Source organism: Silene latifolia, chromosome 7 (genome assembly GCF_048544455.1).
Source record: "Silene latifolia isolate original U9 population chromosome 7, ASM4854445v1, whole genome shotgun sequence".
In the NCBI taxonomy this organism is placed as follows: Eukaryota; Viridiplantae; Streptophyta; class Magnoliopsida; order Caryophyllales; family Caryophyllaceae; genus Silene; species Silene latifolia.
Window position 1 is genome coordinate 28,908,626 of NC_133532.1, and position 72,089 is coordinate 28,980,714.

A 72,089-nucleotide genomic window follows, 5' to 3' on the forward strand; every position below is an offset into this window, starting at 1 on the left:
ATTTCCTCCTAATCGTTGCACCCAAGACCGTCTGAGACTATGCCCTTGTGCTAGAAATGCTCTCTAATTGACTTGCAATATCGAGAGAGCTATTGTGAGGTTATTCGATGTGAGATCTAGGTTTTTCAGAGAAAAGTACTCCTCAAAACCCTAATTTTTCTGTAAAAATGAATCCTTAGGTCAAAAGGAGAGGGAGCCTCTCCTTTTGTTGTCTCGGTCCGCGGGTCATGAGAGGAGGGAGTGGGCTTTCCACTTTCTCCTCATTTTTAACTTGTGGTCCGATCAATTCCGCTAAAATGTGTATGACGGGTTTTATTATAAACTGTCATCGGTTATCGGTTATTAATACATCGACTAGTAACACGGATTAGTTGAAATATTAATACATGTCCGACAAAGACAATATTGTATAATTAATTCAATATACATTAATTAAATATAAATCGTTTATATTCAATTTACGAATTAACTGCTTAATTCGTCTTAGCCATTATTATTTAATCCGTATTAAATAATTGTCTCAACATCGCGTTTGACTAATTACTAGTCAATAACTCCGACTAATCGGTTAGTCAAATTTGGCATCAACATGACTGTATTTTCATCTTGTCACATCTCTCAAACGTATCCTATAGGTGTGACTTTTAGGGACCAGTTGATCACCGCCATCTGTATGACAATAACGTCAAACTTATCTAGCAAGCCAACCGTTATTGATAAACGTGGATCAACTGATAATAATACCAAAAGTATGCCCTTTGATCCTTTTAGAGATTTATAAGTCCTTGTACTAACTGTAAAGGACACCAGCCCCAACAAGCTCCCACTTGTCCGTACAAGTGTACGTGCAATGACGTTATCCGCACTCACTGAAGGACACAGCTCCAACAAACTCCCACTTGTCCGTACAAGTGTATGTGCGATAACCGATTCTCATATTCATTTAAAATTTCTCCCACTCAATGTAAAACAATTTGCAGATCCGGATCCGCAAAGGTCGTATTTTACAATCGATCTGGATCAAGAGTGGTTTCCCCGACTAGAGAGTAACTTAACTGATAAAACGAATCCGTATCCGAGCATGGCCATGCATTTCGATTCTGACTCCTCGAGTGGCCCCGAGAAATATCGAGTACCGATAAAGGCTGAATATTTCCTTCAACTCGACTCCTTCCGATCTAAGCACGCATGAAATGACCAGAAAAAATCTACTTGGCCCCCTGTTACGGATGACCGTGAGAAAGAAACCAAAGTCACCCAAAATCTGCCTTAGTCTCAAGAGACAGTCGATAGTCAAAAGAATCGATTCTTAGGATCACCATAGAGGTCCTATCCACGACCGGGCACCGAATGTTATAAAACATTTAGGACTCCACGTCGATGTCACAATTGTGTCCTACGAAATATCCGTATAAATCGCCTCTGTGATTGATCAGTCAACCGGTTGACTTATGGCTCGTTGAACCCACCATCAACCAACGTCACAAATTAATTGCCAGAGTTATCAGCTCATGTGGGCAATTAAGGACTAAAAATATAATGTTTGTTCAGTTCACTTTGTGGTGTTCAAAATTGTCGTACAAATCCACATGAAAAACAAAATATATAAATATCAAAACGATGATGTCCTATAGAGTACAAAAGAGAATGAATCTAATCCATAAAAGAGTACTACAACTTAGGAACACGTTTAATTCCCATGGAATTAACGTGCCCTTCATGCTTATCTTTTCGTAATGGTTTAGTGAGAGGATCTGCTATGTTATCATCTGTAGCAATCTTTTCTATCACTACTTCCTTTTGCTCCACGTAATCTCGGATTAGATGAGCTTTCCGTTGTACATGTCTAGACTTGTTGCTAGACTTTGGCTCCTTAGCTTGGAAGATGGCACCTCTATTGTCGCAATAGATGGTGATCGGGTCATTCGAACTAGGCACTACAGATAGTCCTTGTAAGAATTGACGCATCCATATCGCTTCCTTTGCAGCTTCAGACGCGGCATAGTACTCGGACTCGTCGTAGAATCTTTGTAACACTTTGTTTGGAACTCGTCCGGTGATCAGCGCCATTAAGAGTAAAAACGAATCCAGATCGAGATTTCGAGTCATCTCGATCCGTTTGGAAGCTAGCATCTGCAGAACGGTTGCGCATAGCTTTTGAGGGCCTCCATAAGTCAATGCCCAATCTTTAGTCCTCCGTAGGTACTTAAGAATGTTCTTGATGACTAGCCAATGTGATTCACCTGGATCTTTGTTGGAATCGACTTGTCATACTCAATGCATATGCCACGTCCGGACGTGTGCATATCATGGCATACATGATTGATCCTATAGCCGAGGCATAAGGAATCCGTGTCATGCGCTCTTTCTCTTCCGGTGTCTCGGGTGCCCGAGACTTGCTCAAATGCACCCCTGGAGCCATAGGAAGAAACCCCTTTTTGGAGTTAGTCATCTTTGAATCTCTCTAGGACTTTGTCTATGTAAGACTCGACCGAGAGATAACATCCGACGTGATCTATCTCGATAGATACGGATGCCCAAAATTCTTTGTGCCTCACCCAGATCTTTCATCTGGAAATGGTTCTTCAACCATACTTTCACCGAAGTTAAGAGAGGTATGTCATTCCCAATCAGGAGTATGTCATCGACATACAATATTAGGAAGACAATCTTGCTCCCACTCGACTTGATATAAAGACATGGTTCCTCGACCGATCGATTAAATCCATTTTCTTTAATCACTTGGTCGAAGCGATGATTCCAACTCCGAGATGCTTGCTTAAGTCCATAAATGGAACGCTTAAGTTTGCATACTTTCTTAGGATGTTCTGGATCGATGAAACCTTCGGGTTGTACCATGTACAACTCTTCCTCCAAAAAGCCGTTTAAGAAGGCGGTTTTCACGTCCATTTGCCAAATTTCATAGTCATGAAAAGCGGCAATCGCTAAGATTATCCGAATGGAACGCAGCATGACTACGGGTGCAAAAATCTCATCGTAGTGCAAACCTGGAACTTGGGTGAAACCTTTAGCAACTAGTCGTGCTTTATAGATATCTTGTTGACCTTCCACAGAATGCTTTATCTTGTAAAGCCATTTGCATTGAAGGGGACGAACCTTAGCAGGTAAGTCAACAAGATCCCATACGTTGTTCTCATACATGGAGTCCATCTCGGATTGCATGGCCTCAAGCCATAGCTTTGAGTCAGAACTAGTCATGGCACCTTTATAGGTTGCGGGTTCACTACTCGTTAAGAGTAGAATGTCATCTATGTCATGTTCCTCGACCATACCAATGTATCTGTCCGGAGGAATAGAGACTCTTCCCGACCTCCTAGGTTCCTCAGGAATATTAACCGCGGCTGGGATTGAAGGAATTTGTTCCTCCAATGGTTACTCGGTATTTGGTTCTGGAATATCCGACAGGTCGAAGGTTCTATCACTCTTTGCATTCTCGAGAAATTCCTTCTCTAAGAATGTCGCACTAGCCGCAACAAAAACACGTTGTTCGGTTGGCGAATAAAAGTAATGACCAAGTGTTCCTTTAGGATAACCTATAAAGTATGTCTTGACCGATCGCGGGCCGAGCTTATCCTCGTGTCTCCACTTGACATAAGCCTCGCAGCCCCAAACCCGTATAAAGGACAAGTTAGGGACCGTTCCCTTCCATAGTTCATACGGAGTCTTGTCAACATGACTTTAGACGGACTTCGGTTAAGTATTAGAGCAGGTGATGAAGAGCATAACCCCATAATGAGTCGGGCAACACGGTGTGACTCATCATGGATCGAACCATATCAAGTAGTGTTCGATTTCTCCGTTCGGACACACCATTCAACCGAGGTGTTCCGGTGGAGTTAATCGTAAGGCAATCCCACAGTCTTTGAGGTGTTGATCAAACTCGTGAGAAAGATACTCGCCACCACGATCCGAACGCAGTGTTTTAATCTTTCCGCCCGAGAGGTTCGTACCCGATTCTGGTATTCCTTGAATTTCTCAAAGGATTCACTTTTGTGCTTCATTAAGTAGACATGGCCATATCTACTTAAATCATCCGTGAAAGTGATGAAATACCTATAGCCTTCTCGTGCGGTGATTGACATAGGCCCACATACATCCGTATGTATGAGTCCTAATAGGTCGCAGCCGCGCATTCCAACACCTTTGAAGGAAATTTGAGTCATCTTACCGATGAGACATGATTCACACGTGCCAAATGATTGAAAATCAAAGGCCGAGATAGCTCCATTCTTTATGAATGTTTTTTACGCGTTTCTCATTAATGTGTCCCATACGGCAGTGCCATAGATACGTTTGATCTTTGTCACCAACCTTTAACCTTTTATTCATTACGTGTAATATTTCAGTGGTCTGATCTAAAACATAAATTCCGTTCATGGAGACTGCCTTGCCATAAATCATATCGTGTAATGAGAAAATGCAAGAATTATTCTCTATTACAAATGAAAAACCAAGTTTGTCAAGTGCGTAAACCGAAATAATGTTTTTGAAAGACTGGGTACATAATAGCGAGTTATATAAAGATAACTCAAATCCGCTAGGAAGCTGGATCACATATGTTCCCCTCGAGACGGCAGCCACTCGTGCTCCATTCCCGACACGCAGTCCACCTCACCCTTTACGAGGGGTTCGATGTTTTGAGCCCCCGCACATGATTACACAGATGAGAACCACAACCAGTATCAAGTACCCAAGTTCCGTAACTTGCGTGGTTAATCTCAATCATATGAATAAAAGTAGAAGAGGATGAAGACATACCAACAGGTTTAACACGACCTGCCTTTAAGTTCTCATGATAAACAGGACATGTACGCCTCCAATGCCCAGTCTTGTGGCAATGATGGCATTCCATGTTTTCATTCTTGCTCTTTGTCGCGCCTGATGAGGTGCTCGACTCACCAGGTCCACTCTTCCCCGTCCCCGACTTCTTGAACTTCGGTTTACCCTCGCTAGGTTTGCTTGAGCTTTGCCCTTACCCTTGCCCTTGTTTGACACAACGAGAACATCCTGTTTCAAGCTCCCACCTGGACTTCATATCCTTCTCGGTGCCCGTACGAGAAGGGAGTGCGATTCATGGGGACTTTTCTTCAAATCATTCATATAGTAATTCGCTCTAAAGAGCGCAAAACCATCGTGGAGTGAATGAAGCATGCGGTCAATAACAATGTTCTCGCTGATCTCACAATCAAGCGTCTCCAGCTTCTCGACATTCTCAATCATGCTGAGAATGTGTGGGCTAACTGGTTGGCCCTTCTGGAGTCTCGCATCAAAGAAGCGAGTGGTATGCTCACAGGTCACGATTCTCGGTGCTTTCGAGAATTCCTTAGTGAGCGTGGTGAAAATCTTGTTTGCACCATGGGCTATGAAGCGTTTCTGCAAATTGGGTTCCATTGCAAAAATGAGTACGTTCTTTATCGCACCCGCTTCCATACAGAAATCGTTAAACTTGGCGATCTCGTTAGCTCTAGCCGTGGGACCTGGGTTTGCCGGGAAGGGCTCTAATAGATATTTGAGCTTCTCGTCAGCAGCGGCAGCATTCCATAATGCCGCCTCCCAGTCCGCGATGTTTGATCCATTATTCTTCAGTCGAGTAGACTGATTCATCTGATTCATGAAGATCCGAAGCCAGGACTCACGGTCCAATGTGGCACTTGGCATTGGGTCGTTAGTAGGACCAGCCATTTCGTTATAGCAGTTTAATTGATCGTGTTCTACACTGAAAAAGGAAGAAAAACAAAAACGAAATAAACAACTCATCGAGGTGATTTAAGTCTATTTAAAATTCATTTTAAGGTGTAGACTCATTGCACTTGCATAATTGATCTCCCGCAAGAATGATACAAGTGATCCCAAGACTCAATTTCCGTAAATTGATAAGCCAACTGTTTAGCTAATTCTTCCGTAAGAACTCTTGGTCGATAGATTTCCGTAAATCCTATCTATAGTCCACCATAATCACAGGATCGTACGAGTGACCATAGTGTTGAGATAAAATAGGTCAATCGGTTCCAACTTACCCGACGTAGAAGGGGTCATATTATGCCTACCGACGAAGAAGGGACTCATTGGAGTTTGACCTACAAAGACCATTCTCAATTTTGGTTTATACGAGGAAGATCCCATCAACTTAATTTTAATTCATTTTAAGTGAACGAAAAAACTAGCATTACGTGAATGAATTAATTTAGGTGATGGCTTAAAATCGTGTGACATATGAATGTCATAGAAAACTAACGCGTGACCTCTATATGAGTCAGTTTTCATGCAATTATTAGGTGGTTTGGTTTTAGGCGGAATATGATGCATATTATCGTTACGAAAAATAAATAAAAGAATGCAATACGTAAATAAAATTCCTAGTGTGGCCTATCCTAGTAAAAAGAACATAATACAACTTTGGAATCCACCGTTGAACCCGAAAAGCTTGTCTTGATGTTCCATCTTTGTCCATGCAGCGGGAGTGAGTATCCGGTTCTCCGTCTTTGGTCTTCTCAAAATTACAATTTAAAATTTACAAATATAAACCTATTTACATTCTAAATACAAAAACTGTAATTAAAAGTGAAAAATCCAAAATGGAGATACGAGATCTCAAAATACAACCAAGACCGTGTTCCATCATTACGGTAACACGTTCTACTAAGGCCACACTAAGTTACAATCGTTTGTAAAAATAAATACGTAATTAAAAGCATTCAAGGCATTCAACAAAACGATAAATAAAATGCATCAACTAAAACAAATTTATTCGTGACATAATTCCGTAATTATGTTAAATTTATCCAAACCACCTTTAACGATTAAAATTTATGTGATAAAACCGCTTCTATCAGTTTATTTTAATCTATTACAATCCGTTACTTTAAATATGCTTTAAAATAACTCAATGGTACGTGTGTGAACCGTTTCACAATCATAGCGAGTATACAATATCCGTATAAAGTACACATTATGGCCAAAAGAAAAATTTAAAACAAAAAGTTAAAAATTTACACGCTGCCAAAACAAAATCCCTCGATCCAGGGACAAAAGTGCTCGATCGAGGAACAAAAGGGCTCGATCGACTGAACTGCTAGTCGATCGAGAGGTATGCCAAACAGAAAGAACTCGATCGACAAAACTGGTGGTCGATCGAGGACTTTTATCAGCAAGACTGCTCGATCGAGTACGAGGACTACTCGATCGAACAGTGGGGTTTTAAACAGAGGTCGATCGAGTAAAGCATGTGCTCGATCGAATGAAAACATCACTGAAAAGCTCTCGATCGACAAGGAAATGGCTCGATCGAGAGGAAAACATACTGAAACTTTAAACCCTCGTGAAAACAGATTTGTCGAAACAAAACCATTGCAAAATTGATCTAATTCGTTACAAAATTAAATCAACAAATTTGACAAAACTTAACATATTGCTATAATCTCAGTATAAAATAACAATATGTAAAAATAAAACGAAATCAAGGTCAGACATGAACAAGCATGTCACGGTTTACAAAAACGAAACAGCCGTGTATACATGGCACGGTTTTCGAGACAAAAAAAAACAAAATCGTTTCAAATCGATTTATGAAAAATCACAATGAAAATTTACGTGGCCTCACTCTGATACCACTTGTAGGGAAATATCCGTAAAATTCCCTCAATTTTAAGGATTATAACGTAAATATAACATGCGATTTATGGTCATAAACGAAATACAATAGAAAACGATAAAGATTAAGAATCAACCTCGGGTCCTTTGATGTGCGGCGTAAAGAACAGAAATCAACAGAGATTTCCTCCTAATCGTTGCACCCAAGACCGTCTGAGACTATGCCCTTGTGCTAGAAATGCTCTCTAATTGACTTGCAATATCGAGAGAGCTATTGTGAGGTTATTCGATGTGAGATCTAGGTTTTTCAGAGAAAAGTACTCCTCAAAACCCTAATTTTTCTGTAAAAATGAATCCTTAGGTCAAAAGGAGAGGGAGCCTCTCCTTTTGTTGTCTCGGTCCGCGGGTCATGAGAGGAGGGAGTGGGCTTTCCACTTTCTCCTCATTTTTAACTTGTGGTCCGATCAATTCCGCTAAAATGTATATGACGGGTTTTATTATAAACTGTCATCGGTTATCGGTTATTAATACATCGACTAATAACACGGATTAGTTGAAATATTAATACATGTCCGACAAAGACAATTTTGTATAATTAATTCAATATACATTAATTAAATATAAATCGTTTATATTCAATTTACGAATTAACTGCTTAATTCGTCTTAGCCATTATTATTTAATCCGTATTAAATAATTGTCTCAACATCGCGTTTGACTAATTACTAGTCAATAACTCCGACTAACTGGTTAGTCAAATTTGGCATCAACATGATTGTATTTTCATCTTTGTCACATCTCTCAAACGTATCCTATAGGTGTGACTTTTAGGGACCAGTTGATCACCGCCATCTGTATGACAATAACGTCAAACTTATCTAGCAAGCCAACCGTTATTGATAAACGTGGATCAACTGATAATAATACCAAAAGTATGCCCTTTGATCCTTTTAGAGATTTATAAGTCCTTGTACTAACTGTAAAGGACACCAGCCCCAACAAGCTCCCACTTGTCCGTACAAGTGTACGTGCAATGACGTTATCCGCACTCACTGAAGGACACAGCTCCAACACTTCTGACTACCGGACTTGGAAGATTAGTGGTTCCTTGTCCGTTGACCTTCGTTACACCACCCTGCCTCGTCTCGTCCCCTTGCCCACTGTCGCACGGGGCATTTTACCACCACCGTTACCCATGTACCACCTGCCGCTCCGACCACCTACTACCTTGCCCGCTTCTAGGAAGCGGCGTCGACCAGAGACCGGAGAGGGATCCACACCTCCCACGGGTGGCCAGACTTCCACGGCCACTCCTACCCCAATCCCTACTCCTACTCCTACTCCTGCGCCCGACCAGGCACAGCCGGTTCTTCCGGCTAATTTTATTTCTCCTCCACTCTTTGAGGCGTCTGCGGTCATGGACCAAGGGCGCCGTGACGGTCTGTTGCTTGAGATTGCAGAGAGACATGCTCGTATGGAGAGGGACATAGCTCTTACTTTGTTCCCTCTGTACGAGTATCACATGAGGCGACACCGTCCCATTCCAGAGGGTTGGCCATACCCATCCTTCTACCGGTACCCAGTGAGGGGTATCCTAAGTCTGCTAGTGAGGAGGAGGAGGAGGACGCAGCAGCGGCGACAGCGAGAGCTCAGGCTGAGTAGAGGAGAAGGAGAGAGCAGGAGGAGGACCCGGACTTCACGGTGACGGTGGAGGACGTGACAGAGGAGGTTGACGAGTACCTACTGGTCTACTCACTTCCCCAGTTTTCAGACTGGTTTGGGGAAGTTCGTGTTTTGTATGTATATTCTCGCTCTTTTATTTTCTTTTGTCTCCTTTTTATTTTATTGTTTTCATTCATTTATTGGTTATATATTCCCGTCCCCCCGTATATATCTGCTGGTGTATGCTGGAGGACAACGAGGGCGTTGTCCGTTTTGGTTTGGAGAGGGTAATGCATCCTTTGAGTCTGCATTTGCATTTGTTCTGCATTCACGTTTCTATTTTCAGCTTGCATTGCATTTATTTATTTCAAAAAATCATAAAATCCACCAAAAAATTAGAAAAATTTCAAAAAATTAATAAAATATTCAAGTTTATTTTTGCATATAAGTTGAGTCGGAACGGTCGATTCCCGTGATGATATTGCACTTTAACTTGTTATTTTACTTGAGCCTTGCAATTTCATTGACGGCTATTAGGTAAGTCTTACGCATAATCTACGAGTTTTTGTTCAAATTTAGCTGACTGTTTAGACTTGACCTGATAAATTGGCAACCTACGTACAATTTCTGAGATTTAGAGCCTTATAACTGGTGACATTCATGACCGGTTTACATAGGAATTGAGAGTAGTACTCCTTGCATAGCATGTTCATCATTTTTGCACTTTTATGACATTCGATTTCTCATCAAATGCATACATTCGGGTTTGTGGTCGGTGTCACATGCAGGGAGGTGCTTGCAAATTTCCTTTTTCTTACATTTTTCACCCATTTAGCTCCACTTAAGCCAAATTTAGCCTTTTTTACCCGTTAGCTACATCCAAAACTGAGCCTGCCTAGTCAAGCTAGTTTAGTATGTCTTTTGTGGTATGTTTTTCCGTCTGCAAGTTTGGCCCGTATGTATTTTGATTGGAGTTGGTGGAGAATGAAGGAAGGGAGAATGAGAAAAAAAATAGAAAAAAGGAAAAACGTGAAAAAAAATAGAAAAAAAATGATTCACGTGTAAGTCAGGAAAAAAGAGTTTGAACAATTTGTTTGATTTATGTTGTTTGACTAATTAAGACGGTGTTAAAAAAGAGAAGTTTGTGACCGTCTCACTCCTTTGTTCCTATTCATACGTTTTTGAGGAGATAGTGTATTTGGATGGTGAGTTGTGTGCCAAATGAAGGGCACTTGTGTTTATTTTTCAGTCAGTTGAGATTCGGACGGTCTTATATGGTCCTGTTTAGGAAATAGCTTGGCGCTTTTACCTCCACATTTCCATAATTTATTTTGTATTTTCTCACCTGAACCTCACTATTCCTATACTATTTGTAAGCCCTCGACTGTGACGGACATCGTTGGTTGGAATGTGTGCATTAGTACTCGAATCGTCTTTCATTTTTGTTGCATGCATGCTATGTAGGTCGCAGTTTAGGTGAGTGACTGATTCTCTCTCTCTTTTACATAATAATTAACCCTTTGCTTCATGAGAGAAGAGTGACCACGTGAGAGTCCGATTTTGTTGGTCTTGCAAGGTCGATAGGTCAGCTTTATTTCTGAACATCTTATAACTTGTTTGCGTACTGACTGCCGTAGCTGTAACTGTTGATTTCAGTTGCATTAAATTGGTTCAAGTAGACAAGTTATAGCTAGCTCCGAGTTTTCATTTCCGTTCCATTAGTTTTCATTTAGTTTACTCGAGGACGAGTAAAGGTTCGGTTTGGGGATATTTGATACATGCATTTTATATAGTCTTTTTAGCCTATTTTTGCACGTATTTCCATGTACTTTTGTACCGTTTTATATTGCATTATGCCCCGAAATGGCTACTTTGGTTCGTTTGGTCTGTTTTATCGGAATGGACCTGAAAGTAGTGGAATCGTACCCTTTTCGTCCTGTTTGGCATGCATTTTGAGGAGACAGGAACTTTAGATCGAGAGCACTGCATTGGGATACGTGAAGGAATGCTCTACGAAGCCGTCAGCAATGAGTTGGAGCTTTTTTGGAGGAAGAACACTCGATCGAAGACTTTTCTTGGTCGATCGAGTGGTTTCACATGCTGCGGAGGTCGATCGAGTATTTTATTTTACTCGATCGAAATGCTGGAAATCAGGTTTACTCGATCGAGTAACATTTCTGCTCGATCGAGTGGTTTACTTGTTGAAGTCCTCGATCGAGTTGTCTCAAACTACTCGATCGAGAGGATTGGTGTTTCACGGGCCTTAATTAACCCGTGATTGCTTATTTTAGTTATGGACTTCGTTATTTTTCTATTTAAGCGTGAACTAATTAGGTCATTAGTACTTCTAATCTACGTTTTACACTGCTTAACATTGGTGCTACGCCACTTTCTCTTCTCTTAATCTTTCCCTTAAACTTTTCACTGTAACTTTGCTTTTGGGATTATTTTGCTCGGATCTTGTGTTCTTTACGCCGGAATTCTTGCTATTGTAATCTTTTCCTCCTTTTAATCTTAATCTTTCCTTTGTTTGCATTAATTCTCTTGTTTTATTCTCTTAATTTTTGCCCTAATTCTATTTATGTGATTTTCATTATTATTTCATTATGTTTATTATTAGTTATTTCATTATTATTAATCTTGACAACATTAATAGCATGAGTAGCTAATTGCATTCATGTTGGGATTAGGGGATCTATGGTAGAAATGTGACGATGTAGCGAATAGGTTAGATGACTTATTTGTGAGAATCTGTAACCATAACAATTTAATTGTATTACTGACTTAGTTGAGTGCACGCTTCTAAGTTACCCTTTAATCTGGTTAAATTTATTCCTGGATCGGAAGATTGGACTAAATAGACCTGCTATGAACAGTAGACTACCCTAATGAGGACGGAAGTTAAGCTAGTGGAAATCTAGGATAGAAAGTGGACCGGAAGGACCTTTCAACGTCCGCCTCACAGTAAATTATCTAGACTATTTGTAGTTGAGTCATAGGACTGCCGTAGTGAACCGAAATCCCGACATGTTCTCTCTTTATTGATTACTCTTATTCACATTTTCTGCCTTTTTATCGCTCTCTCTTTACTACTCTTTCCTTTAAGCCTTATTAGTTTAGAAAACCAAAATTCAAACCCCCATTTGTGACCAAATAGACGGACCTTTAACTGATATCTTGCCTCCATGTGGAGATCGACCCGACTTCCGTAGCTATATTAGTTAGTGCCAGTTGGTTATTTTTGGTAGGTATACGACTAGCCTGTCATGCAACATGTTCTACCTTCAATGCTATATACTATGACATCTCCTTGGCCATTTTCTGCTTGGGGAATAGACATCATCGGGAAGATAACTCCAGCTGGGACAGGAGGTCACCCGTTTCATTTTAGTAGCTATCGATTATTTTACTAAATGGGTCGAAGCAGCATCTTACACAGCCTTACAGCCAAACATGTGTCAAAGTTCATACAAACCAATCTCATCTGTCGATATGGTTGCCCACATGAAATCATCAATGACAATGGATCACATTTTCAGGCCGAAGCTGCGCAATTGTTAGCTAAATATAAGATCAAGCATCACCATTCCTCGCCATACAGACCTCAGACTAATGGTGCGGTAGAGGCAGCTAACAAAAATGTCATCACAATCCTTAAGAAAATGATTGATAATTATCGCGATTGGCCTAGCAAAATACCCTTTGCATTATGGGGATATCGCACGTCAGTTAGGATGCCCACTGGGGCTACTCCTTTCTATTGACTTAACGGCATGGAAGCTATGCAACCAGTAGAGCTAGAAATCCCATCTCTACGCATTCTACTCGAAAGTCAAATTCCAGAAGCTGATTGGAAAAGGGAGAGGTATGACGAACTCGTCCTCTTGGACAAACGAAGGCTACGCGCATTACATAATGTGCAGACATATCAGGCACGTATCAAGCGAACCTTTAACAAAAGGGTCAAACCCAGAAATATCAAGGAAGGAGATTTAGTACTCAAGTCAGTCAGAGCTCTCTTACCTGTCCATCCACGGGGAAAATTCAAGCCTAATTGGGCAAGACCATTCCTAGTCAAGTCAATAATTTCAGAGGGCGTGGTTAAGATCACAGACCTAGACGGGAATGAGTTCTCTAATCTGACCAACCTAGACCAGTTAAAACGGTATTACCCTTAGAAATAGGATAAAACGCGCCACGTATGACCCACGTGCCGCTCATGCGACATGAAATAAGACAGACCCCTGGCCCGCTAAAAGCTCATGACACTTCGCTCTTGCGTTTTGACATTTTGGCATCCTCATATCATCAAATAAATTAAATTGCACTTCCTTAGGAGTAAGTAAATCACATGCTTATTTTCTATGTTCATTACAAGCTCTTTCTTCGAACATTTATTCTTTTACATTTTCTCGAACTACGCACAGGGTTTGATTTCATTTTTTCTAATGAATACGTAGGCAATCCTTCACCGGATACAACCCGTCTTTTTAAAATGTAAATAGAAAGACATTTGCATGTCGCATTTGAAATTCGACAAGAATAAATAAAGTAAATTTATGAAAGTTTCTTAACTAACTAATCTTTTATTCATTGTTCCATAAATAATAATAATACGCCGCATACATATAAATTTAAATGCTGAAACTTTAAATACTAGGCTAGGATTCTAAAAATCTTGCCATTTATTACAACTCAAATAATAATAAATAATACTAGTATAAATGATTAAGGCTATTCTTCCATTTTCCCTTTGCCTTTGTCACCCTTATCATATTTCTTGTCTCGACCACGAGCAGGGCGCTCTTGCGTTATCTCCGACCTAATCACCAATGGTCGTTCTCGCGGTCTAGCATTTCCATTTCGATACACCACCATCTTGTCAGCAGGAGCATTCTTTGGTTTATTCGATGGACGAACATCCCGATATCCAGCTTCTTCTTCCTCCTCAGTCAAGTACCTTTGGTTCTCTTTCTTCTTCCTTAGCTTCTCACGTTCCTCAAGGGTACTAGCTTTCATTCACTGCAAATATGAATCAGATACCCATAATGAGTCAACCGGGACAGGTATGAACCATATATTCCTTTGGGCCCAGCGAATAGCCCACTCCCGACAAGACTCCATAGTATATGCCAAAGCAGTTTGAGGGACAGTGTCTAGCTTCGGGATTTTCTGTCTTAAGCCCACTTTCCTCATCAATCTCTCCGGAAAAGTATGGACCATGAATTCCAAGCCAGGAACGCGAATGGACCGCGTTGGATCCTAGGATGATACTCCAGTCACTGACCTGAGATGCCACCATGGCACTATCCACCTGATCAAGGGCCCACCTTCACTCTTCAGTTTATTTTTCCAATAATCGCATACTCGAGTGAAGTCCACCATGTATAACCTCGTCCTCATTGCAATCGATCGAGAGCGATATCCTATCACATCAACTGGGGGCTCGATCAGCCGCAATTTCTCCATCAGCCAAATCTGCAAAGAAGAGGAGACGAGAGTCAGTCCCATATTCCGCTAAAAAGAAAAAAAAAGAAAAACGGAAATAAGTAAAACAGCCAAATAGGACAAAACACGGGTTCTTACCTGTAAGATGATAGGACTCCGAAGATAAGGTTTCTCGTGGTTCGCCCTCCTGTTGTCCAAGCCAAGGATGGTCACCCCTATAATCAAGCATGCTGGGCTCCTGTGCAGTTCCATTTGCTCCACTATGCCTAGAAATCGAGGGTCACCCCTTATCTCTTAGTCCACATGCCCTCGCAGGATATAACAATGAAGAAGGCAGAATCCATAAACTCGGCGCCTCGCCACATAGGAAATAGTAGGGTCCTCCCTATTTATAAATCAATTGACAAATTCAAACATACGGACACCTTTTGAGGTCACAAGACGGTCCACCTCAGCCTTGGTCAACCCGAGAAAGTCCCTAAATTTGTTTTTATATCCTTGAGAGCTAAGGGGTATAGTCAGAACACCTTCTGCGTCCCATCCTCCAACCGTTGCGATTTCTTCAGGAAAGGGGCAAATTTCGCTTCCCGAAAAGGCAAATATATGGAAATTTGGGTCCCAATATTCAAGACATGCATCCTAAAAGGGCCTCACAACCTTCACTAGCTTCAAACTTATGATTGATCCCAAGTTAAAAGCACCCATATCGTGTTTCTCCACATTTGTGAATTCATTCGTCCACTCCTTAATGCGATTTTCAAAGGCATCCATTTTTTGTTGGAAAATTTTGAAGAAATTTATAAAGAGATTTTATGTAATAGACGAAGACGAGAAAGAGAGAATTGTGAGAATAGAAGCTCAACCGAGGTCTCTATTTATAGTATTCGCCGTTTTCTGATTTCAGTTGAGGACGGACAAGTTGGGGAAATGACGCAGCATTTGCTATGCCTCTTCGAAGGATCGCAGCTCCTGCTGCGCCTCTTCCCCAGGTCCTTTTCCTCGTTTGACGGCCGTGGATCTTTCCTAATTCCGTTTTAGTTAAATTTTCCTATTCCTATAAGGATTTATTTCAGTAATTCCGTGTAATTGCCAAATTTGTGTAATTTCCTAATCAATACGGGTTCGCTTTTCGAGGCAAAATAACATTTTTGCCATATACGCACACTTACTCATTTTTATGTTCTTTTTTTTCTTCTTCGGGGAATCATTTCACTCCCTCTTTTCAAGATATTTCTAATGCACTTAGACATTTCTTTTATATTCTTTTTTTAGGTGGTAGCCCTCCCTATCGTCCGGTCGCGTCATTTTGACCATTTTTGGACACCTTTTTTTTCATTTTTGTCCATTTTTGGGCACTTTTTTCACCGTCCGGTCGCGTCAATTTTTCCATTTTCGGACACCTTTTTTTCATTTTTGTCCATTTTCTGGCACTTTTTTTCATTTTGTCCATTTTAGGACACCTTTTTTTTCCATTTTCGCACGCCTTTTTTCATTTTCGCGCTTACTTAGGCCATTCATTTAAGTTAATTCATTTTATTATATGCTTTGCTATGAGAACTTCTACGTGAATTTCGGCAGCAAGACGGCGTAAACCGTCACATGCCAAACCTGTTTTCTAAGCTAACCTGCAGATACAACAAACACCCAGCAGCAGAGGCACACATGCCATCATATATACAACCAAAAAAACAAATGTACATCAAAGACGGGCTCCTGCCCAAAGTGACATCAAAAGAAAATGTACAAATATACAACAAGCAACGGCAAACCAGTATGGACGGCCCCTCAGCTCAGCTACTGCCGCCTCAAGGGCGGCGATCTCAGCATCTCTAACCTCGAGCTCTCTGAGCAGACGGGCCGTCTCCTCTTGGGACTGCGCTAGCTCATGCTCCAAGCCACGCTCTCTCTACACAGAAGGAAATGAAGTGGTACTCCCCTTCACACGATTAAATATAATAAGAAATAATAAACGGGTACGAAAGGTTCATACTTGCCACCTAGAGCCACCAGCAAGGGCCTCGATGGCTGTAGCCCGCAGCCGGTTGGCCATCCTCCACAGCTCCACATGTCCAGACAGTGCCACCTTCATTCAAATACAAAGAAAGTTCAAGCGAATGCATTCATATATAATAAGGCATAAAACTACAAAGGACAGCCAAAGCTAGGGGCTTACCCTTCTCACGATGTGCTGCCACTCGTCCATACCACATTGGTCACGGCCACGCTGAACTCCTGGATCTCCGAGATCGTTGTCATGCCCGCCGAGTCGGTGTACTCCAGCGTCTCCGGAAAAGCTGGGGGCTCGACGCCCGCCACCTCGATCTCCCACAAAGATCAAATGATTCATTACTTGGATGATCATTCATCATTTATCGGTTTTATCAAAAACAAATAGACAAGTAAATATGCTGACCACGATCGGCCAGTACGCCAACCTCTGGCGAACAAACTCAGCGTACTCCTCGTTAGGAAGAAGGAGTACGTCGTCCTCTTAGCCTCTGAAGGCTCTCTAAACATCGTTCGTGGAGGATCGATGGGAACCGTAAAAGCGTCGCGGGAGCACTGTCGAGCCAAACGCTCACCCAAGTACCACACAGGCCCCATGGGCGTCGTCAACAACAATCGACTCGAACTCTGAGGACAGAGAACCACAGCCACGAAAGCAGAAGCTCCAGTGTAGCTCTCCCAGGGCCGGGGCACCGACTAAAGCAAGAGGATGGGGGGTAATTCCTATGATAATTTCTAAGCAAAGAAAAAGATATAAAATGAAAATAAAATATACTTACGCTGTCTAAGCTCAGGGCATTCACGCCCCTCCGGCAAACATCGTAAGAAGACCGCTGACTCTTCCGACGGCACACGGTCCCGTCCCTCACAACGGGGTACTCTCTCGGTACGTCCGCCGCCCTCGTGGGCGCGAAACTAGGAAAGTAGGAGTACACCCGTGCATGAAGACAAATAATAGTGATTATAATTCTCTACCAAAGCGATCTTTCATATTTTCAAAGGAGAGATAAACAATGACAGAATGATCTTTCATATTTTCAAAAGAGAGAATAATGATGACAAAATGATCTTTCATGTTTGCAAGAAAGGTTCATACCTCCAACATAAGTCCGGGACCAACAGTGGCAGGAGAAGTCCCCTTCTCCATCAACTCCGGATGAACCATGGCTGATGTGACCAATATTTGAGCATATTTAGTCCCCGAATTAGCCTCGTTCCTATGCTTTTTGGTGCATATTTGGGTCATTTACTATCTGTAATCCTTTGTTTTGCATATTCTTTGAGGTTTTGTTTCCTTGATAGGAGAGGAGTGCAAACCTTGCATTTTCATGGCAAAATAGAGCTAAATTGATCGAATCTAATGACCAAGCATCAAAGAGAAGACAAGACTAGAAGGCCATTGTACATATTGTAGTAGATGGGCAATGATGAAGAAGATCCTTGCATCCCCGACAAAATCCCGGAGGATTATTGGAAGAAGAGAAGAAGAAAAGTAGAAAAGGAAGGCTGGAACGAGATCCGCTAGTCCAACCAGGCAGGACGCCCGTCCAAGACTACAAGAATCCGAGCGTCTTTGCCATAGGGACGCCCGTCCAGAAGCCTCCCAGGACGCTCGTCCAAGCTACCCAGACGCTCGTCCAGCCACTTGAGAATCCGCTCGTCCCGACCCTTGGGCGCTCGGAATGTGTTACAAACCCACACGTCCTCTTCTTGCTCCATGAAAGATGCGCATATTTTTGAAAGACCGGCTAAAAGGAGACCCGCATCTTTTCTGAGAGGAGCGATTCCTGAAGGACTTAATCGTCATTTAAGCCCTTAGTAAACCTTAATTTGTGTACCTAATCCCCACTATAAATACCCCATTAGTCTAATTAGATTAATCATAGTCGTATTATCAATATTTAGTGTAGTTTATATCATTCTAATCTCTCTTTAATCTTGTAATCAACTTCTAATCAAGTCTTAATACAAATCTCATTTCCTTAATTTCTCTTTTGTTCATCTTTTATTTTGGGTAATTGAAGATTATTTGGGTTATTATTGGGAGATTGACAACCTTCCAATCATTCATCAAGTACTTCTATTATTCTTTGCTTTATTTTGGAATCATTATTAGGTATAATTCTCTTAATCCCTTTTTAATTATTGTTAATCATCTTCATTTATTCATCATGTTTTGCCTTGTTAATATGATTGACAACCTTGTTAACATGTTAAACTTGATAATGAGTGAGTAGTTTCCTTAACTAGAGTTAATGGGTAATTAGGGGAAACCAACATGGGGGATGATTCATGCTTAATTGAATATGTTTTCATAATTTATTTGCTTGCTTGTTGTGATCTCAACTTATGCACATGTTATGTTTGATGAAATGCGAGCCTATGAGTCTTTGCATTTTTTACCCATCACTTACCTTTTCAATGAGACTTGTAAGACATAAACCAACTCGAGTCTCATTAGACCATGCATATAGTTGAGTAGGGAGTATTAAGTCGACTTGTAGATGTTGTACAATCTAATCGATTCGGCTCCGGGACCCAAACCTTCCTAGAATTGTAAGATATAAACCAACTCGATCCTATCACAACAATAATTGCTTGCTTATAATTTGAGAATATTTTTGTATGATCAATTCCCATGAATCCCCTATGACCCCATGACACCCTAGTGCCTTTTAATCAATTGTTTACATCTCATTTTAGTCATCTTGCTTGTTTACTTTAATTGTTATTTAGTTTAGTGATCTTCTTATCTCAACCCAAATTGTGACACCCCTAGACACCGCTACTTGCAATCGAAAATCCTACATCAATACCCGTCCCTTGGGATCCGACCTTTACTTGCCTCTTTACTAATAGTAGAGTTGTTTGTGAAGTTATAAATTTTGTTTTGGTCTAGGTGCTCCTAACGACAAGTAACCGAAAATTAAGCTCCAAGTGAGTCCGACCAAAAATGACGCCGTTGCCGGGGACGGTGTTAACTTGATTTGATTTTCTTTGATTGTTATTAGTTGTGTCTTTCTTTGCCTTGGGGAAATAAAACTCCTCAAGGTTTGTTCTAATTGTTTTCATGTTGTTTGATATTTTTGCATGTCTAGAAGATCACAAGGTAACTTGTTACCCATTGATCACGAGATTGAAAGGACTTTGACAACCAATAGAAGGCTTGCTAGAAACACTTTGAGAGGAATTGATGAGGTTGTAGATATTCATTCTCTTGAGTTCATCAACCCTTTTGCAAGAGAAGGTGAGGAGAACCCAACACAAAATCAACCACCAAATCAATCACAAAATCAACCCACAATGCCTAAGTTTTCATCACATTCCGTACCAACCGAAGATAACCTACCCAATGGTACTCCCACACCACAACACTTAACCGGAAATTTCATTGCTAAATCCGCATTTATCCAATTAGTCGAAAGAAGCCAATTTGGGGGGATGCCTAGTGAAGACCCTCACTCTCATATGGAAACTTTTTGTGACTATTGTGATGCGATTTCACAAACCGGTGTGACTCAAGACCAAATTCGATGGGTTTTATTCCCTTTTTCTCTAATTGGCACCGCAAAACAATGGTTGAAAAGCCTTGATAAAGCTACTATTGGAATTGACTCTTGGAAGAAGCTGGATCTAGCTTTCTACAAAAAATTCTACTCTCCGGAAAAGACTAACATACTAAGAGCTCAAATTATGGGTTTTAAGCAAAGGGATGAAGAATCTTTGTATGAAGCTTGGGAGCGATTCAAAGGAATTTGTCGCTCATGTCCTCATCATGGACTTAGCGAGTGGTTCTTGGTACAACAATTTTGGAATGGTCTTTATGAAGACTCAAGAAACATTCTCAACATGGGATCAAATGGTATGACGATAATCAAACTTGGAACAAGATTGAGGAAATGGCGGTCCATAATTCACAATATAGTAGATCTCGCAAGGCTACTAGAGGAGGGAAGCATGAAGTGGACTCTATTACTCAATTGGGTGCTCAACTTAGTGCTCATATTGATACCATCAACTTGAAGTTTCAGAAGGCTATGGCTCTCAAACCCCGGGTAATTTCACAGGAAAGTGCTCCTCTTCGCAAGCAGACAAGAAGCAAAGAAAAGTGGTAAACTTGAAGAAGCCTCAAAATCACCAAAGCATCATGTTAATGCCATGGTAGCATCTTCATCAATCCCAAGTGGGATATGTGAGAATTGTGGAACTTTGGGACATGACCAAAGTGAATGTAGGGGAACAAATGAAAAAGTGAATGCTTTTCAAGTATACAAGAGTGGTACCCCTTATTCCAACTATTACAATGAAAACACCAAATTCCACCCAAATCTCTCATACAAAAGCCAAAATGTTCAAAATCCTCAACAAACATACACCCCACCTCCCATGAGAAACCAAAATCAAAGACCCTTTTTCAACCAAAACCAAGGTTACCAAAATCAAACTCCATACAATCAACAAAATGACCAAGGTTTTGATGTTCAAAAAGCGGTCCTCCAAATGCAAAAGAATCAACAAGAATTTTTCACTCAAATGCAAAAAGATAGCCAAGCAAAAGACATCACCATCAACAACATCCTAGCCCACACAAAAATGTTGGAAACTCAATTGACCCAACTAGCATCTTCAAACTCTCAAAGACGAAAGGGGCAATTACCACCTCAAAGTAATCCCACAAGACATGAAACGGTTAGTGCCATTCACTTGAGGAGTGGTACGAGATATGAAGGACCAAAGAAGAAAGTTGAGGATGAAGTTGTGGAAGCTAGTGACAAAGAAGAAGTTGTGCAAAACTCTAAGGAAGATGAACCAACAAAAGAAGAAGTTTCAAAGAAAAGTGAAGAAAAGGCTAAGGAGAAGGAGCCCATTGTGATTAGACTTCCATTCCCAAGTCGTCAAGCTAAGCCTAAGTTTGATGACCAACTTGGAAAATTTATGGAAATTGTGAAGAATTTGGAATTCTCGATTCCTTTCACGGAATTAATCAATCATGTGCCGGCCTATGCAAAGTACATGAAGGACATCCTTACGAAAAAGAAGTCGATCCGGAAGCTTGAAACTATCGCCTTCACTAAGGTGAGCAGTGCAATCCTTCAAGGGAGTTCACCTCCGAAACTTAAAGACCCGGGAAGCTTCTCAATACCGTGTACCATTGGCGACACCACGATCAACAAGGCTTTGTGTGATCTAGGAGCAAGTGTGAGTGTTATGCCGTATTCGGTTAGTAAAAGGCTAGGGATGGGAGAGCTTAAATGTACCAACATCACACTCCAAATGGCCGATAGGTCGACGAAGACACCGTTAGGGATATGGGAAGATGTTCCCGTGAGAATTGGCAAATTCTTCATCCCGGTGGACTTTGTCATTGTTGACATGGAAGAAGACTTCAATATTCCGATCATCCTAGGTAGACCTTTCTTGCACACCGCGGATGCGGTGATAGATGTGAAGCACAGAGAGCTTACTCTAGAAGTGGGAGACGAGACCATAAATTTCAATCTTGACAAGACCATGAGAGCTCCCCGTTTACATGAACCATGCTTTATGGTTGATCACTATAGCCGGAAGGATGATAGGAAGAAGTCGAAATTCCAATGGAAAAAGAAAGTTGATGATGCTCCATCAAAAGAGCAAGGAAATAGCAACAATGAGAGCTTGAAAAGCTCACCCATGACAAGTGAAGAGGATGGCCTCATTGGCCAAAACAAGAAAGAAGGAGAGATGTCTCTATCAACTCAAGAAATTTTTAAAGATCAAGTAGACGAAGTTTGCGGTCTTTGGGATGATGAGTTCGAAGGGATATTCAATCCCTATATTGGTAATGCTATGAACCAAGACCATCACGGAGGAAAAACAAGTGCAAAAATCTATTGAGGACCTTTATCATGACAATGAACAAGCTTTCGAATACTTCTTCAAGGTGTTGAGTAACACCAACAACACCTTGAACATGCCCCCTTGACATCTCACATTGGATAAGAGTTTGGTGGAGTCCTCCCTAAACCACCATTTGTAAATATTCTAACTCCCTAACTTGCATTTCAATTTTTACATTGCATTCTTTGTCATTTTTAGATTTATATTTTTGTGCCTTGATCAAGATATTCATCATTTTTTAGAGAAGTGAGGGAGGGAATATGATTTCATTAATGTGTAGTGCTTTGACTTAGTGTGGGGATAGCAATTGCCTAGGCTATTCATGCCTTTGTAATGCCCCTACTATGAAGAACACGAGAATTGAAGAATGAAAATGATACAGGTTATGCAGGACCCACGGATGGACCTGAATCCGTGTGGTCAAGGAAGAATCCGAGCGGCCAAAAGGAGAATCCGCTCGTCGTCAAGGAATCTGAGCGTCTAAGATGCAATCCGCTCGTCTGGCAAAGCTGCAGAATTCAAAAAACTGGTCTGTCACAGAATCCGAGCGTCTTAATTGAGAATCCGCTCATCTGATTCTGGACGCTCGTCTTACAGGAAAGACGCTCGTCTTTCTGCTATTGAATTTTAAAGTTTCTCCCTGTAACAGAATCCGAGCGTCCGCCCAGGAAGACGCTCGTCTCAAATTGAAAAATCCGCTCGTCTTTGCTGAAAGACGCTCGTCCTGTGTCGTCTTTTCCTGAGACAAAACACGAAGAATCCGAGCGTCCCGACCCCTGGTCCGCTCGCCCTCCCCTGCTATTTCAAACATAACGGGTCTTTTAAACCCTCTTCCCTCATTCATTTTCATTTCTTCTACATTCAAACACTACCCAAAACCAAAAACCCCAAAAACCCTCATCCTCTACATCAACAAAACCAAATTTCCTCAACCAAATTCAATAAAATCAAATCCAAACTTCCTCACAACAAAAATTAATCACTCATTTTACAACAACAATTGATTCAAACACCAAAGTCTTCAACTTTTGAGTCGATTTTTAGGATATAAATCAACATTCATCCTAAATCAATTTGGGCATCACTAAAAATTGAAGATTTCAATCTTTCATTGGTGTAATCAAGCAAAGGAGAATAGCAAGAACTAAAGGAGGTAACAAGGCACCCCCAAAGAAGACACTTTCAAAAAGGCAACAAGCTCTTCAAGCAAAACAATTGTCAAAGGCATTGGTAGTCCATGAGGCAAGATTGGAGGTTCAACAAGGTCCCCCTATGGAAGCTACAACATCAACAACTCCGGTCATTGAGCAATTATCCAATTATCCGGAGGTAACTTTCACTTCCGACTCTCATTGGGATAAATTTGTCCTCTTTGCTAAGAAGACCATTATGCCTACAAAATTTATTTGTGAAGATGCTTTGACAAAATTGGGTGTTCTTGAACAAACCAAAACCTTCTTTGAGTCTATGGGATTGGGTAAATTGTTTACCATAAAAGAATTGACATACCCCTCCCTCACCTTAGAATTTTTGAGTTCCTTGAAAGTCACAAGGGTGGAGACTATAACCCACATCGAGTTTCGTCTTGCAAATGTTGATAGACGCATCACTTATGGCGAATTGAGTAAGATTTTAGGCCTTAGCGATACCCCGAAATATACAAAGATCCCCGACAAGTATGACCCCGCTCCTCTTTGGGGGGCAATTTCCGGAAAGAAATTTGTGCGCTTTCATGATTGTCGTGCTCTATTAGTCCACCATCCGGGCATTAGAGTGTGGCATAAGGTCATTGGGAATACTTTGATAGCAAGAAATGGCACTAATCATCTTACGAAGCTCGATTGTGTTCTTCTTGAGTCGGCCTTGAACATTGGAAGGGAATTTACTAAGCCATATAATGCTCTAAGAATTTTGGTTGAACGATGGCTTAATGTCGATTGTGATAAAGAGGGCACCGCTTTCATTGTAAATGGAGGACTAGTTACCCATTTGGCCAAGTACTTTAGCCCAGATTTCAACAAAGACAACATTATGTGGCGGTTAAAGGAGGCCATCTCATTGATATGGACACCATGATTCACAAGTTTAAGTGGGTCAAGCATGATTCTCTTGACACCAAATATGGGTGGTTAACAAATGAAGCTAGATCCTTCACCTTGCCTTCAAAAATTTGCCGATTGAATGTTCACCGACCGAACTACCTTCTTCCACTCTCCGAGGAGACCGAGTATATTATTCAACAACAAAGAGGCGAGATTGACGAGCCCTCCTCCTCCATTATCACCCCACCTTACCCATTTGAGTATCACGAATTCAAACCCAAGGATGTCGAGGTAGGAAATGATTACATGACTCTACTCATGAAGGAAATGCACAAGCAAGCTTACAATGATAGAGTGGATTCTTACAAGGCCCAATATCCGCCCCTCCTACATCTAGCTAGGCAAGGACTTCTTGATCCATCATGTCCTTTGCCTAGTTGGGCGGATAGGGAAGCTTTCTTTCCTAGCACCTCTAGTGGTGGAAGACCGGGTGGAGAGGAGAATGTTGATGAGGAGAATGTTGATGATGAGGGTGTTGATGAAGAAGGTGAAGAATAAAAGGTTCAAGAAGGTGTTCAAGAAAAAGAAGCTCAAGAAGAGGAAGAGGAAAGTGAGGAAGAGCAAGGAAGTGAAAGTGGGAGTGGAGATGATTCCACATCTATGGAGGAAGATGATGATAATGATGATATGATAGAGGATTAGCAAACCTTGGAGGCTCCTACATTCTTTCATCTCCCTTATGGTTTGTCTACTTCTTTTGTTTTCTTTATTATTTTGATCATTTATTTTGTGGAGTCCTAGCAACATGGAGGACTAATACCTTGGCTTCATTAAGGTGTTCATTTTTATCGTTCCCAACTTGTAAAATCCAAAATGACAATCTTTAGTTTCATGCATTGCATTCCATGTGCATGAACTACCCCGAAATTCAAGACGTTAGAAATAATGTCTATTTTGGTTTGGTGAAGTCCATGCATATGCATTGGGAGCTAATTTAAATTATGCTCTCCGCCATAACAAAAACACATGCATCATGTAGTGTAGCTTAGTATAGTTTGCACTTAGTATAGAAATCATGTATCATACATGCATAATTTCCTATCGTATTGGCCATTCAGAACAATGCCCATACTAGTGTGGGGATGGGAAATTCTAACTTGACTTTTATTCAAAATCCAAAAAAAAATCAAAAAAAATTTCGAAAAATCCAAAAAATTTAAAAAATTGAAAAAACCAAAAACGTGTTCATTTCCTTTTTAGTGTAGTATTGTATATATTGTTTTGTATATATTGTGTTTGTTCATCCTTGTTCACATTGATTGACTACGCCACATTCGAGATATGAGGATATTGAAGACCGCATGGTATGATCTTTCCAATCTCCTTTTTCCTCTTTATGTTAATGACTATGTGGCTTTATTTGGATTGATGCGGTAAAAACAATGTGAATTTAGGATTGCATTTAGATTATTTGGCATATTAGTTGGTAGAGGCATATGCATTAGGATGTATAAATGTTAGTTGCATCATGGCATGTAGTTTGCATGTTAGAAAAATTTTGTGAAACCGTCTACTTGGGAAGCTTGACAAGTGTACATAGGCCCTAGTAGATGCTTTTTATTCTGAAGACTTTGCTTGTTAGAATACTTGTAAAACACCCTAGGATGTGTCATGCTAGTATCATTTGGCCCATGGATTAAGGCCTAGTCAAGAGTACCTTGTGGTGTGATAACTCCTTGGTTACCGTTTATTCCAAGGTGACCCTTGAAACCATGCAACCATCATTCATCCATGTTATACCATACATTTTGTCATCAAAGGAAATGGGTACAAAAAGAAATTGTTCAAAAATTTGAGTTCAAGAAATGAAATGAAAAGTCAAAAAGTTTGCAAATGCATCAAAAGAAAAGAGGAGTAACAAAAATGAAAACTCCTATGCTTCAAATATAAGGCACCCTCGTTACAAATTGAGGTGACTTTGAAAATGTTCAAAAGAAAATGCAAAAAGTTGAAAGTTGTCAAGTATTGAAATGCCAAAAATCAAAGGAAATGGCAAAAAGAAATTGTTCTCAAATGTTATATGCCACAAGAAATTGGGGGGAAAAACAAACAACAAAAGCAAACTCCCAAATGAAACTCAAATACTATCGATCCCTTTATCCATCTTATCCACTTTTGTGCATGGTAGAGAGGGGACGACCCTTCTTCTTATCTAGGCAAGAGGGGGAATTCCGCGATCCTCCAGTGTTTCTAACACCATAGGGAGTCTATTCTTGACAAAAGCATTTACCGATTGAGGACAAAGGTACCCTAGCTTGACACAACTTGGAGGTGATTTATTGGTATCCTTCTAGGCTTAGTAGTTTGAAGAAATTGCATCTATGAAGGAGTGTGTACCCTTGAATTGCTTCCCCTTTAGATAATTTCCGCCACTTAGATGAGGAAAGTGGCTATTCTTTTGTAGATACATCCATTACTTGATTTTATGTGCTTTAATATTTGGATGTGTCGCCATTTTGGCAAGACCCACCTTGCCTTGCAAGAAGGCATCCTACCTCATGGTTGTCTTGTTGTGAGTTGAAGGGGCGGAGTGAGACCCGCTAATTGTCTCATGTCGGCTATATTAGTAGAATAGTTTAAATGGGTCCTAGTTTTGGCACCTCTTTACGCGGGACGAGCAAAGGTTCGGTTTGGGGATATTTGATGTGACCAATATTTGAGCATATTTAGTCCCCGAATTAGCCTCGTTCCTATGCTTTTTAGTGCATATTTGGGTCATTTACTATCTTTAGTCCTTTGTTTTGCATATTCTTTGAGGTTTTGTTTCCTTGATAGGAGAGGAGTGCAAACCTTGCATTTTCATGGCAAAATAGAGCTAAATTGATCGAATCTAATGACCAAGCATCAGAGAGAATACAAGACTAGAAGGCCTTTGTACATATTGTAGTAGATGGGCAATGATGAAGAATATCCTTGCATCCCCGACAAAATCCCGGAGGATTATTGGAAGAAGAGAAGAAGAAAAGAAGAAAAGGAAGGCTGGAACGAGATCCGCTCGTCCAACCAGGCAGGACGCCCGTCCAAGACTACAAGAATCCGAGCGTCTTTACCATAGGGACGCCCGTCCAGAAGCCTCCCAGGACGCTCGTCCAAGCTACCCAGACGCTCGTCCAGCCACTTGAGAATCCGCTCGTCCCAACCCTTGGACGCTCGGATTGTGTTACAGACCCACACGTCCTCTTCTTGCTCCATGAAAGATGCGCATATTTTTGAAAGACCGGCTAAAAGGAGACCCGCATCTTTTCTGAGAGAAGCGATTCCTCAAGGACTTAATCGTCATTTAAGCCCTTAGTAAACCCTAATTTGTGTACCTAATCCCCACTATAAATACCCCATTAGTCTAATTAGATTAATCATGTTCTTCTTATCAATCTTTAGTGTAGTTTATATCATTCTAATCTCTCTTTAATCTTGTAATCAACTTCTAATCAAGTCTTAATACAAATCTCATTTCCTTAATTTCTCTTTTGTTCATCTTTTATTTTGGGTAATTGAAGATTATTTGGGTTATTATTGGGAGATTGACAACCTTCCAATCATTCATCAAGTACTTTTATTATTCTTTGCTTTATTTTGGAATCATTATTAGGTATAATTCTCTTAATCCCTTTTTAATTATTGTTAATCATCTTCATTTATTCATCATGTTTTGCTTTGTTATAATGATTGACAACCTTGTTAACATGTTAAACTTGATAATGAGTGAGTAGTTTCCTTAACTAGGGTTAATGGATAATTAGGGGAAACCAACATGGGGGATGATTCATGCTTAATTTAATATGTTTTCATAATTTATTTGCTTGCTTGTTGTGATCTCAACTTATGCACATGTTATGTTTGATGAAATGCGAGCCTATGAATCCTTGCATTTTTTACCCATCACTTACCTTTTCAATGAGACTTGTAAGACATAAATCAACTCGAGTCTCATTAGACCATGCATATAGTTGAGTAGGGAGGATTAAGTCGACTTGTAGGTGTTGTACAATCTAATCGATTCGGTTCCGGGACCCAAACCTTCCTAGGATTGTAAGATATAAACCAACTCGATCCTATCACAACAATAATTGCTTGCTTATAATTTGAGAATATGTTTGTATGATCAATTCCCATGAATCCCCTATGACCCCATGACACCCTAGTGCCTTTTAATCAATTGTTTACATCTCATTTTAGTCATCTTGCTTGTTTAGTTTAATTGTTATTTAGTTTTGTGATCTTCTTATCTCAACCTAAATTGTGACACCTCTAGACACCGCTACTTGCAATCAAAAATCCTACATCAATACCCGTCCCTTGGGATCCGACCTTTACTTGCCTCTTTACTAATAGTAGAGTTGTTTGTGAAGTTATAAATTTTATTTTGGTCTAGGTGCTCCTAACGACAAGTAACCGAAAATTAAGCTCTAAGTAAGTCCGACCAATGGCTCTCATGTAGCGTGTGAGGACCGCAAAGCTAGGAGTAACCCAGTCCCAACGATCTAGGCTACTCAAGTCAGCAAGAAACGGAAGAAGCTTAGTCGACGGCCTCTCCCCCTTGTTTCCGAGGTAAATCGAAGACAAGAACTACCACAGCCACAAACAAGCCCACTGCTCAGCAGTTCAAGGAGGTGGAGGGATCGTGCGTCCGTCCATCCTCACCCTCGCCGGAACCCTACCGTCGAAGTTTTCCCTCACGTAGGTACTCGGCACCAAACCGGGAACCTGGCCCTCACTCGTGGCTAGGTTCCAGTCGATCAGACTCCTCGCCTCGACCGAATCTACTCTCATGGCCGTCGACGGCCACACCACCGGCTCCTCTCCACACGGCAGACCCGAGATCATGCCGTAATCCTCCAGGGTGACCCCGATCTCTCCAAAAGGCATATGGAAAGTCGAGGTAGTGTCCCAAAACCAATCAAGAAAGGCTCGAATCAGGCAAAGGTTCACCCGAATCTTCCTTTCCTTGATCTCCCTCCAAGCTCGCACCAAGGCGTCGAAAGCTCCCTACTTGATGATGGCTCGCTCCTCCTCTGTCAGCTTCCCGAAGGCATCCATCATCACCGTGTAACCAGAAAAGGACCTCATGTTCCCAGCCTCCTGTGTCAATTCAAAATAAAATCTTTCTTAAGCATAGAAAAGCGCAAAAGTAAACAAACAAAGAAGCAAACAAGGATATATGCAAGGAAATGAGAAAAATAAATGGCAAGTGGAAGGCTCACCATACTCCTTGCCGTCATGTACGACAAGTGGCTCTCCGCTGCCCAAATGAGATGTCTACCATCCCATTTCTCGGCCCACTCAGGCGCTCCTGCGAGCTGGTGGCCGCCTCGTCCCAAGTTGGCCCTCCGTGGGGCCTCCTCCTTCTCCTCTAGGTCTTCCTACATCACCTTAACGGTAGAAGGCTCAAGCTTAACGTCAGTCTCCATGAAGTCTCTCCCCGACGTAGAAGGAATATCCTCTGCGATCAAAGTAAATAAAGCAATATCAGAAGCGTTTTCAAGCATTTCAAGAGCTTAAAAGCGGCATTTCGGGCCATCTTTGGCCATGCTTTCCTAAGTCCAAACACTCATGTGGTTGGATGGGTCAAGAAGAGTCTAAGTTCGAGCCTAGTTGCGGGTTTGAGCCGAAAATTCGGCAGCATTTCGCTACAATGTCAATTATGCAATATAAAAATGTCCCGGAGAAGCTGTCACAAATCAAAAATCTGGCATGATAGCAAGTTTACCCATTACTCAAGGGTTCCAAAACACCAAATTTCATCAAAAATGGGCTAGTATAGAGCCATTTTCGAAGAGTTTTACGGTTTAGTAGAGAAACCGTCACATTTCGCCCTCAAATCCTTAATACCTAACGAAAATTCGAAAGGGATATATGGTTGTGTTTCTATCATGGCCAATTACTCATTTTTAATATCAATTTCATGAGGCAAATCCATTTGGGATGAAAGCCCCAAATTTTTGAAATATAAGGGTATAAAAACCCTAATTTTCGACCTAAAATCAAGCTCAAATGCGAATTAAAGCGAGTACAAGACACATACCTTGATTAGTCATGATTTATGGCGAGATTTGATCAAGTTTTTAACGGAATTTGTTTGGGTTTTGATAAAGAAACGAAATATTTGTGTTTTGAAATGGAAATAAAATACGACCTTAAGTCGGGTTTTTACCCAGAGAGGGACGAGCTTGGGAAAGGACGCAGCACTAGCTGCGCCTCTTCCAAAGGTCCCAGCTCTTGCTGCGCCTTTTCCTCAATAGGTTTCCTCCAAAATTTGTTAAAATTAGTTATAAGTTCGTTATTTATGGGCCTAGGCTTTGTGCACCTCTTCCTCAGCATATGACTCCTTTTTTTGGGCGTTCTCTACGTCCGAATCGGCATTTTCTCTGCAATAGACTACAGGCATCCACGACATTTTGTTTCCTGCAAGAACCCATGATCACTAAATATAGTTCATGGGCTTCTCCTCTTTATGGAAATTTTGCTTACAACAACCCGAGTATATTTTCTCCACAGCAGTGCTAAGGACACGTTGTTGTCAATCAAATACCTTTGTTTTCTTCGACGATGCTAAGGACGCGCCGTTGTCGATTTACACTTTTCCTCAGCGATGCTAAGGACGCGTCGTTGTCGATACCTTTATTCTCCCCAGCGGTGCCAAGGGCGCGCCGTTGTCGACCCAATGTATGATTCAAACTCGACAGAGTCATCATTATGTTCCAACATATGATTCAACCCCGACAGAGTCATTAATATGTTCTAACGTATGATTCAACCCCGACAGAGTCATTAAGATGTTCCAACGTATGATTCAACCCCGACAGAGTCATCGATATGTTCCAACGTATGATTCGACCCCGACAGAGTCGTCGATGTGTTCCCCCAGTGAGAGTTCGTTGCCGCTTATAGCCCACGTACTTCTCAAAAATAGAGTTCGCTTGAGGACAGACACAAGCAGATTCTCCAGGTATGATTTCTTCTTATGGCTGGCGAGCTTCCTTACGTAGTCTAATGGACTTTAAACGACCCTCCCCGATATTCGACAGACTCTAAAATGTTCCCAACGACAGGTCCTTGGCTAAGACCCCTTGAGCCGCCTCGCGTTGCCATAGTCGTCAGGTTGTAATCTTCGATTGACCTGATGACTATACTTTGACTTTCGCCTTGTCCAAGCCTCAGTCAAAGTGGGGGCTCTGTAGATACCTCATTTCTGCACCTCCCCCCAACCACTCAGTGATGATTGGGCCACATGTTTGATACGCGGAACTATTTTATGGTAGTTCGTAAGTTCATCGACAGGTGATAGCTGCAACACTCAAGTCAACCTCATGGCCGTCATTTACGCGCCAATACGGTTGTTTTGACAGTAATTAAAGTTCACTTGGAGTCTGGGTAAAAAAAACGCTTCAATTTCTAAAAGCCATTTAAATGTCGAGTCGGAATGTTCCGGAGTGTTCTAGAATTCTCTGGATATTTATTCCTAATTAAATTTAATATTTTTAAGGAAATATCTTCCGTGTATTGTGTTTCATGGAATAATAAAGTGTATATCTACCGAAATTCCATAAAAAACGCGGAAATCTTTCTTGCTGAGGAGGAAACCTTTGGGGAAATGACGCAGCAGGTGCTGCGCCTCTTATAAAGGTCGCAGTGGCTGTTGCGCCTCTTCCCCAGCCCTCTTTTCATGCTTTCCAGAATATTTTCGTGATTTGTTTCCGTATCCGTGTCTTTCCTAAACTCCTTCGCGTGTTTAGTATAAATGGAGACCTTATATTTGGCACGCGAGTGTCCTCCTTTCTCTTCTCTCTTTGCATTATAAGACCACGCTTTTGCTTTCGACGCCTACGTGCTTGATCAATCGACCACGTAAGCTCAGATCATTTTGAGTCCCAGTCACGTTGCATAGACCGACCAATTTGACCAACTCCACCTTAATCAATCTAATCAATATTTTAAATCCTTTAACAAGGGCACTTTCAACGCATATTCGAGTCGAGCAATCACTAAACGATAACGTTAGTCAATCTCGTTTCGTCAAACATGTAAGTCTGAGGGTCTAAAATCCTATTTTGTTTATTGTACTTTTTATTTTGTATCATTAATGTAAGGTCTACATCAAAAGTACGTTCAAAACCGTCTTTAAAAACCATCTTTTAAACCGTATTTACAAAACAGCGGAGATCTGACGTCGAGAACAAACGCAGCAGCAGCTGCGCCTCTTCAAAGAGTCGCAGTATATGTTGCGCCTCTTCCTGAGGCTGCCGCTGCTCCTGCTCTTCTTCTTTTTCTTCCTCAATCATCTGTAATTTTCTATTTTTCTTATTTTCTTTCGTTTCTTTTGTTCGTTTCAGTATATAATCATGTTTTATTAATCCTTTTCAAATTATAACGGTTAATTCGACTTAAATCCCTTATAATTCGATATTTGCGGGGTTTCGTCATCTTATTCAAACCCGGATTTAAGAGGCTCGATTCGTTCATATCAAGTCCCTTGAATTCGTCTTTGATATATGTTTTAATTATGTTTTCTTCATCAATTCTTAATCTTTAATTTCCGCCTCTAATTTCAAGTTTGTACATAAACCCGTTTTAGACATCGTAAATAATATCTAACCAGTAGTAATTCGTTTCAATCCGTTTTTATCATCTTATGACAATATTAGTATGCATGTAATCAATTAAAATACTTCAACTTGATCCTAATGTCAATAATCGACCTTAAATTACCAATGAACGATAACAATCCGCGGTTCTGACTTCACAACCAGAATGCAACTGGAGAACAGACGCAGGGAGTGTTGCGCCTCTTCCAGAGGACGCAGCAGAGGCTACGCCTGTTCTGGGTTGGCTTCTGTCTCTGAACTCATTGTCGCCTTGACGTAGCTCCTAATTACATATTTAATCAACTAATAATCGTATTATCACCTCTAATCTGACGTATTTTCATGCTTTTATTTTAATTTTATTTTCTTTTATTTCCTTCTCCAAAATCTCATTTTTGAGCGTGCTTTTGACGTAGATCAAGTAATCTTGGTAATTATTGTAATTTTAATTATTGCAATTAATTTTATTATCTTGTATGATTTATTGTATGGTTTTCACATGTAATGAATCTAACATCTACTTCAACCACATTGTTTGCTAAACACGTGTTAACCGACATAGTTTAATTCACATGCTAGGATTAATCTGTGTTTGTTGCATTGCATGCATTACATCGACGACATATCAAATATGAATGATTTACCTAATCATTAGTAGAGGCCGCTATCGAGGAGGGCGGGATTAGGCGTTCGTTTAAAAAGCTTCCTAATACGTACCCTCACCCCTTACTCCAGTTATCTCTGGACATCTGTGTTCATTGGCATCTTCGAGAGTCATTCTAGACATAGAATTCTAAGGGTAACGAGTTCTTAGTATTCATGTCATTACTTTGTGTCTTGACATGACACGAGGTATTCGAATGGTTTCCAATTTTTCCACAATAAATTGGCGGTGACTCCACAAATGCAGGCTTATTCAACCTTTCACCGGTTTCAATGCCTCACAAATAGGTAACGACCCATGACGTGCTTTGGCAAACCCAAGGCTCCGTGGGAGAAGTGCCGCCGCCTCGAGACCAACGCGCAAGTGCGCGCGGCGCGGGTGGCCCATGTCCACACCCCTAAACTTATGAAGAAATTGGTAGATATATATTTCGCGAAGGTTGCCGCAACTTCAGACTCTGTTTTCTCGTTGACTTCGCGTTAGGTTGCATTGTGGAAATCTCGGCAGGGGGCTCACTCTTCTGATTGGTTGCGTGCGGTTTCTATTTATGGGCTGGGGCAGACTATGAATGGGAGGACCTATCGTAGTGTGTTTAGCTATCGTCTCGGCGTCCCGTTGTTCACGGTGTCTAGGCGATGTCCTGCTTGTTCTCGCGTTTTAAATGGGGATGTTTATGGCGATCATGTTATGTCCTGTGCTGGTACTGTGGGCGTTAAGCATCAGCATAACCTTGTTCACGATACCTTATTGAACATCTGCTACAGGTCGGGGATCTCTGCTGGTAGGGAGGTTGATATCGGTTTGGTTGATGGGCATGGTAGCTCCCTTCGTCCGGCGGATCTGCTTCTTTATTCCTGGGACATGGGACGTGATGTGTGTGTCGATCTGACGAGGTCTTCCCCTTTATCTCAGACTGGGTTGTCCGATTTTGTGCCGGGTCGGGTTGTTGCTGATGCTGCTCAGCAAAAGTGTGCCAAGTACCGGGATTTGTGTATGACGGCTGGCTATGGTTTCTTACCCTTCTCCTTTTCTTCACTGGGGGAGCTGGATACGGATGTTGTGACTTTGCTCAAGCGGATCCATAAATTCTCTGTTTCTCAGGATGCAGGGGTGCGCGTGGCCGCTTACATTTTTACTAGACTTAGCTTTGTTATCGCTAAGGGAGTGGAGGCCCAGATTGTATCTCGTCTACCCACTAATTTCTTGTAAACATTTTGATTATTTTAAATAAAAGTTCCGTTTCTTAATAATAATAATAATAATAATAATAATAATAATAATAATAATAATAATAATAATAATAATAATAATAATAATAATAATAATAATAACTCTATTAATATTAATATTTAATTATATATTAATGATTAATGATAAGGTTGAGTCGAGCTGAACTTAATAGAACTGAAATTAAGAGAGCCGAAGTAAGCTGAAATGGGCTGAGCTGAACTGAAGCTAGCTAAAGTGAGCTGAATAAGGGCTGAAATTAAGCCGAAAAGAATAGGGCCTAATTAATCTTTGTAAAGATCATAGGGGACTTTACATTATCAGCTCTATTTCTCAATTTGTAAATTTCAAGAGTCAATAAGAAGTGAGAGTTTGTTATGAATCGAGTGATCTCTCTCTTTTTTAGCTGCACAAAAATTGGTACCTAATTCGAGTGATCTCTCTCTTTTTTACCAGAGTCCTGATGAAGGATGGAAGAGAGAGTTTGTTATGAATCTCATTCATCTGTGCTTGTCTCGAAATGAGAACGTTTAATTTGTTTTGTTTAATGTTTAGACTCACCAGTATTTTTCATGAAACATTTTTTCATGCGGTTTTTTGTTTAACAACATTTTTATTTTGGACGCTTAATATTGGTATGAATAATTTGGATTGTTCTTTGGCTATAATTTTTCGTTAGTAAGTTATAGTTAATGGATAAAAAATGTACAACTCTTTTTATAATTTAATAAACCCTATTATGATAGAGGAAAATTGGATATTGAATCCATTCCAAATGTGAACCAAACACCATGAATGACATATACAATCCATTACAAAATCAAACCAAACAAGTGGTAAAAGGTATGAGGTTCTGACACTATTTTACCATGAATTCTCATCTCAATCCATTACAAAATCAAACCAAACAAGTGTTAAAAGGTATGAGATTCTAACTTTGAACCAAACACCTCTAAGAGGGCGTTTGGTTGGAGGTATATAAGAAAAGGAAAAGGAAACAAACTTATTGATTTCCTTTGTTGTTGTTTGTTTAACACAAATAAAGACAATGAAATTCTCTTCCTTATCGCTCAATCCCCAAGATATGAGATTTTATTACCATTGTTAGCCTTCAACCACTTTATTTACCTACCACCACACTTGCGACTCCAACCACACCAGTCACCATCAAGACGTCATCGCCACCACCACCACAGCCACCCCACATAAACCACCACCACAACACCACCGCAACCATTATCACCACCACATCCACCCCATTGCCACCACAACCACTGCCACCACTACCACTTTCACCACCACCAAAATCACCCCACTTAAACCACCACCCGCACACCAAAACAAACCACAACCCATCACACTCCATTTCTTGATGTAATCAAATAACTAGTTAAGTTTTAGGTAATCCTTTACTATTTCCCCTCTTATTCTTTCTAATTTTCTTTCTCTTTATCTAACCAAACGCCCCCTAAATATTTTAGCCTTTATTAATAGGGGAGATAGGGGATTTCCGAAAAATCGATGTACCTTTCGTTCGTAATATAATCTGAGCCTCATAAACACTCAGGTTTTCCATGATTTTTCTAAGGACGTGGGCCCTCCTTTTTATAACCAACGTGCTCATTTTCATGTAAATCTTTCCACTCCTCCTTCAATGGCTTCTCTTAATATATACACCATATTCACAACTCCATTTTTCTAAGTTTTAGGCAATCTATTCTTCTTAGTCTTCATTAATCACTGTGTTTTGAAAACTGGGTTCAATTTCCTGAACTTCGTAGTCGTGATTTAGCTGTTTTAAGCTGAAACTTTTCGTTGAGGCATTTCATCGAACACCTTGATGGCATCACTAAATTCGTGTCATTTCACAATTGAGACGAAGATGGAGAGCCTCGTTCTTAATTGTAACTCATTTGGGTCTCAGAGTTTGGCTTACCAACGGAAAAATCCTGTGAATTTTGGTGGGTTCTTGAAAATTTTGGACCAGAATAGTCGTAAATGCCATAAGAGATTGTCTTTCTGCGGCCCGAGACCGATGAATGGGTATCTAAAAGGAGGCGGGTTGTTTAGGATAGATTGTGTGAAGGCAAATGCAAGTGATTCTAATGAAGGCGGAGACGGTAACGAGACTGAAGATGCCATCCAAGCAACACTTGAGAAGAGTAAGAAGGTTCTGGCTATGCAGAAAGAGTTGCTTCAGCAGGTACAATTCTGATTATTTTCTCAATTTGTCGTCGAGATTGTTTATGTTCTCTTAAGAAAGTTCTGGTTATGCAGAAAGAGTTGCTTAGATCTTCTTGTATTGGTTGCCAATTACGCTAACTGGGTGTTAATCTAATTCCCTAGTGAATTAGCTTTAGAAGCACTTCATGTTCACTTGTCTGTTTAACAAATAACCATTCACTTTTGAAATTGCTTTTTGCATTGTACCTTGGTAGTTTGGCCAGCCTATCATCCACTCCGTTTTGCCGAAATGAAACTACCTTTAACATTTGCAACGAGGCAATGAAACACGTGGCAACAATACGCAAGGTGAAGGCACGCTCCTTTTGCACACCAGTAGGCAGTAGCTCTGCTTTTTTAGACAATATTTAATTTTTAAAATAATAAGGGGGCGTTTGGTTCGTATTAGGGAAAAGGATTCGGAAACGGAACAAAGGGAATGGAATGGGTTTCCCGTTAATGTTGTATCCAGGGTTACCGAATTCATAATACGCATAATTCGAATTCTCTATTCGCTCAAAATAGGGAATTGAATACGCAAAGTATTACAAAAGAAAGCAATTCGCGAATTCGTAATTACTAATACCCTTCATCTACTTGATAAATATGAGATATTAATTAGAGTAATAACTAATTGGAAAAAATTGGAATAAAAGAAACAACTAGTCTTGCTTGTGACGGGCTAACCCCGTCACAAGCTTGTGACCTCTCACAAAAAGGGAGAGGGGACAAGGTGGGGCACCCCCCATGTGCTTCCCATTCACCTCTCAATGGGCATTTTGTGAGAGGAAGCTGTATCCGTCACAAGCTTGTGACGGATATCGCCCGTCTTCAATGAGATTTTGTGTAAAAGAAATGAGTACATAATAAATCTTTGACATGCATTTGTTAATGTGGTTATATGAAATCCTCAAATATAACTTTCCTGAGGTGGTGGTGGTCCAATTACAAGTAAGCTTCATACTTCTCTACAGTTCTACATTCTGCACTATACTTTTAGTATTCAATTTATACACAATAGAGTATATTATGCGTAATATTTGAATTATATGAACCAAAAATGTAAGTCTATCGACTTCGATTCGCTACTTTTTGCGAATTCATATTGAATTTTTAGTTTTTAATATGCGAATCGAACTTTTAGAATTCGCTGATTTGAATTATATGAACCAAAAAATGTAAGTCTCTCGGCCAACATTGAGAAATTTGATTCTGATGTTTGAGAGAATAGTCTTGGGAACTACATGTTCTACAGATTTACCATGCATATTTTGTTTTTATATGCTTTCCTCTGTTAGAATGTTTTGGCTTTTGGTTGTATATATTTCTGTGGCTCCAGTAGTTCCCTTTGTCTGCATTGGTTTATCATTTCTAAAATTCCAATTTTTTTATATATGCAAAATAATATTTTGAAAGATACACTCTAGAAAGGTTTGTGTTCCATCTTCTACTCTCTAAAGCCACAGGTTGTACGTCTTGACCTGGACACTAGGCTCATTCGCGAACAAGTGTTATCATAGTGCTGTTTTGGTAAAGGTGTGCCTAGGCTAAGCCATGGGAAGAAGCTTGTCCGCATTCTGAATAAACCTAATATAGTAATAGCAAATTTAGGAGATGGAAGACCCTGGCAACCACGACCAATCCGACAACGGGAATATGACAATGGTACTTCTGACGTATTAGCTACTCGGGAAGAATTCTGTAAAAGGGGTACCTTCTGGCATAGTAATATAAATATGCTTGTCTTTCATGAGAGTTTTGCTTGTATGTGCGTAACTTCTTTCGCTTCATCTCTATAGATTCTTTTTTATTGGGCTTTGCCTGTAATAAACTCAAACAACAACAACAACAACAACAACATTAGACCCTTAATCCCAAAATGGTTTGGGCTCGGCTGGTATGAACCGTCATTTGAAACTGTCAAAGATCAATAACATACATAAAATATAAAGAAAGGCTGTATATGTTTTTGGGAGTATATTGCAGAAATGTTCTTACAAGTGGTACTCCCTCCAGGCCTCCATTGCATTGATGTTGTCACCGCTTTACTTTAGTGGTCAATGACGCGGACTTTACCTGTCGTAGCATGCAATATAGTTACCAGTTTTAAGATAGAATATTTGAAAGTAGTAGTTTTAATGAATCAAACATGACAAAATTAGCATTGCGACTCTGCATGTATTTCAGAGGATTATGGTCAAAGTTGACATTGGTTACCCGTAAAGTCCAATGGGGATGAGTATCTTGGGATGGAGTCAATACTTCATAATTCATATCCCTAGGCAAAATTGTTTGTATAGACAATGAATTGAATACCCCAGAATTTGAGTTTCTGATGATGCCAAGTAACAAGGCTACCACTATTATATTTCCGTTTCTTCTTATACAAGTTTTGAAATGGGTTGCATCAGTTTTAATTATTTAGCGAGTATGAACGTTGCCTTCTCTTTGCAGATAGCTGAAAGGAGGAAGTTAGTTTCATCCATCAAAAGTAGTATGATCAACCCTGATGAAGAGCCCTCTAGTAATGATCGTGATGATTTTGCTTCTCAGGTTGACCTTGAGACAAACCATGAAGCGACAAACCATGAAGCAGGTGGTTCTAGAGTGCAAGATAGTAAAATTGCTTCTAGAAAAAATAATGATCCAGTTTCTACCAATGTTGCTAGACAACAATCCCTGCCGCTTCCATTAAATTCACTAAAAGGTAAACAGTACCCAGTTAAAGCTCTTAACTTAGGTTCTACTGTGCAAAAAGAAGGGAGAATCAGGGTAACAGAAAAGGCACCTTCTCAGTTTGATGGAAGTTTTAGTAAAGGTGAAAGAGAGTCACTTGAGAGCTTGTCTGGTGAAAAAGCTTCCTTTAGTGTTAACACATCTAGCAAAATGGAAGAGATGCGTACGGAACCTTCTTTTTTGTCAAAGACTTATAAATCTTCTAGTTCTAAAGATGAAAAGACTCAAGAAATGGTTGAACCAACCTACTACAAGGAACTGGCCGACCTAATGGCTAAGCCCATGGGTGAAGATTCCAAACCACCTCCTCTTGCAGGGTCAAATGTAATGAATGTCATCTTGGTAGCTGCTGAATGCGCTCCTTGGGCTAAAACGGGTATTGATCTACTACTCTCTTTTATATTTTTTCGCTTTGAGTTTTTCATTTTAAAGTTTAAGAGTATCTATGAAATAAATGCTACTCTTGTTACTCTTGTATTTTCCAGTCAATGTCACAAATTATGAAATTTTCAAATCAAAATAAATCTATTATGGTGGTCGTTAAACCCGCAATGATGTGGTATTGTTATGTTACAGAATTGTTGCAAAATTGAGAATTTTACATTTTAGAAGCGCTAAAGTTTCACTTGCTCTAGAATACCAGTTTAGGCTTTCCTCTGTCTTTTGTGACTCCCTTAATCGACAGGTGAGAACTGATAAGTATTACAATTATGTTTGCCAATCGCCGTCTGATCTTGATTATGAATAAACTCTTTCATGCAATGAAAACACGTTAAGCTGGATCATATACTTCCTTAATATGTTTAATCATTGGTGTTGCTCATGGTTTAGCATTGTTCGCTTTTATTGTTGTATAAGTTATTGCTGTAAATTTCTAACCAGTATATAGATCTTCGAAATTAGTAGGCATATTCTGTATTTTGTAAACTAGTGTAATTTCTATCTCATACATGACAACAACAAAGTAAGGGGAATCATAATCGAACAATTTCCCTCTTTTAAACATGTTAGTTTATTCTATGTTTAATTGCAACTTACGTTCTTTGTTACAAAGATTATTTAGCAAACTTTACTACTGGAATAGTAATAAAAATAATTATAAATTTCACCATTGTATTTTCTTGTCCCATAAACAAATTGTGCTCCTTTTTGTATTCATCAATGGCATATGTGTCATCGAAATTGCTTTTGAATTAATAGTTTCCTCTTACCTATATGAAAGAGTCACTTTTTATGATTTTCTATAGGGGGGCTTGGAGATGTTGCAGGTGCTTTACCGAAGGCTTTGGCTCGGCGTGGACATCGTGTAATGGTAAGATAAATAAATACTCTAGTAAGTTTTGCACTAATTAGGTTCTGCGTATATGTCTCCGCAAGTGTTTCTTAAGCTTAGGGAGAAAGTTTATTCAGTTTTAGGGCTAGAATGTTTTAGCTATGACCCTTTGCTGGTCTTTTGCGGAGATTTATTGTAGTAGTCTTGTTCCTTCTTCCTATCAGTTTTTTTATGGTCATATCAATCAAAAGACAATAACGTGCATCTATATGAACACAAATCACAATATATGAAGATGTGTGTTTTTTTTTCCTTTGATTTGCGTATTGAGAATTTGTGTTTGAATTTTTTTTGATGTGATCTATGCTAGGTTGTAGTACCCCGATATAGTGACTATAATGAACCCCAAGATGCAGGAGTGAGAAAAAGATACAAAGTGGATGGCCAGGTATGTAGTAGACCTTTAATATATGTAAGGTATTTTGCCTTTGTAGCTTTTCCTTTCAAACTATCTGTTGGGGGTTTTTGGTACAAATAATATAAAATGCAAAGACACAATATTTTTGTTATGGATTTAACCACAACCCAACTTGTATTATTATTCTTCTACCTTAACAATAATACAATCAATCCTCCAACACTTAGCTACTAGCTAAGATTTCCAACTATGCTTAACTCGGGATATTAAGCATACACTCTTATTAATCCAACATGACTTATGACCTTATTTATATAAGTTCCTATGTCCTAACTTATCTAGTAAAATAAAGAGCCATTACATCCTTCAAAGGCAACTCCTAATATTTACTACTAAAAACATCTAACATTCAAAGTGTAAATACTAGTAACATAAAACATAACTTTGACATAAAGACTCTAATGTTGTTACTACCATATCAATAATGTTGGGGTCACATTCCCAACAAACCCCCCCCTTAAGCCCAACATTACTTTGGACTTGTCAATCATCGAGCGGAACGACCCAACTTTCACTTGGAAGCACCTCCCCTTGAACTAACCCATCTTCAACACATCTTCCATCAAATGTGAGTAAGTTAGTTTTACCTTTAGTACCTTTGAGAATCACCTTACCATTTTTAGTGATCTCCAAAACACCATTATCAACATGAATGGTACAACCCTTAGAATCTAATCTACCTAATGAGATTAAATTTCTACTAATATTTGATATGTTTCTAACATCACCAAACTTTCTAACTTGGCCATCATGAAGTCTTACCTTCACCTCACCAATCCCTTCAATCTTTGCGGTTTCACCATTTGGCAAACTAACCATCTTTCCTTCACATTCTTCATAAGAAGAAAACCACTCTTTTCTTCCACATATGTGATAGGAAGTTCCCGAATCTAACACCCAGCTCTCACTAGGTTCCTTTTCATCATGAACCATTAAGAGCTCACCATCATCAACTTCTACCATAGTCGCAACCCAACTAGCACGAGTCTTTTTCAACTCCTTCAAATCTTCTTTTGCCTTAGGACATACAGTTTGTATATGGCCTAACTCATCGCAGTAGAAGCACTTGATATTAGGATTGTGCTTTTTCTAACCGTCCTTCTTCTTGCCACGATATTCACCCACAAAAGCTCCTCCATCACTTGAAGAGCCACCACCTCCTTGCTTCATCAATTTTTCCGACTCTAGTAAAACTACAACGGTCTCATCTAAGGCCAATGTTGTCTTCCCCACAAGTAAACTAGTAACAACCGTGTTATACTTTTGGGGGAGAGAAGCCAACAACATTATTGCCTTGTCTTCTTCTTTGAATGTCTCATCCAAACTCGCCAATTGGGTGATCAAGCCATTAAACTTGTTTAGATGGTCCCTCAAATCGCCGTCATCTACCATCTCGAGCTCGAAAAGATCTTTCAAGAATAGTTTGTTAGCCAAGGACTTCGAATTATAAATGCTACATAACTTGGTCCACAACTCCTTTGGATTTTTCTCCTCTAAGTGCAAGGGCTAAACGGATTGTGCTAACCGCGTGCAACTTAATGTCCTCCCATTTGAGAACTTGAACATCATCGGGCCTTTTGTCTTCAAGAGTCGCATACAACCCCTGTTGTATGAGAACATCCTTTATCATGCTTTGCCATAACGAGAAATTGTTCTTGCCATTGAACAACTCCATCTCAAACTTGTACCAAAACTTTTCTCCATCGAGCCGTAGCTCTAATACCACTTGTTTGGGTTTTTGGTACAAATAATATAAAATGCAAAGACACAATATTTTTGTTATGGATTTAACCACAACCCAACTTGTATTATTATTTTTCTACCTTAACAATAATACAATCAATCCTCCAACACTTGGCTACAAGCTAAGATTTCCAACTATGCTTAACTCGAAATATTAAGCATACACTCTTATTAATCCAACATGACTTATGACCCTTATTTATATAAGTTCCTAAGTCCTAACTTATCTAATAACATAAAGAGCCATTACATCCTTCAAAACTAATTCCTAATATTTACTACTAAAAACATCTAACATTCAAAATGTAAATACTAGTAACATAAAACATAACTTTGACATAAAGACTCTATTGTTGTTACTAACATATCAATAATGTTGGGGTTACATTCCCAACACTATCCATTAGTTCTATGATTTTTTAAGTGTTAACTAGTTGTAAATTTTGCAGGATATTGAAGTGGGTTACTATCAAACATATATTGATGGTGTAGACTTCGTATTCATAGACGCACCTGTGTTTCGCCATCTGGGGAGTAATATTTATGGTGGAAGTCGACGGGTAATTATCTTCTTTTTGACTGTTTTTGGTGCCTATGCTCCTTTTTTCGGACTGGTTTAAACATATGAACCTTAAAATCATTGGCTTTTCCCCAATCTACAATTTGATCATTGAACATGATATCCCTCAAATTTCGGGCTTTCTGTGTTTTCATGTGACTACTTAATTCAGCTTACCCATTAATCTTCTTGAAATTGTAACTACAATATTCACTGTTCAGATAGAAGCGTCCTTTCAGGCACAATTTCTAGTTGAGTCATTACATTTGTTGAAGGATGTCAATTGTAAGAATGAGTTGCACCTTGAGCTTTGCTGCTTATCCACGATGAATCCAATGATCGGCAGGCTGCCAAAAACATTTACTGCATCCTGGTGAAGCCACATCATCAATCCAACTTTTAAATTTTATTTCAACCTTTAATTTACATATTTAACTAAAAAATTGCCCGATACTTGCGAGTACAAGTAACAAATTTCCACTACTATTAAGATTAAAATATTAAGTCAAGAGTAAATTAGATTAACTGTAATACACTCATAGAATTAACTACCCACTACTATTAAAAACAAAACCTCCTCTAAAATTATCATCTATAACCACTACAGTTAATACGAATATAGTAAATTATCAAATTATCACGACCTTGCATTGCGGACGTTATGTACATAACAAATAAAATATTAATTTAACTTCAATGATTGTTGATAATGTCCATACTGATGGTTTTCATATAATTAAGTTCTGTGATTCTTTTTCGGATTTGAATTTAAAATTTTGCTAATAATATAATAGAAAAGTTATATAATTTGTGTTGGTTATATTTTAAATTATTATTTGATTGTTTATGTCTATGTTTTTACCTTTATTCATTGTCTATATTTTTTAGGGAACATTATCTAAATTGTTTATGTTTTTCGTTGTAACAAAGATTTAAAAAACAAACCCTGCAATTTTGCATGGTTTAACACTAGTTGTTACTTATCTCAAACTCGGTGATGCTATTCTGTTTCTCTCAGCAAAAAGTTGCATTTTAAAGCAGTTTTCTTTATTCTGAAAGTCATTTACTGTGTCTCAGACTCTCAGTAATGTCATTGTGGCTAGCTGAGATTAATGTTGAGAAGCCCTTGCCATTGCTTTAAGAATTGTTTAGTTTTATTGTCTACAAAGACCACGTTTATCTTTGCGCCATGGATAGGAATGCCTCCAATTACAGTTGACTTGGCTGCACATGTCGTGAACCCTTTGCCTACCGGAGTGTCAAACACGGGTATTTTATGGAAAAATATCATGTCCCTTTGATTTTCATTACTTGAATCACAAATATTGTACAATTGTGCCATTGATTTCCTACAAGGTCAAATTTTCATGGAAAGGCAATTTATGTTTGTCATAACGTCTACTTTTTTATTTTATTTTGGCATCTATGTTGTATTACTAGATAAGGTTTAGAGATTGTACTTGTTACACAAAAGGGTGTTCCTACGTTCCTCACCCATAGGTTAAACCATTAACCTAGCGGTAATTATTAAAGACACAAGACATTATACAGAACAAGAAATGTTAATATTGAAAAGTTGTGGGCTATAAGACGTGCAACCTATGTTACTTCAACACTCTACTTCAGCGGTGTGTCATATGTTAGACACTTAGATACCTCGACCCTCATTTTAGACCAAAATATACTCCCTCCTATTCACCATTTTCTTCCCTATTTCCTTAAACGGATTATTCAGGTTTTCTTCCCCTTTCCTTTTTTGGAAACTTTTACTCTTATTTTATCATTCCTCTCTCCTATCACCAAACCCCATCCAACTCACAATTCCCTATTTAATTCCTAATTATTCATTTTTCTCTCCTATCACCAAACCCCACCCAACTGATAATTCCTTATTTAATTCCTAATTATTCATTCCTCTCTCCTATCACCAAACCCCACCTAACTCACAATTGATACTTTATTCCTCTCCTAAAACCTTGTGCCCACAACAAAGGGGAACAAAATGGTGAATAGGAGGGAGTATAATTTATTTATTTTTTTCAAAAAATAGCTGCGTCGGACACCGTGTTGTATTCGACACTTGTAGCCGAGTCAAAGTGACGCAACTTGCAACTTTTGGGATTTTTTGGATTCCTTCTGCTAGAGATAAAACCTTAATGTCTACAACAAGTATCCTTACAACTGGTAGATGGATGCATCAGCTCTCTTTGATTGCTGATTTGACATATTGGATATTTAACGCTATCGAAGGGGATGATATGTCTATGTGAAAGTAGAAATTGAGGAAATTTTAGCTCTACATGCTTCAGTAGATGTATGGAAAGTAGAAGTTTAGTATCGGGTTTGTTTGGCACAATGCTCCGTGACAAATCAATACATTTAGTCTTCAATGGTTCGGGGTTGGTAGGGATTATCTCTTTCTTTCATTGCAACTTGTCATACCATTGCATCTCAAAGTATTTCCATTATGCCCATCCATCCCCTTCTCATGCTCTTTAATTATGTCAAGTTGATGTAAATGAGAATGCTTACGAGCAGGCCGAACAGGCATCGCTTGAATGTGCAGCTTGTTGAATTTAACTTTGATTGCTCAAAAGCTCACATTATCAATAGTCATAACTAGCATGAGTAAAATGTTCTTGTAAGTTTGTAATCCCTGAATGGGTGATTGGTTTCATTACGAGAGAGAATTACGATATACAAAATAATATGCACAGCACACCTAAAAATATTTACATATATTTTACAACTAATAGTTATTTCTTTTGTCGATGTTTTTGATTTTATTATAATTGCTTTTGTGCAGGATATTCTGAAACGCATGGCTCTGTTCTGCAAGGCTGCAATAGAGGTATGATGTTGATAACCTTAGTTGTGCATTCCTTTCCAACTGTTTTCTATTTGGCTTCTATGAAAAATGCATAGTTGTTAAATAACTGCTAGGATTAGGAGACACTCACATTCCAACTGTATCTTTGATATTTCTACCAATAGACTTTAGGTAATTCTGAGTAGTTTTATCATTCGAAGCAGTATAGAAAATTCGTCGTTCTATACTTTTGTGCCCTTGATTGATATATTTCGTTTGAAGGATTTTATTACCAGTTGACTGGACTCGAATGACCGAACCTGAATAATATGTTACAGATCTTATTTAACCCGATCCAAATATGTTCCACTCCGACCTGAAAATGACCTGAAACCTAAATTGACTCGATTTGATCTGTTGTTGGCCCAAATATTCCTCGATTTGAAACTTCCATACCCGAAAATGACTAATTATATGCCTGTAAATCATACGGAGTATTAAAAAGAAGTTCTAAGTTTATACAAATAATAAATTCTTAATAACATGACCTGACTCGAGCCTCAAAGACCCGACTTATAAGCACTTGCCGAAAATGGTCCTATTTGAACTAACCCATGCCCAAAATGGTTCTGTAGTAACACATGTTGAATAGCACAAATCCAAAATGATCTGTTCCAACACTGCTGGACGCCTGGACCCGAAATGGATGATATATTTGAAATGAACCGACCTATATCTGATACGATTGTCCCATTTTTCATCTCTAAAGCAGTACTATGAAGTTGGGGGCATATTACATGCTCTATCAAAGACTTGTGTAAATTTTGCCACATGATTAAAAACGGTCAAGATGCCCGTATCTTACCACTGAATGATTGAACGGCAGAAAAACTGTTTAGTTGAATAAACCTTTGCTTAAACGAGCTGTATGATATCAGGTTCAATGGCATGTTCCTTGTGGAGGTGTGTGCTACGGAGATGGAAATTTGGTTTTTATTGCAAATGATTGGCATACTGCTCTTTTGCCAGTATATCTGAAAGCATACTATCGTGACAACGGGATTATGACATTCGCACGTTCAGTTCTTGTTATCCACAACATTGCACACCAGGTATCATGTCCACCTTTTCATCATATGCTCATACGCTTTTAACTTTTTTTTGATGTTTGGTTGATGGATCAAATAGATTTGATCTAACATCAGATTCTCTTTAATACATATAAACATTAGTTTTTATTTCGAAATTTTTTTTATAAGGGTCATCGGGAGCCCGCAATTTGCAGAAGCCTTTGAGGCATTGGGTTAATGTTGTTGTAGTCACTTATTCAACACAAAACCATCGGAAACACCTTTATCCAAGTATCATTTGCTTTGTTGTGAACATTCGTGTCCTTTCGCATATTACACCATACATGAAGATGTTTTCACAAATGAAGTCATAATAATATTTATAATCTCCTAGTCTCACATGTGTATTTCGTATTGGTCAATTTCCCCATTTTTCCCCGCTTCCTGTTTCAAGAAGTGATTTTTTTATTTAATTGTTGAAAAGGCTGTTTTTCCTCCATTCTCTAGCAACTTCTAACGATATGACTGGTTGACCCTAACATTACCCCGGTCTAACCTACCAATTACGAGACCTCTATTTCTTTTTTGCTTGCTTAGAAAAACGATCCAAAAGCAAGCATACGCCTTGGATATTTGATTGGGTTTACAAGAAATTTTACCCACGAAAGATCAATTAATTAATTACCCTCCAGGGCCGTGGTCCACCAGATGATTTCTCCTGTGTAGATCTGCCACCACACTACATTGATCACTTCAAAATGTACGACCCGGTTGGCGGGGACCACTGCAATATCTTCGCGGCAGGTCTTAAAGCTGCTGATCGTATAGTGACTGTTAGCCATGGGTATGCTTGGGAGCTGAAAACTCAGGAGGGTGGTTGGGGTCTTCATTGGATCATTAACGAGAATGACTGGAAACTGAGAGGTATAGTCAACGGCATCGACAATAAAGAGTGGAGCCCACAGTTTGATGTACATCTAACTTCCGATGGCTACACAAACTTTTCACTTGAGACACTTAAACTCGGCAAAGCTCAATGTAAGAGAGCCTTACAGCAGGAGCTTGGTTTACCAGTTCGAGATGATATTCCTTTAATTGGTTTCATTGGCAGGCTGGATCCTCAGAAAGGGGTGGATCTCATAGCGGAAGCAATCCCTTGGTTGATGGACCAAGATGTGCAGCTTGTCATGTTGGGTACAGGGAGGCCTGACCTGGAACAGATGCTCCGACAGTTTGAAGCCCAACACCATGACCGGATACGGGGATGGGTTGGATTTTCTGTGAAGATGTCCCACAGAATCACCGCTGGAGCAGATATTCTGCTCATGCCATCCAGATTTGAACCCTGTGGGTTAAACCAGCTCTATGCAATGAAGTATGGTACTGTTCCCGTTGTCCATGCTGTCGGCGGGCTAAGGGACACTGTCCAACCTTTTGATCCATATAACAATACGGGTCTTGGGTGGACATTCGATCGGGCAGAGGCAAACAGGCTGATAGGTGCATTAGGAAACTGCTTATTGACATACCGTGACTATAAAGAGAGTTGGTATGGTCTTCAAATACGAGGAATGAGCCAAGACCTCAGTTGGGATCATGCCGCTCAGCTGTATGAGGAAGTTCTTGTTGCCGCGAAATATCACTGGTGAAGCTTATCGCGCTCTAAATGCCTCTACTCGGCTGAGCTCCATGTCTAAAAACTAAGAAGTAATGCTGTGGATTCCGTCTTTTAGAGCCCAAGGTTGATGCTTGTGATTGCTGAGGAACTCATCGTGATTTTCCTTCTCTATCCTGTATCCACCCTTTAGTTTTGATCTCTGAGACAATAAAATGGCAAGGGCAGTCAACTGGTTTAACCAATCTGCTCAGTGAAAAACGTCGTCTGTAGATTTGCTGTAATAACAAGTTGGTAGATATATTAATTTTATTTTATTGCAATAAAAACTTGCCAATAATTAGAATAATCACGGTAAAACGAAACCAACTGAATACACGTACAGTAAATCTGTCAACATTGTCGCTCGGAGTGTGATATCTCCATAGTCCTGCAATTGGGAAATGGCGAATTGTTGTGTCGACGATCTTCTATGAAGGGGTGATGGCGGTAAAGGACATAACGAATGTGATCACTGCATCGGTGGTAGGTTCGTTGATTGCAGATTTGCAGGGGTGATTTGGGCGGGGATTGGGGAGGTGATGGAGATGGGCTCATGACGATGAGATTGACGGACTTTACTTAAATATATGAGTTTGATAAAACTAAAGGATTAACTGTAAAAATAGTAGGAGTTGTTATAGAAACAACCGTAATCGAAAAAGTAGTGAACGTAATAGTATTAACAGGGAGGTAGTAAAAGTAATAATATTAACCGCGGGAGTGGTGGACATGTGTTATAATTTGTTGATTAATTTTACATCTCATTATAATTTCAAGATATAAATTGTAAGAATCAAATTTAACGAATCATATTTCATAGAAAATAAATTTTAAATGGTAAATAAATGTAACCCGGGCGTAGCCGGGCATCAAACCTAATCAATCAATACATATATATAAAGCAGAAACTTTTCGAGCGATATTAGAGAGTCCAACTTTTTTAGAATTCCTAACCAGGGTAGATTTCAAAACACATTTAATAAAATTATCCTAATAAAAGTAGATTTCTTAATATTTTAATAAAGTTATCCTGATATAAGTAGATTAAATTTATTTTAATAAAATTATTCGAATAGGTGATACTCAAAATAATTATATGGTATATATTAATTATAATATAAACATTATTCATATACTATATCGTGTTAATTAGATTTTACTCCCTTTTGAAATTCACACTTTTAAAATTACTCCCTTTTGATTTTTTTTTGCTAAAATTACTCACAAGTTGCATTTCTTCCTAAAATTACTTCAAAACTCCAATTTAAGTGACCTATTTCGTCTGTTTTTGAACTTGTTCTGTTTGCGCCTTAGCCAATTTATATACTTTGAAGGTATAACTATGTAGAAAAATGGATGGAGAGTTCAAAAATAGAGAAAATAAGTCACTTAAATTGAAGTTTGGAGCAATTTTAGAAAAAAAAAATGCAACTTAAGGGAGTGATTTTAGCAAAAAAAAAAATTCAAAAGGGAGTAATTTTTAAAATGTGGATTTCAAAAGAGAGTAAAATATAATTAAATCTACTATATCTTAAATTTCGTTTGTCATACTAACTGAAAAGTTAACTAAAACCTAAAAATGTAGCTTAAAAGGTAATTGAAAATTAAGAGGTGATAATTTAATTTTTTTTTTGAAATTGTCATCTCATTAATAATCAACTAAGCGTAGGTTACAATGAAGATAACAAATAGACAAAGGAAAATCAAGATTGCTAACGTAAAAAATACATTCAAAATAACTATCTAAATATCGTAATGCGCGCCGCTCCAAAATCATAAATTTCTTGAATCTATGAATAATCGATGTCTTTGCATCCTTCTTGATGGAGGGAAACAATGTAGCCGTCTTGATGTATTCATCCACGAAACAAATCTGATAATCTCCCACTACTACAAATTTAGGCAACTACAACGCCCCTTTAACAACGATTATTCACGAAAATCACAATAGACGTTGTAGAATGTATGGCGCGAATTTTACTAAAATCAATTACAACGGGTATGGTTATAAAAACCGTTGTTATTATTTTTAACAACGGGTCACACATGCAGAACCGTTGTTAATAATTTGGCGCAAAATTGGCGCAAAGTTAGTGAAAAGTAATCACAACGGTTATTTTTGAAACCCGTTGTTAAAACTTATTTAACAACGGGTGTTTTTTACAACCGTTGTTAAAACTTTTTTCACAACGGTTATTGTTTAATAACCGTTGTCAATACCTTCCATACTATAAACCACACAAAAGTCTGCGTGTGACCCACAAAACACAACCCTTAATACACAAACACAAACACACAAACACAAAACACATACACACTCTCTTTCTCTCTTTCTCTATTTCTCTCTTTCTCATCGTCGCTTTATCTTCTCGCCGTCATTGTGATTTTATCGTCTATTACGTTCGTATTTATCGGGTAAATCTCGTAAATCTTTGTTAGTTTCATCGTCATTATTTTCTTTTTCTATTTATTTCTTTTGCATATATGTGTTTTTATCGACCATTATGTTATTTGTTTAAGTATTGTTCGCATAATTAGTTACTAAAACAATGAAGAAGCAAGATGAAGAAGTAAGATAAACATAATTAATATATATATATATATATATATATATATATATTTATAAATACATAAATTAAAAAAAAATTACATATGTAAAAATGCAATTCTTATATTTTCATGGAGGATCTTATTGTGCTCTATCGTATCCATCCTCTCCTCCTTGGCTATTTGGAGGTTCCGTTCGCAGATTGCTATATCGTCATATAGCCGCAAGCTCTTTCTTTGCTCCGTCAAGCCATCTTCTTTGGCGTGCTTGATGCGGATCGAGCTTCCGCAAGGTAGCTCCGAAACTTTCCTCAATATGGGAGGAACCGGCGGATGAAGTTGTTGTTGTTCTCGATCATGGTAAGAGTCTTTAGGATGAAATCATTCATTTTCTTAGAGTTTTTGAGTTTGATTTGAAAGATTAAGTAGAGTTTGTTTTAACGATTAGAGTTTGGAGATGAATATATGAGATAATGGAAATGTTAGTTGAGATATGCAATGTATTTATACTAAGCAATGTGTGGGTTGAGTTAATTGCTTTTTAATTAATATATATGTTAGGAAGTTGTGCCATAATCATCATCATCTCTCTCAATAATGCTGCTTCAAATCCTATTACTAACCCTTCTCATTCCATATTATCCGTTCATATGTACAGTGATGTCAGTAATAATGCATGCATTGGAATTCTAACAGGCCGTAATTATGCATGCATCTAGTAATATTTAATTTAATTTTTTTTTATTTTTTTAAGAACAAACAACAACGGTTATTTACAAACAACCCGTTGTCTTTAGTTATAACAACGGTTTTGTATATTAAAACCCGTTGTTATAACTTTCCCCCCAAAATTGTGTCACACTTTCCACAACGGGTTTTTATACATAAAACCGTGGTTAATAGTTTTAACAACGGTTTCCTTAAGTAAACCAACCGTTGTTAAAACCTTCTACAACGGACGCTTTAACAACGTCCGCTTTTTTATATAACAACGGTTTTTGACCGTTGTTATAGCCTGTATCTGTAGTAGTGTCCCCGTCGATTAAAACTTGTTATATTGATAACAATCCCACGAAAAAATGGAAAAACCCCGAAAGAAGGGACGGAACAACAGATCTCACCAAAAGAGAGACTATAATTGAAAATAAGATAGATCTGCATAATATTAGTTGTTTAAGAAAGCTTTTGTGGGGCTTACCATCGATGGATGATCGATGGAAGCCCCCGAATAATAATGGAGGCTAGGTTTTTAGAGAGGGTTTTTTTTAGAGAGAGAGGGACAACTCTTATTTTCTATTATAATTTAATTTATTAAGCCAAAAATGTTTGGCAAACTAACCGAAAGGTAGCTGTTTTTTTTTGGTAAAATGATATAAAAGAACATAATAAGTTCTCTATATTTAATATTATAAATTGAATTAATAAAAAAAACAGGTAACTTATTTCTCACATGCTACTCTTATTTTGGTAAATAATTTATCTATCAAATATTTACAAAAAAATTAAGATTAATGAAATTTTGCTCAATAGCTAATTTCTTTGAAATAAAGCCTAAATATGAGATTTTCATGATCTCCCAACCTTCCTCATATCTCATTAATTACTGCTTGATGTTTTTTTTTTTTGCTAATTTTTACGTATTTTTTACCCTATTGTTAGTAGTTGATCTTAAGTTCTATTTTTAATTTTATAATTTCCATTATAGTTATTGGTTTAGAATAAATATTAGCAATTAGACATTGTAACACAAGGTACATATATACTCCAAAATCATGAGGAACATAATAAATAAGTAATTGGTTCAAAATAAATGTTAGCTTTGTACATAAGAATAAAAATTATTGTTAGCTCTACAATAAGAAAAAAGAAAAATAATTTAATCAAAAAGGAAAATCTATCACAAGTGTCCAACTATATTGCATTTGTCTTGGATGTAGCGAATATAAATAAAGTTTTAGAATCAAACTGAATTTTAAATCGTGCCAATTATGGGTGTTATATATGGGTAAAATAATATCAGAATTATTTGAGAAAGTTATAGAATAGACGACTATATGACATTTAAATGGAACGAAACTATTTTAAGATCTCCCAAAGTTGAAGCGGTTATGGTTTTGAAATTTTTTACTTGCGACAAGTAGGAGCATGTAATTTTTCTATTAAATACGGGTATGAGAAGGCCTGACATTCATCATGGCTTATCCCCCATTTGACATCCTTACTTTTAGGCGTCGCTTTTGTTTTCATTATGCGAGATTTGGTCGGGTATTTTAGTTGGTGTAGATTTTGGGAGTAAGATTCATTATGTTTTAGGAATTTCACACTAAATGTATTTCATTCTCTTTGCAATGATCTTCCGTATTGCTTCTACACAATTGTTAAGGAGGAAGTTTGATCATGATTTTCGACATATTAATGGTCAAAATTATAAAAGTTTGACCTCTAAGAAGCAAGGTGAAAGAGTTTAAGAAGGGGAGGGAGAGTATACATCATGAATTTTTTTAATATAACTCATAATAGTATGCTCAACCAAGTGTGGTATAACATGACCTGTCTTATTGTAACACCCCCATACTTCAAGTGCCTTACCAGGACCACTCAGGTATAAAGATGTTACCATCTCGGTTACCCGAGGCAATGATAATCACAAGACAATAACGAAACAATGTTTAAATAGTATAAAGTTAAGTGAACGATTACAAACCGAAAACCAAACTAATAAAATGTGAATACATGTTCTCCAAAAACCAAATGTCTAAAAGCTAAACATAATGTCTGACAACAGCGGAAGACTCTTCTAACTGCAAGTGATGACTCATCCCAGCTCGCCCATAAGCACCATATCAAACCTGCTCAACAACTGCTCACCACCCCGAATGGATCACCACAGTTTTTAAAACAATAAACGGGGTCAGTACTAATCACACAATTTATATAATCCAACAACGCAACAAACAACACAGCTCAATCGTCACATATATACTCCGAACTCCGTCACCAACTCCACAATACTGACTACACACTAAAGTATGTAGGCCTGCCAGAGTGCCCATCGCAACAGGTCACTCCTCGCCGCCAGTGGGGGACCGCAGCCGTTCCCACCTAAGCCCCGCTCATCTCCGTCGAGCGATAAACCCAAATCTATTAATGTGCACATCCCTTCTGTGGCGGGTTCCACATAAGGCGAATAATGGACGTGAAGCCACTCCCGCAAGTGACTCCACTTAGCCAGGGACGCACCCCGAAGAACACAGACAGATACAAACAATCACAACTACTAATCAGCAATCAAAACCAACAACCGTCACAATACTCGTATGATAAAAATCAACAATCACAAATCACCAACACATTATGGGACTAATACTGAGTAGGGAAACCCTACCTGGAATGTAATACAGTCAAACGATCTCAACGGCTGTTATCAAAAGGCCTCTTCTACGAATCCTCCTCCTAACATATGATCATACAATTACTACCAATCATAAAAGACAACAAAACCCCCAAACCCCCAAATTAGGGTTTAACCAACTTTAACAAAATACCATAAAAACAGTACGTAGATCTTACCCTCGACGCAAGGATCACAAAGATGTAAAGAAAGATGAATTCCGACCTTCCAAGCTACGAGATTTGTCAATAATGCGATGAATGCGAAGTACGTAGATTGAAATCTCTTTGAAAGTAATTAGGTTTGTAAAAGCGTATTATGAAAGTGACGGAAGTGTTTATATATTAATTCGCATTATTAACAAAACCCGACAAAACATTACCCGTAAACGGGGCTACTCGATCGAGTAACTAACGTACTCGATCGAGTACCAAGGCTACACGATCGAGTACCCTACAGTCGAAACTATTTTAAATCGCAAAACACCCTTACTCGACAGAGTAAGGCCCACTCGATAGAGTACCCAGAGACTCATAAAACCGTAGTATTACACTTATTATCAATCGCCCTCGAAAATTCATAGTAGAAGGGAAGATACTTACGGGTTCCAAAGCCGGCAAAAAGTCCTGAACCCGAGGATAGTAATGACTTCCGCAGATACAAAGATTCTTTTCGTTCTTAAGCACAGACAATATACGTAGAGGCCTTGCTACGTAGACGTGACAAACAGAGCAGGTCGTGTCGGGTTCAGGTGTCACGTTTCAACAGGTCACGAACTCTTCAACCCAAACCCGACCCAATTAAATCTCGTGTCTTGTTCGTGTCGATCAAGTTACATTAATAGGTCATCAAATCTCAAACCTCAACCCGTTAATTTCGTGTCGTGTTTTCGTGTCATGTCATATTTGGAAAGTGTAAGTATATTTATGTGAGTATCAAGAAAATTTGTGATTAGTTTAGTAAATAGGTTATTCGTGTCGGGTTCGTGTGTAGAGTGTCCAACCCAAACCTAGCCCAATTAAATCTCGTGTCGTGTTCGTGTCGACCCACTTACATAAATGGGTCGTTAAATGTCAACCCAAACCCGTTAATTTCGTATCGAATTCCTGCCGTGTTTTCGTGTCGTGTCATTGTTTGCCCGCTCTAATGCTGCGCCATAACAATAAACTGGAGTTAGGGACAGTCACTAAATCATGTTGAAATTTACCTGCCGAAACTAATTTTTATTAATGGTCAGCTTTACGTAGTTTCAAGAACAACGTCATTCGAGAGATTAAGGTTCTACATCGATGATAGAGACCAAATGTATCAAGGCCACAAGAAGGACATTGTTCGCAAAGAAGTTTAAGAAGGGGAGGGAGAGTATACATCATGAATTTTAATAATATAACTCATAATATTATGCTCAACCAAGTGTGGTATAACATGACCTGTCTTATTGTAACACCCCCATACTTCAAGTGCCTTACCAGGACCACTCAGGTATAAAGATGTTACCATCTCGGTTACCCGAGGCAATGATAATCACAAGACAATAACGAAACAATGTTTAAATAGTATAAAGTTAAGTGAACGATTACAAACCGAAAACCAAACTAATAAAATGTGAATACATGTTCTCCAAAAACCAAATGTCTAAAAGCTAAACATAATGTCTGACAACAGCGGAAGACTCTTCTAACTGCAAGTGATGACTCATCCCAGCTCGCCCATAAGCACCATATCAAACCTGCTCAACAACTGCTCACCACCCCGAATGGATCACCACAGTTTTTAAAACAATAAACGGGGTCAGTACTAATCACACAATTTATATAATCCAACAACGCAACAAACAACACAGCTCAATCGTCACATATATACTCCGAACTCCGTCACCAACTCCACAATACTGACTACACACTAAAGTATGTAGGCTCGCCGAGTGCCCATCGCAACAGTCACTCCTCGCCGCCGATGGGGACCGCAGCCGTTCCCACCTAAGCCCCCGCTCATCTCCATCGAGCGATAAACCCAAATCTATTAATGTGCACATCCCTTCGGTGGCGGGTTCCACAGAAGGCGAATCATGGGCGTGAAGCCACTCCCGCAAGTGACTCCACTTAGCCAGGGACGCACCCGAAGAACACAGACAGATACAAACAATCACAACTACTAATCAGCAATCAAAACCAACAACCGTCACAATACTCGTATGATAAAAATCAACAATCACAAATCACCAACACATTATGGGACTAATACTGAGTAGGGAAACCCTACCTGGAATGTAATACAGTCAAACGATCTCAACGGCTGTTATCAAAAGGCCTCTTCTACGAATCCTCCTCCTAACATATGATCATACAATTACTACCAATCATAAAAGACAACAAAACCCCCAAACCCCCAAATTAGGGTTTAACCAACTTTAACAAAATACCATAAAAACAGTACGTAGATCTTACCCTCGACGCAAGGATCACAAAGATGTAAAGAAAGATGAATTCCGACCTTCCAAGCTACGAGATTTGTCAATAATGCGATGAATGCGAAGTACGTAGATTGAAATCTCTTTGAAAGTAATTAGGTTTGTAAAAGCGTATTATGAAAGTGACGGAAGTGTTTATATATTAATTCGCATTATTAACAAAACCCGACAAAACATTACCCGTAAACGGGGCTACTCGATCGAGTAACTAACGTACTCGATCGAGTACCAAGGCTACACGATCGAGTACCCTACAGGTCAGAAACTATTTTAAATCGCAAAACACCCTTACTCGACAGAGTAAGGCCCACTCGATAGAGTACCCAGAGACTCATAAAACCGTAGTATTACACTTATTATCAATCGCCCTCGAAAATTCATAGTAGAAGGGAAGATACTTACGGGTTCCAAAGCCGGCAAAAAGTCCTGAACCCGAGGATAGTAATGACTTCCGCAGATACAAAGATTCTTTTCGTTCTTAAGCACAGACAATATACGTAGAGGCCTTTCTACGTAGACGTGACAAACAGAGCAGGTCGTGTCGGGTTCAGGTGTCACGTTTCAACAGGTCACGAACTCTTCAACCCAAACCCGACCCAATTAAATCTCGTGTCTTGTTCGTGTCGATCAAGTTACATTAATAGGTCATCAAATCTCAAACCTCAACCCGTTAATTTCGTGTCGTGTTTTCGTGTCATGTCATATTTGGAAAGTGTAAGTATATTTATGTGAGTATCAAGAAAATTTGTGATTAGTTTAGTAAATAGGTTATTCGTGTCGGGTTCGTGTGTAGAGTGTCCAACCCAAACCTAGCCCAATTAAATCTCGTGTCGTGTTCGTGTCGACCCACTTACATAAATGGGTCGTTAAATGTCAACCCAAACCCGTTAATTTCGTATCGAATTCCTGCCGTGTTTTCGTGTCGTGTCATTGTTTGCCCGCTCTAATGCTGCGCCATAACAATAAACTGGAGTTAGGGACAGTCACTAAATCATGTTGAAATTTACCTGCCGAAACTAATTTTTATTAATGGTCAGCTTTACGTAGTTTCAAGAACAACGTCATTCGAGAGATTAAGGTTCTACATCGATGATAGAGACCAAATGTATCAAGGCCACAAGAAGGACATTGTTCGCAAAGAAGTTTTCATAATCTACCAAATAAAGATGTCGTATTATATATTTTGCATGGAGTTTTTAAGGATAAGTAGTCAAAGACTATTTCGGTAAATAAATAGATGGTGCTAAGACAATAATAACGGTAACTCTAAAATCCAATTATATCTCTGAATGTTAGTATACAACTGATACCAAATGTCACAACGCTTTCGTTGCTTTTTTGTAATAGGAACTGGTGATTAGTCTGTCCTCATCTAAATCAACCCCCGAAATTTTGTTTGCTTCCATTTTTAGCATAATTTGACTTTTTGTTAAATTTAATAGTTTTCTATTAGCAGACCATGGTAACGTAAAATAACGTTTTCAGCTGTGCCATAAAATATACTCCCTCTGTCCCGGTCATTTGTTATCCTTTGGTTTTGGCACAAAGACCAAGGAAATGGGAGGGGGCAATTACTAAATGACAAGTGGAATAAATTGAGTGCGAATTATCAAATTACTCATCAAATTCATTCTTAAAATATAAAGGATAACAAATGACTGAGACACTCCAAAATGAAAAAGGACAACAAATGACCGGGACAGAGGGAGTATACTACTAACTGACATTATTAAACTAAATCGGTAACCCAACTATTATAAAAAATGACATAAAATACTAACTGATGTTGTCACATATAATACTACTAGGTGCCCGTGCATTCTATGTAAAAGAACAAGAAATATTGGGTGATGTCTATAAGGAGCAAATACTCTTAATTGTAAATAGTCAAGGTAAAATTATGTTATAAGAGATCTAACATTTTCTCTCAACGCACTAAATATATATATAGTTATGATACCCGCTGTTTTTTGTAACATCATTCAGTTTTACTTAGTTGTAAAATAATTTGCAAAACTCATCTCCGTTATTAAGGGTTCATATTGGTGAACTCCACCATGTTTATAGAGAAAGCGTTTTGTATCTAATTAAAAACCGGTTGTGCATGTAACACTGAAAAAGCTAGCGACATACTATAACTATGTCACTTGATGTTATACTAATTGATGGCAAAAGTTTTATACTAAAATCACTAATAATTCATCGGTTATCATCTATACCAATCACGATTTTGTTTTTCCATCGATGATAACATAGTAGGACTGTTTTATCAACTTAAGAATATATTTTTACAGATAATCCTAACAGGAGCCCCGTGCATCGCACGGGCTTTCCAACTAGTTACTATCTAAAACTAAATATATAATGTAAAATATATACTAATAACCTGACCCGACACTAACCTGCTAATGACCCGACCCGACTTGCCACCCGTTAATGACCCGACTCGAAGATGACCTGACATGAACCTAACCGACCTGAACCCGTCACTGACCCGACATAACTCGAACCCAATATAACACGACCCGCTTTAACCCTACCCATAACCGACCCGGGTGACCCGATTGCCACCTCTAACTTTAACCCCCTGATAAGAAGGGTGATTCTCGAGAAAAAAGAACATACATCGGATGTACTACCTCACATTTTATTTGTTTTTGAGCATATCTATATTTTTTCTGAGCTTATTACCTCAAACTTTATTTGTTTTGAGCATATGCGTATTTTTTTTGAGCTTATTAAAGTTTATACGTTAAATTTTAATTTTTTTTCGTCAAAACCTAAATTTAACTAAGTTTGTAGGTAATGTTTTTGAGTTTTATTGTAAATTTTTTGAACTTGATATTTTAGTGAATGAACTCAGAAATTTTATAGTAAAACTCATAATTTTTAAAACAAAACTCAAAAACTTTATTATAATGCTCAGAAACTAAAAACTGGTGGTAGTACATCGGATGCATGATCCACTTACTGGTGATTCTCTCGTCAAATAAAAAAAAAATAAAAAAAAATAATCAACTATAAATTGGGGAGAGCCTGTCCTGTTTAAGTGCTTAGAACTGACTATTTCCAATGTAATTCCTATTAACATGGCAAAGTAGACTCTTCCTCATATTGTAAAAACAAACATTCAAATCTTTAAACGGCCAATTACGCCTTTAAATTCCTCGAAAAGCTTCTTAAGAAAAACTCTATCTGTAATTAGGTGAAATTTCTGCATCTTCCAAGTTCAACACTTGACCCTTGTCTTTTCATCCATCGCAAAATCGCGATTTTATTTTATTTTATTAAATAGGTAGCAAGTCTAACTCTCTTTTTGTTGGAACATTGAACGAAGCTATCGAATTCGCATACTATAAAGCAAATGTAAACTATTGACTGGGACGGAGGCCGGAGGGAGTATCAACAACTCCTCTATATTGTTTTTGCTTAAACAAGAATTAGAGCAAAAGCATGTTTTTTTTTTCTTCTTAAATGGGTTTACAGTTAATATTTGTTCTCAATCAAAATACGTTTTTTTTTTTTTTTTTTCTGTACAGGAAAATGGTGTTATTCATCAGGGTTTTATGGGTGCCAATCTTTACTTACGTGCTCAATTTGTTTAGTTTCATTGGACGACATATTATAAGGTTATATTTTCTTCTCTTTTTTTTTTTCGATTTTATTATATTGGTTTTGAATATGTCAAATTTTCAAGAGTTGTATGTTTGTTTATTTCCGTCCAGGTTACGAGAAAAGTTTATTTCTGAAAAGAGGAATATAAATTTACAGTTGAGTGAAGCGCAAAAAGATTATCAAACTGATGAGAATATAACTGAAGATGAAGTGGAAGCAGAGTCGTTACTAAAGTTCCGATTTCGATTTCGGACATTCGAAGAATTTGTTGAAATAAATCAACTTCATTCCGTAAGTAATTCAGAAAACAAGGATAATGTGTATGCGCAGCGTAGTGAAGGCATCGATGAACCTCAATTAAGTTTAGGAAATGAAAGTTCTGTTAGAGATGTTTGTGGGAATTTTTCTAATGTATATTGTGATGATGAGAAAATTACGGAAGATGGGAACGAACCGTGTTCAAAGATAGATGTATCTCAAAAGCATAAAGGCGGAGTAGTGTTTGTTGAAAGGGTGGAAGAGAATTTCGAAGACCAAAGTGGAATAGTTGGCAACTCATTGAATAATGTACATATCTTTGAACATGGGTCTCAATTGTTTACTGATAATGAGGATATGGTGTCGGATTCTGTGGTTTGTAGTAGCATGTCGAGCTTCAGGAGCTCGTTTGGCAACTCACTTAGTGACGGGTTCTTGTCTGATATTGATTTTGAAAGGGCGTTCGAGATTCAAACTTTGTTGGAATATTGTTTCAATGATTTAAACCAAATTAGTGATTTTTCAGCAAAAGAAGATATAGAATATCAACATTTCAGCAAAGATTATGGTAATGTTGATATCGAGGATGAGGATGAGGAAATATTGGAAGAGCTCAAGGACTTAGAGTCCGATTTAGAAGATAAAAACGACTGTCACGTCACCCAAGCACAAGGTGAAGAAAGAGTTAAGAAGAAAACTGTGGAGTCAAATTCATTTGCTGATAATGAGAGTTTAGACACAAATATTGATTTGGTTAGCGAACAAGATAAGTTGGAGTCCAATTTTGATGATGATGTTAACGGCAATATAGATGCAGAAAGTGTGCAAAATTCTGAAAAATCAAGTTCAGAAGAACAAGTATGTTCAGATTTTGAGTCGCAAAAGGAGCTGGAAAGAGAATGGGAGCATCAAGATTTAGTAGAACAGTTGAAAATGGAGATTAAGAAGGTGCGGGCAATAGGGCTTCCGACCATATTCGAGGAGTCTGAGACGCCAAAAATGTTGGAAGATTTAAAGGCATGGAAAATTGAAGAGAAGTATGAGTATGAAGGTGCGATGGATGAGCTTCACAAGTTTTACAAACGCTACAGAGAAAGGATGAGAAAGCTGGATATCCTCAACTATCAAAAGATGTATGCAACTGGTAAGTTTTTACATTATCTTTTCCTTTTACAACATTTGTTCAACAAATTATTTACATTTCCTTTTTCTGGTCTATATATATATATAGTTAAAACAACACAAGTAATTTTAAAAGTCATATGAAAGTAAGGTCCTAGAAAAGCGCACCAATATAAAGAACCTGATGAATGTGAGGAAGTAATATTTTACGACATTTGTTTATGATGGATCATATCCTCATGAGTCATGACCTTATGAAGAAATATGTTCAAGTTCCACAATTGACCTTCCTTACCTAATCAGTAATCACCAAACACCTCATGAAGTGTGTGTTGATGAAAGGGAAATCTCCTCTGTTTTATTTCTTTACTCCATTGAGGCATTGACCAATACTTAAGACTCTTGTTATTTCTGTCTTACGTACATGTTTTGATGTTTTCTGCTATATATATCATGCAACTTTCTTTGTTTTTATTCATAATTGTTATTAGCAGTATTCATTGCTGTATTTTATTATTCGACTGAGACAATGGACCTACTTGACACACATACATATATAATTTCTCCATTAGGTTAAGGACTGCATCTGACATCCTATATTTTTAAGATTTTTTGTATTTTTTGTTAGTACTCTCGTATAAGAAAACGTAATTTCCCTTCTCATGACACAATTAAATGACTATTAAAACTCTATTGGGTCACCGAATCCCTTATGTTATCTTATATACTCCAAAAGAAACTGTTTTGATGGACCTATTTTGAAACTGTTAAAGAAACTGTTTTGATGGCCCTATTTTTGCTCCAAAAGTCAATAACGAGTCAAATGCTGCCTTTGTTTTCACTCGACTATCTCACACACCCTTCATACATACGGACTTACAGAGTAATTAATTTTAAGAGCTCTTGTCATTTTATCATCGATTCATGGCAATGTAGAAATGCGACTAGCATGTCCTAAAATGAACAATATACAGTATATATAATCTTACGATATATGTTTACCAATTAAGTAAATAATAATAATAATGGTAAATAAGCATGGGTCGAAAACAAAGGAAAAAATGGTTTCACTAACAAGGGATTAGTATGGTAAGTTGATCTTGGCTTGATTCTTACAATCCTACACTACACACACCCTTCACAAATATAGCTAAAACTATAATTACAAACATAATCCATGAGCTTAACATCAGCACAAATGTACGTACAGGTTTTCTGAAGCCGAAAGAGCCTCTTAAATCATTCAACAAGAACAAACTATCAAATCAAGCAATAGCGGCAATTGTATATGTAGATTGTTGGCCTTGTAAGCCGAAATCATCGAGAGACGGTATAGAGCCGTCAACGATGAAGAAATACAGCAAAGAAATAAAGTGTGAGTTGGAGATGGTGTATGTAGGTCAAATGTGTCTTTCATGGGAATTCCTTTGCTGGGAATATGTCAAGGCCATAGAGTTATGGGAATCTGATCCTCATGGGCTCCGTCACTATAACGATGTCGCTGAAAAGTTTCAGACATTTCAAATTCTTCTAATTAGATTTTTAGAAGATGAACCCTTTGAAGGTCCAAGACTGCAACATTATGTTAAGAATCGTTGTGCTGTTCGCGATCTTCTCCAAGTTCCTCTTGTTCGAGGTGATGTTACTTTCCTATTGCTATTATACGTTTACATAGTATAGGTTTTATGTGGCTTAATTATTACATTTATCGGTTTTGCATTTTGCAGACGATAACTACAGGAATCGAAAGAAGGAAGTAAAAGTGGTTAACGAAAAAGATGCTATAACAAGTTTGCAGCTTGTAGAGATCATTGAAGAGTCCATTCGAATATTATGGAAGTTCATTCGTGCTGACAGAGACACAAGCTGTACGGTTCTAGTGAATTGTCAACCTAAAGCCAATGTTGAACTACAAAATCCAGCAGATACCACTCTATTATCACGACTTCGATCAACTCTCCAAAAGGTATCTCTGTTTGTTGTAAACTGGTACTCAGTTTTTAGTCTAGGCTACGACACGAATTTAGATCCCACACATTCTTAGCCTGCCTTCGTCCATAACTGGATTATGGGTGGGTTTCATTTTCATCGAGTGTTCTTTCATTTTCTAGGGGAACATTGGGGAAAGTATTAGATCTCTCTTTGTAGTAAACAGGTTTATCTTGCATTGCAGAAAGAGAAGAAGCTGAAAGAATTAAGGAGCGAACATTGCGTTATGAAAAATTTGCATGGACAACAAGAAGAGGGATCAGATCCTGTGTTATATTTCTTCTCCCGTATCGATTTGAAGTTGGTGTCAAGAGTGTTGAATATGTCAAGAATAAGCACAGATCAGTTAGTTTGGTGTAGTGATAAACTCAACAGAATCAAATTCGTTGGAAGAAAGTTACATGTACAACCATCAGTTTTGCTTTTTCCATGCTAATAGTAAAGGTTACAATTCGCAAGGTAGGCTGTGTAAATGTAAATGTAAATGTCCGCTTATATACTGTGATTCTGTGAATATATATGATATTATTTGTTCTCATTTTATTTAATTATCGTCCCATTTTCGCCAAAAGAAAGAGAACCCATCACCATCATAGCACATGATGCAATATAATTCGTATAGGGTGTAAAAGTTCACTTTTTACGGTAAAACGCTATTTTTCTATATAGGACCATTATAAATAATTACATTATACTTGAAAAATGACTTGATTAAAACAAGTATGAATTAGAGATAACAAATCGAAAATTAGAAAACTAGATTCAACAACGACAAGTACTAACCAAGCATGCTTTCCCTACACCCTAGATAAGAACTACTTACTCATTTTGATAAATAAACTAACAATTAGATGATAAGACACATTTAGTAGGTGTTAATTTTGGATGTATTTGTGCAAATTGGTGGTTTTGCGACGGTCTTTAATGTGCTTTGTGGAGTAATTTGTTAATCCGCTTTGTTCTTGGCAACATATGAGATTTAGAGATGATTTTGGTACTTTGATTAATCATGGAGATTGTTAATGGAGTCGGGATTTGAAGTCATGTGTGGCCTAAAGAAAAAGTGAAGATTGATGGTTGAAGAGAAGAAGAAGAAAAAGAAGCAAGGTTCAACCTACATGCAACCAATGGGGTCGAACGTAGGTCGAACTAAAAGAAGAAAACTTCCAACAATTACATTCGCGTAACATTCGCCCCACATTCGAGTCGTGTGTGCATGTACGTCATATTGATTTCGTGACATTCGAGCTACATTCGAGGTCTGCAGTTACATTCGACCTTGCTTTAGCTCGTCATATCATACCTTGTTATTTTATTTCACTCGGTTGATTTCATTCGACATTAGAGCTACATTCGGGCACGGTGCCCCAATTTGGTTGAATTCTAAGCGGAATTAAGTCGTAGTGTATAGAAAGGGGCATATTCATAGTAGGCATGATTCTATAACCAATTGCCTTGACGTAAAAAAAAAAGACGCCATTTCAAACACCCAAGTAAACGTGATAACAATCAGCATAGTAGGCAAAACACAGAGGTTGGGCTCTTTAACTTGAAAGATGCTCCCACTGTTATCGCATAACTTGTGACAAAGTCATTTGTAGAGGGATTCACCCTTAATCCCTACGTAGATTTTTTTATCACAATTTACTTAGATTCCTTTTGTAGAATTTGCAATGCGCGATACTAAAATACTTTTCTAATCTCTTACTCCTTAGTCAACAAGACACCCTAGGATTTCAACAAATCCCTTACGGTTTAGAAACTAAAGTCTGTGCAACCCTTCAACACATTACTTAGTTTATCATCCAAACATTTGAACGAATCCTTAATTCTTCTCAAGAATCTCAAGAATGCTCTTTAAGGCTTTCACAAGCCATATCATGGGAATTATCCTTTTTATTGACTAATTATTCTCTCAGCATATGTCACACCATGGCATGTGCGTCTGTTGGCATACATGATCATTTTAATGGCGGAAACATTAGCAATCCATTTCATGCGATCAACAACTTAATAGGTTCAGTGAACAACTATGACTCCATCATAGTAATTCCACTTTCATCAACATGAATAACCCATTCAACCTTGTTGATGTTAAACAAATACGAAAGATCTTATCCTCATAAGACTCTCAACTCCATGCCAATATACTCTCACATAGATTCGGTAATCTAAAGTATATTGCACCTTTTACTAGTCTCCCAATCACTCTTGACAGAAGAGAGCATTGGTATATTATTCGCAATAAGTAATATGTTATCAACATATAAGACATGGGAAAATGATTCTGGCTCCCACTTAACTTTATGTATAATCATGATTCTTCAATCATGTGAATGAAACAATTCACTATTATCACATGAACGAAAAGTACAATTCTTTAATGCTTGCTTAAGACCACTCTGGGATCACTTAAGAAAGCTACGCATAAGATGTTAGGATTCTTAAATCTTTATCTAAGATTTTGTGTTCGAAACACTTCCTTCTCTAAATTCCCATTTTAGAAAAGCGAATTTTTATTTGCCATTCTTCATTAAAATGAAATGCGGCAATTCCTAACATGACTAATTTTGATCAACATCTTCATGTCAATCTTATGCATTTGAATACTCTGAAGCTCTATTTACCTTTAAAGAGACCCTCGCTTTTAAGTAAATCTACTCTTGAGTAACAATTTTCGGATTGTAATGCTATGGCTCGTATGTAACAAGATCGATTTGGAATAAGGTCATAATACCGTTACTTTCACAAAGCAATATTTTAACATCAAGACATGTGCGCAAAACTCCCACTGAACTATACTCCCAATATATCTTCATAGACTATAGTTCTACTACACTCCCACTCTATAATTCAATTACTTTCACAAAGTAACATTTCAATTATAAGAGATGTTTGCGACGATTCAATATAATCCCACTCTATCTCTCAGAAATACATCTATCTTCTTGAGAGATAGTTTTGTGAGTCACAAACATATATATTTAACGGAGTATTAGGAGTTTACCTAGACTATGTATTAGCTTTCAAAAGGCCATCCTAACATGGCAGCTTGATAATATACGAGTCTTATCCATGTCATCTGTTTAATAGACTCTTTATTCTAGGTATCTCATTGTTGACCATCCGTTTAGAATTACTTGTCCGTATTGGATTGCAAATTCCCAAAATTGAGTTCAACAACTCAAACCAACTCATATTAGTTTGATCTTATGGGTAGTGACACTAGGTCATAATCCATCTTTAATAAATCAAATTTATTACTTAGATCTTTGCTACTACGATCGGATCGTAATGCTTTTGTCTTTTCTTCAATTGGTTCTCTACACCATTTAGAAATTTCTCAAATTTCTCAAATGCTTCACTTTATATTTGATTAAGTAAATATACCCATATCTACTTAAATCATCGGTAAAAGTGACGAAGTAGTCATAAATTCTCCTTGCGGCGATGCTCATTAGAACACATACATCGGCATGTATTAGTCCCAACAAATCACTTGCTCATGTCCCTTTACCACTAAAGGAAGTACAAATCATATTGCAAAGGAGACAAGATTCACATATTCCATATGATTGAAAATCAAATGGTTCATTAAATGCAGTCGACACTAGCCTTTAATGCGATTCTTATTTATGTAACCTAATTGAAAATGTCAAATGTACAAATCATTTGGATTACTAGTTATGAGTCTTTTAGATCGTATTATGTAGATATCATTGCTTGAGTTGGAAGTTTCTAAAACATGTATATCATTAAGATAAGTGACATGGCTCACATCCATGTCTATTTTCAATAAAATACAACAATTGTCTTTGATGACAAAATATAAATCCTTTCATGTCTCACATAGAAATGGAAATAATGTTTTAGACTAAGTGGGTACATAATAACAATTATGTAAATTATAACTCAAATCTATTAGTAAAAACAAGTACATAAGTCCCTCTTGAAGTGGCGGCTACCCTAGCTCCATTTCCTTGTTGGAGATTCATATCACTCTTATTTAGCTTTTCCACATTTCCAAGTCCCACTTGGAGTAACAAGCCCAACTTTGATATCTTCCAAATACTTGGGACAATTTCGCCTCCAATGGCTCATGACATTACAATAATGACATTCCTCATAGGATTTGGCACCCTTCTTGGTCTTGGTCTTGGTAGTCCCACTATCCATTTCCAATTTATAATCAGGTTTGGGTTTCTCGCCCATTTTTGCCTTCCCATTATTAATACCAACACTCCTTTCATTTGCAAGGACACTCTTGCTAGAACTCCCACTCAATTTGATATTTCTCTTTGTTTCTTCAAACAAGGATGCTTTGGGTTTTGTAAGATTTTCTTCACAAGATTTTCTTTCCAAGGTGATGGGCAATAATATTGGAGTGGGTGGTGTGGAGGTGGTAAAGAAGCAAAAATTTCCATCCTGACCAATGCCAACGCGTAATTCTCTAACCGTGTCATTGTCATACTTGGAGCATTTTTCATCGAATGATTGGAGTCATGTATCAACGGTGATTGGTGTAGGAGTATTAGATGAATTCATTGTGAATAATTCACTACAAAAACGGAAATGAAGGAAATAATTAACATCTATCGTTTTAATAATACTCGTAAATTTAACTACAAGTATTGCATTTATATAGTGACCTCCACCCAACTAACATAAATGATTCCAAGATCCAAATTCATAATAATACGGGCACGGTGAGCCGATTCATCCCACATTAATATAACTCGGTGGATTAACTCTTTAATCGATTCTACTTTTAGAACTCTCGGTCGATAAAAATTACTCTAATTTTCATCTTTAGCCTGGAACACATGCGACTACGGTCACGAATACTTCCGTTGAGCTCAATCCAAATTTCGATGTAATAACATTTTACTACCCCATTTCGCCAATGTAACAAGGTTTGTATTACGGTGAAGCCGGATTAACTCCCTTATGAAATTGGTACTTCATGGGTTTCTACTATTTGGCAAGGCTAATTCTCAATTATTATATGTGAGAGGTCTTGTCAATTTATTATCTATCACGTTTTAAGTGAACTAAAGCGGTGAACTACGATAATTATAATTGACACGGTCGATGACTCGATATGATATGCATGTGTTGTTATGGCGATTTGGCAATGCATGTAACATATTAAGAGAAATGCAAAGCAATAAATAAAATTTCCGAGTATGGCCTTCCTAAAAATAGAAAATCAAATAATCTATTACATATTCGGAAACCAACTCCTTTGGTCCCTTGAATCTTCAAGTGGCACGCCTCCCAAGACACTGTCTTCGTCGGATCACCTTTCCGAATGACACCGTCTTTGAAGATGCTCCATAGTTACAAATAATAATAAAAATACAAAGCTATTCCTATTATACATTTGTAAAATGGAAAAACTAATAAAAAATAAAAATAAAAGCGATACGAGATCACATTAAATTACAACCGAATCAATATTCCCTTTCATTACGGGTAATATCGATTAAAACTAAGGCCATACTAAGATAAAATTACATAATTCAAAATTACATAAATAAAAGACATTCAACAATTGAAATATGAAGCAATATAATATGTACCTATCATGCCAAATGATGTGCTAAATCGCCCTATCTAACTTATGTCGTACATATAACCCGGTTTTATGGAAATGCGAGATAATAACCTTTTAAAATCACTAATTAACACTTAAATCACATCTAAGCTCAAGTTAATTATCCTAACTTCTTTTAGGACTCAAAAATTAGTCATCACTCAATTTTTGACAATAACTCAACTTGATTTAATTTTTATGCTCATATTTGACCTTAAAAATATCATTTATATGAAATAAATCCAAATTAAAATATAATAATTTCAAAATTTGAATTTTAAATTTTTGAACATTCTAGAATATATCCATGACACTCATAATGTCAAAAATCATGGTTAAAATTTTCGAATTTATTTTAGAGAAAATATAGTTGCATTTTATCGGTTTTATCTCATAAAACATCTAATGTATCCAAAAATTACTCCCATTAATTTTACAACTTTAGATCTGATAAGTAGGATATTTATGAAACCTAAAATAATTTTCTCATGCCATGTAAATTATTTTAGCTATTTATGCTAAAATGGTCACTATTTATGCCATTTTTACTCTAAAAATTCATAAATCATGCAAAATGAGATCATTTCATTTTGAAATTTACATACACTGTGTAAATAATACATGTGACAACATATTAAAGTTTCATGGCCTGGTTCGAAGTTTAAGTATTTTTTAACCATTTTACCTCTTTTAATCCATTTTTATCTCATAAAAATCATACATCATGCAATATTAATCCAATTAATACGAGATTTTACACATAACTTGTAAAATATGCATGTGAGGTTATATAAAATTTTCAAGGTCAGGAACTTAGTATAACTATTTTTAACATTTTAATTCCCATTTTAGTCATAAAATTGTAATAAAATGACAAAAAATCCTTAAAATGAGCAATAAATTTCCATAAATCATAAAAATGACCTAAAAACATTTTAGGACCAGAATATATAACATCCATGGTGATTTCGTGGCTTATACTATAAATCACAAATTTTTAGTTTTATATGTTAACCTTTTAACTCGGGAAAACAATAACCGATTATGCATGCAACATCCTTATGCTCTGATACCACTTGTTAGGTTTATTTACCTATTATTAGACTTCCCTAATAATGAACTAATTAACTTCTTAATTATTTGTTCTTTAGATCTAGTGCATGCATAACAAAATAAAAAATTTATAAGAAAACAATGTCCCTTACATTGTAAATTTCGGTTTATGGACACAAGTAAGGTCTCCTACCTTCACTTGTTCTTCAGCTATGATGAGTAATAGGATGATCCTCCAAAGACTTCAAGTATAGAAGCCACTCCTCTTGATTGCACCCAAGATTATCCCTTATCTCCACTAAATAATATTTGCTAGATAT

General features: G+C 38.1%; 2 protein-coding genes and 1 non-coding gene across 4 annotated transcripts; 2 read left to right on the forward strand and 1 right to left on the reverse strand.

Annotated features, from left to right (window-relative positions):
• Nucleotides 1-20,403: 20,403 nt before the first annotated feature.
• LOC141593594 (small nucleolar RNA R71) lies at nucleotides 20,404-20,510 on the reverse strand. Its single transcript, XR_012521668.1, has one exon. It is a non-coding gene; the product is annotated as a small nucleolar RNA R71 (small nucleolar RNA).
• A 15,678-nt stretch (nucleotides 20,511-36,188) lies between these two features.
• Nucleotides 36,189-50,015, forward strand: LOC141592006 (granule-bound starch synthase 2, chloroplastic/amyloplastic). Of its 2 annotated transcripts, none has more exons than XM_074412541.1 (8): nucleotides 36,189-37,383; nucleotides 39,858-40,515; nucleotides 41,387-41,451; nucleotides 41,783-41,860; nucleotides 44,083-44,193; nucleotides 46,999-47,043; nucleotides 47,940-48,113; nucleotides 48,764-50,015. In XM_074412541.1, exons 1-8 carry the CDS (start codon nucleotides 37,021-37,023, stop codon nucleotides 49,718-49,720), a joined length of 2,451 nt encoding a protein of 816 aa, XP_074268642.1. In that variant the 5' UTR covers nucleotides 36,189-37,020; the 3' UTR covers nucleotides 49,721-50,015. The 2 variants fall into 2 exon arrangements, with proteins under 2 accessions (XP_074268642.1, XP_074268643.1); XM_074412542.1 differs by having other exon boundaries at nucleotides 36,738-37,383; nucleotides 39,957-40,515.
• An 11,334-nt stretch (nucleotides 50,016-61,349) lies between these two features.
• Nucleotides 61,350-65,668, forward strand: LOC141592007 (uncharacterized). The gene is made up of 5 exons (XM_074412543.1): nucleotides 61,350-61,431; nucleotides 61,676-63,153; nucleotides 64,342-64,767; nucleotides 64,859-65,097; nucleotides 65,305-65,668. Exons 2-5 carry the CDS (start codon nucleotides 61,680-61,682, stop codon nucleotides 65,554-65,556), a joined length of 2,391 nt encoding a protein of 796 aa, XP_074268644.1. The 5' UTR covers nucleotides 61,350-61,431; nucleotides 61,676-61,679; the 3' UTR covers nucleotides 65,557-65,668.
• Nucleotides 65,669-72,089: the final 6,421 nt, after the last annotated feature.

Bases quoted from the DNA above. Each gene is read 5' to 3' on its own strand.
- LOC141592006 (XM_074412541.1), top strand. From the start codon at position 37,021: ATGGCATCACTAAATTCGTGTCATTTCACAATTGAGACGAAGATGGAG. The intron at 47,044-47,939 runs GTATGATGTTGA...GTATGATATCAG, and splicing joins TCTGCAAGGCTGCAATAGAG to GTTCAATGGCATGTTCCTTG. The intron at 48,114-48,763 runs GTATCATGTCCA...ATTACCCTCCAG, and splicing joins TCCACAACATTGCACACCAG to GGCCGTGGTCCACCAGATGA.
- LOC141592007 (XM_074412543.1), top strand. From the start codon at position 61,680: ATGGTGTTATTCATCAGGGTTTTATGGGTGCCAATCTTTACTTACGTG. The intron at 64,768-64,858 runs GTGATGTTACTT...TGCATTTTGCAG, and splicing joins CCAAGTTCCTCTTGTTCGAG to ACGATAACTACAGGAATCGA. The intron at 65,098-65,304 runs GTATCTCTGTTT...CTTGCATTGCAG, and splicing joins TTCGATCAACTCTCCAAAAG to AAAGAGAAGAAGCTGAAAGA.